Raw genomic sequence first — 58,272 nt, forward strand, 5'->3', positions numbered from 1 at the left:
TCACTGTTTGGAGTATTATTTGTCGTACTCTCAAACTGTGAGCAGTGATTCGGAGGCGGACGAGTCGTGGCGGTTTGGTGTCCTTACTTTGTGTTCATGCAGCCAGTCCAAACTGTGCAGAATGTCTTCTTGGCCAAAACAAATAAAGACGACACAAACTGCTGGCTGTTGCTTATTGTTTATTTAACAACATTTAAGCAAAAGCTTAAAAAATTTAAACCAGACCTAAACCTGATTGAAGCTGTGAGGGATGATGGGAAAAACTTAAGGCAGAAAATGGCTCTCTTACTTTCTGGTAACACATTGAAACAATCTTTCAGTTAATCTGTAGTAGTGTTCATCAATGTGTGTGTTTGTGTGTGTGAGAGAGAGACAAATCAGAAACATCAATTAAATCCAAATACTGTACACGTTCTCTTCCACTTCCTGCTACTCGATAGTGAGCAAAGGAACTCCAGACACACTGGACACGCCCCTGGTGTCACTGTGGATATGAAGGACCGGCTCTGGACCGCGTAGTCTGGCTTTTATCAGTGTTACTAACAGTTAAACGCACATAAGCACCTCGATGATGGCTTCACAGTGCAAGTAAAATAACAACATTAATTGAAGTAAAATATGAGTCTGAAGCTCAGAGCACATATGTTGAAGAGCTGCTTAGTAGCTTATTAACAACATTAAAACAAAGCTAAAAAAAAAAAAAAACAACTATACAAGGAATAAAACAGATCATAAGGCATAATCCAACCTACTTACAAAAAAAGAAAAAAAAGAAAGCTATTTAAGCGCCAACAGGATCGGCAGAATCTTGAGTGGACTTCTGAAATCTGAGCACCGGTGAGTTTGATCATCTACTTGCCGTGGTGGTAAAACCTCTGCCCGCTTTGGCTGTGGGGCAGGAAGCTATGACGGGGAGCGCTCTGGGGAGAGCTCTGAAACGGAGCCTGGGGAAGGAAAGAGGAACCATGATCACAAGACAGACAAGAAGCAGAACATTAATGAACATAAACACACTGTAGCAGCTCAGACTTTACTTATACTGAATATATTTACAAGAATTACAAGCAATATACAAGTTACTTGACCACATAACACAGAATTAAAAACAAATGGTGTGTGTGTTTTGAGGGTTCACCTTTGCAGTAGGGATCTGGACCGCCATCGATGATGTGGGCAGCAGACCTGGGGTGGAAGGATGCATGGCTGGGGGGTGCATGGGCCTCAAACCACTCTGACATGACGGAAGGAAAACTGTGGTCAGCTAATGGATAACGTCTATTATTTAGATGATCACATATCACAGAGTTTATTTTTGTGTTTGTCTAATATTCCAGCAACATCTGCTGTTTCTGCTTCGCAGCATCTAAAGCTGAAACGGTCTTACTGCGTCAGTAAAGCCCGACTGTTGGTTAGCATGTTCCAGCTGCTTCTGCAGGGGTATTCCTGCTCCAGGGATGTATCCTGCAGAAGATGGTCAGGTTACTTTACAACTCCTCTGAATTTTATGTAGATCGTGGAATTAGACATAGGTATAATTTACAGCAGTGAAACCCACCTTGCTGGGAGGTGAAGTGAACAGGGTAACCAGCCTGCTGGTGAGGGAGGTACTGCATTGCTTGAAATGCAGATGCGCCTGTGGGGAAAAAGGCAAAGTCATTACAATCAATACATCTCACTGTGATCTGATTGTTTTAATGATCAATCAGCGGGTTTCTGACATTACTGACGCCACGGCAGCATCTAAATAGCATGCCGCCAACTCCACGGTGCATCCACACTTGAAAAATACAAGCTTAAAGAAAAATGACTTCGCACTCAGTGGGGGATTTTATTTTTCGGCTGAAATCAGGGCGCTTTGATCAAACGAAAGCTGTCGGCTGGACTGTCAGTTTTGCGCTTAGACTGTTTGAGAGGAGAGTTTCAAACTGTGCGAGAAATGATTTCATAGTTGATTTGTATAAACACGATGTACACGTCTATGTCAATGAAAATCAGCAAAGACTGGCGGCACCTGTGGGCTGAGATGGGCTCAGCCTACTAAAACATGCATCTTGCTCATCAAAAGCATTTCTCTTTACGCCAATGAACACATATTAAAATACCAGCACTGTTTGGTTGGACAGTCGCCCCTTTCTTTTCAAATTCAAACATCCACAGGGCTCTGACGCAGGCCCAGAATGAAGCTTGATCACTCAGACCACACACAGACACACACATACATGATCCACTGCTTACCTGAGGTCACACACTCACACACATAATGTTCTCTGAACCATATATGGACTCAAACAATTACATATATTAGTTTAACTTTAGCTATATTTATGTGTATCACGCTTATTACTGTCAAGACTCTGATAAGGATATCGCCTTAAAACTACTAGAATGCCTTCCTTAGCCTTTGAATAGAGGCTATGCCCTCCGTCTCGACTGCCCAACTATATTTCAAGAAGCCCAGCCTGACACAGCAGCCTACAACCAGCTCAGATTGATTTCTATGTCAACTCCTGAAATCCAAGTAAAGACGGAGGAATCGCACACATGATGCTGATAGTTCATTTCTTTGTGTGTTCACTGTGCCACTAGAGAACATTGTTTGAACATTAAAGGACAAAATTACCTCTTACACAATTACAACTAGTGTATAACGCATGTTTGTGTTTGTGTACTGTGATGCACATCACCATCCATCAATCCATCTGTGTTTATTATTATTTTTTTGTAATCATTTTTGACCTGGTGCCCTATGGCACTGCATGTTATTTAACTCCCTCGTTTCCTGTTTCTTCCTGTCTTATACAGTTTTTTTTATCGTGTATATGATAAAATATGTAAGTCATGTCACTGTGACACATTACCCAAATGTTTACTGTACCACTGTACACACTGACAGCAAAGAAATCTTATCTCATCTTACCTCTGATCTGAGAGCTGCTTGCGAAACTGACTGGCACTGAGGGTCCAGGGGCGTAGCTGGAAGGATGCTGAGCCTGAGCCACTCCGTAGGGCTCATGGACCCCCTGACCTCCGCTGAACTGGCCGTGCTCTGCGGAGCCTGAGCTGAAGCCAGGCGTCTGATAATGACGTGCCTAAAAGAGGACGACGTGCACATGTAAACACTGTAAGAAGCATATTATATAGATTGTATTATATTTTATAAATTCTTTAACTGGAACACTCCTTTTACTCACAGGGAGGACAGCAGCTGGGAACAGCTGTTTGCTCCTTTCTCCGAGCAGTGGGCCAGGTCTGCTGTGGCTGACTGGATTGCCTGAAGGAGAGAAAAGGAGAATGTCACTATATGAAAAACAATGACGACTCTGGCAACGCGCAGAACCTGGAACTTTTCTCACCTTGAATGCCGAGGAGGTGCTGTCCTGGGTGCATGGGCAGACTCTGCTGGTAGCTCGCTGATGTCAAAGTTGTAATATCACTAAAGAGGGAGACCAAAAAGCTTAACCGACAATTAACAATCCTTTGACAAAACAACAAACTAAGTGAAGTATATATATATATATATATATATATATACCTCTGCTCTTTTCTTCGTCTTTTCTCCTCTTCGTGGAGAACTTTCTTGAGCTGTAAAAAGAGCTGATGTTTCTCTTCTTGTAGTCCCTGAAGTTTTTCCCCCATCTTCATCACCTGATGTTTATTTGAGGAAATCATGGTGTAAGAACACACAGACTTTGTTTTGTATAAAGCTGGGAGCACAGACTAGCTGAAATGTCACATTTCAAACCTGTTCTTTCGTTTCCTCCAAGGACATCCTCTCCTCTATCTCTTTTGTCCTCTTCCTCTCTTCCTCTTCCTTCATCTTCTGCTCCATCATTTTGTCCACCTCTTCCTCCTCTGAAAAAAGTTTATTTATTAAGGTGAGTATAGTGTAGCTACTTTTTTTTGATTGCCTTTTAGATCTATGACCAAAGAATAGGTTGCAGGCAGACAGCTATAACATATACACTCAGCAGGCAATTTTTTGGGTACATTTTGCTATTATAGGGTTGAACCCCTTTATTCTTTTAAAACTGTCTTAATTCTTCACTGGACATATTCAACGATGTGCTGTAAACGTTCCTCAGAAATGGTCCATGTTAACATGGCACATCACACACCTGCTGCACATTCATGATGTGAATCTCTTGTTCCACCGCATCCCAAGGTGCTCTATTAAATTAAGATCTGGTGACTGTGGATGTAGTTTAACTACAGTGAACTCACTGTCATGTTCAAGAAATCAGTTTCAATTTGATTTGAGGTTTGAGACATGCAAACACACATGTTCATGAACAATACAAGAAAATCGCTTCAGTTTCCTCGCTCAAGATCAAAGTGAAACTAAAGGAGAACTGATAAGCCCTCAGGAAAAGAGAAGAACTATTTGCTGAGAATATGAATGACCTTACACTTCTCCCACCGCAAAGGATTCTGGGAAGTAGCTAGCCGGTCGTCACGGCAAAGCTACGAGAGCATCTCTCAGCATGGGCCCGAAAAAAGTTCTGTCAGCCGAGGAAGGAGACGATATTAAGAAGTCGCTGGAGTTTATGACAGAGGAGATTTCTACTGTCAAACTGCAGCAGAAAGCCATCCTGGACCTGGTCGAGGAAGTTAAGGCTCTCCGCATCCAGAACGCCGAGAAGGATCGGCGGCTGGCGTACCTGGAGAACAGAGTGGCGGATTTGGAGCAGTACACCCGGATGAACGATGTTATCATCACGGGGCTTCGCATCAAACCCCGGTCATACGCCCGGGCGGTTGCCACTGACAATGTAGGAGGGCCAGGAGAGGAAGATGTCAACTCCATGGAGCATCAAGTGGTTACCTTTCTACGGTCCAAAGGTGTGGAAGTGGATTATAACAACATTGAGGCTTGCCACCCTCTACCCCGAAAAAATGACAGTAACAAACCAGCCATCATTGTGAGATTTGCAAACAGAAAACAGAAAACAGCACTGTTAAAACAAGGAAGGAAACTGAAAGGATCCGATGTCTTCATGAACGAACATCTGATAAAAAGAAATGCGGACATTGCCAGGAAAGCACGTTACTTGAAGAAACAGGGAAAAATTCAAAATACATGGACCACCAACTGCAAAGTATTCATTAAACTCAATGGAACACCGGAACAAGCCAAAGTGTTGGTCATCAGAAATATGGAAGAGCTGGACAAATACTGAGGTCAACTTACTCTGGAGGTATGAATACACATGTGACGTGACACACAACACAACACATGGCACAGTCCAAAAGAACTTCATCTGCATCCGGCAACAATATCAACATGACTCATTGGAATTCTCTTTATGATAATCTGGAACTAAGAACATTTCGATACACAGACCATAATGTTCTAGACTTAGAAAAGGATATAGACCCGGAAAATAATTTCTTCTACAACATCAGCTGTAACTGCTGCTACTTCACTGATGAACAGTTTAAGCACACCATCAACACGGAAAATAAATTATCAATAATCCATTTTAATAGCAGAAGTCTGTATGCCAACTTCAACAATATAAAGGAATATCTAAATGAGTTGACAAATCCATTTGGAATTATTGCCATTTCTGAAACATGGATCAATGCGGAGAAAGGAATGGACTTTGGACTGGAGGGATATGAAGTGAATTTTGTAAATAGAAGGAACAAGAGTGGAGGGGGAGTAGCTGTGTATGTGGATAAAAACCTAAACTACAAGGTGGTAGAAAGTATGACAACTGTAATTGATAATTTACTAGAATGTATAACAATTGAAATTTATAAGGAAAAAGAAAAAAATGTAATAATTAGCTGTATATATAGAACACCTGGCTCTAGTATTCAAGTATTTAATGACTTCATAGAGGAAATATTCTCTAAAACAAATCAAAAAGTTATGTTTATCTGTGGTGATTTTAATATTGACCTGTTGAATCCAAAAAAGCATAAAATGACCGACGAATTCCTAAACACTATGTACAGTTTGAGTTTACATCCTAAAATAACCAGGCCTAGCAGAATTACACCACATTGTGCCACCTTACTTGACAATATTTTCACTAACAATATGGAAAACAACATTGTGAGCGGAATATTAATTAATGACATCAGTGATCACCTACCAGTTTTTGCAGTTTATGACACTAATTATAAGAAAAATCAGCATGAAGAACAACTGAGATACAGACGTGTAAGGACAGAAGAAACTATGACTGCATTTAAGAACGATCTATTAAATCAGGACTGGGACAAGGTGTACAAAGAAGCTGATATTGATATTGCATATGGCATATTTTTAAGAATATTCATGGAGTTGTACGATAAAAACTGTCCAACAATAAAATACAACAGAAAGCACAAATATTCAGATAGACCATGGCTCACTAAGGGTTTACAAAATGCATGTAAAAAGAAAAATACACTCTATAGGGAATACCTAAAACAAAGAACAAAAGAAGCTGAAAATAAATATAAAAAATACAAAAATAAGTTGACCAATATTATACGTGTATGTAGAAAGGAGTATTATAGTAAAATATTGAACAACAATAAACATAATATGAAAGGAATATGGGATGTTTTAAACGGTATCATTAAAAATAATTCTGGACAACAAAGTTATCCACAATACTTTATCGATAATGGCAATATTATGGAAAACACTGCTGATAAGGTCAACAGCTCTAATCATTATTTTGTAAATATTGGACCAAAACTGGCAGAACAAATTCCTGAGTCACTGCCATCAGTAGAATGTAGTGAAAACCTGATTGATAGGAACCCTAACTCAATGTTCCTCACATCAGTGGAGGAAAAAGAAATAATTGACATTGTACACATGTGTAAATATAAAACATCTACTGATTGTAATGATATTGACATGAAAATCGTCAAGAAGGTCATTGAAGGAATTGTAGGACCTCTAACATATATTTGCAACTTATCATTTCAGACGGGAAAAGTGCCAAACAAAATGAAAATAGCTAAAGTTGTGCCGCTGTATAAAACCGGGGATAGACGCCACTTCACAAATTACAGGCCTGTTTCTTTACTACCACAATTCTCCAAAATCCTAGAAAACCTGTTTAATAAACGATTAGACAAATTCTTAGATAAATATAAATTACTCTCTGACAGTCAATATGGATTCAGATCAAAAAGATCAACATCTCTGGCATTAATCGAATCAATTGAGGAGATTACGAATGCTATAGATCAGAAACAGTATGCAGCTGGAGTATTTCTGGATCTCAAGAAAGCATTCGACACAATCAATCATGACATATTAATTAATAAACTGGAACGGTATGGGATTAGGGGGGTTGTACTGCAATGGGTGAAAAATTATTTAAGTGACCGGAAACAATTTGTGAAGCTGGGTGTCCATTCCTCATCATGCTTGGACATTGCTTGTGGTGTTCCACAAGGCTCTGTACTGGGTCCAAAATTATTTATTATTTATATAAATGATATTTGTAAGGCATCTGATACATTAAAATTAGTATTATTTGCAGATGACACAAATATTTTTTGTTCTGGGGGGAATCTAAAGGAGCTGCTGGATACAATTACTTCAGAAATGTGCAAAATTAAAAAATGGTTTAACAGGAACAAACTATCGCTAAATCTAAGTAAAACTAAAATTATCTTATTTGGGAATTCCCTTAGAAATGCACAAGTGCAGATTCATGTAGATGGTGTGGAAATTGAAAGAGTACTTGAACATAAGTTTCTTGGTGTGATTATAGATGATAAATTAAACTGGAAGTCTCATATAAATCATATACATAACAAAATTTCAAGAAGTGTCTCAATCTTGAGTAAAGTAAAACACATTCTGGACCACAAATCACTCCACATTCTCTATTGTTCCCTGATTGCACCGTATTTGAATTACTGTGCAGAGGTTTGGGGCAATACTTACAAATGTTCGCTATCATCAATCTTTATATTACAAAAAAGGGCCATAAGGATAATCCATAAAACTGGTTACAGAGATCAGACAAATCCACTATTCTTAAAATCAAAAATTCTAAAATTCACAGATCTGGTTCATTTTCTCACAGCACAAATTATATATAAAGCAATAAATAACCTGCTTCCTGACAATATTCTAAAAATGTTTTCTAAAAGGGAACGGGGATACAATTTGAGGGGGGAATTAAATTTAAAACATCCTCGTATCCGTACAACATTAAAAAGTTTTTGCATCTCTGTGTGTGGAGTGAAGCTGTGGAACAGACTAAGTAAAGATATGAAGCAATGTCCAAGCATGGCGCAGTTTAAAAAGCGGTTTAAGGATATGGTTTTTACAGGGTACAGGGAAAAGGTAGAGATTTGATAGGGTGTTCTTGTCTAATATTTTCATGTGTGTGCACATGCACGGGTTTGTTGGTATGGGTATATGTATATATATATGTATATGTATGTATGTGTACATATATATATATATATATATATATATATATATATTAAATATATATAAAATTGTAGGTTGTGTATCCTTCAGGTGTTAATGGGGTTATTGAAAATGTGTATATGTGCGTATGTGTGTATATAAGTAGGTATGGATAGATAGAAACATATATGTGTATATATTTAAAAAAAAAAAAAAAAAAAAAAAAAAAAAATTACACATAACATATAATGTAATTACAAGGAGGTATTTCTGTAGTCTATTGATACTAGATAGTGGAAAAGGGGTGGGATTAAATAAGCTTATGCTTCTTCCTGCTCCTTTTTGAACATGGACGTTATTTGGAGTTGTGGTTGCTCGTTTTCCTTTTGTTTGCTTTGTTCATTTGTCTCTTTTAATTCTATTTTTTTTATATACTTTTTCAACATGTTCAAAATAAAGATTCAATCAATCAATCAATCAATACTCAGGCTGACGACTCTGATTTTGTACTAAGAGGTCCACCGTGTGCAAAGAGAAAAATCACCATATTATTGCACCATTGATACAAAGCAGGATGGAATCATACTCTTATGCCGTTTACACCTAAAGGTGAGCCTACCATCTGAATATTGCAGTAGAAACTGACACTCGTCAGATCAGCAAATGTCTGGGGGGGTTTTGTCAGTCTTCTGTTGCAAAATGTTGGTGAGCCTGTGCAAACTGTAGCTTCAGTTTCCTGTTCTTAGCTGATAGGAGCAGTGCCCTGTGCTGCTTTAACCCATCTGCTTCATGGTTTGACGTGTTGTCCATTCAGTGGCACCTTGGTTGTAAAATTGTTTTAGCAAAGTCATTTAAATCACATTTTTTCCTCATTCTGATGCTCAATTTGAACTTCAGTGGGTCGTCTTGACCATGTCGATATGGTAAATGCACTGGATGATTATAAATTTGTGCCTAACAAACCAGCAGGTGAGTGTATTATTACACAAAAAAATCACAATCATGGATGGATAGATTATTCGAAGAATATATGCATAAACATAGGACTTGAATCTAAATGAGGCAGGCAGATCTTAGTCAAATTTTACAGAATTACAAAGAATGAACATGAAAAGTTAATTTGTTTTATTGACTAAATGCTAAAAACAATTCATACTCTGGTTGGCTGATATTTAATTGTGACCAGGAGTATTACCTATCCAAACACAGCTCAGCGTCTTAACAGTGCTTGCTTATTTCTACAAGATTCCTTAAAGGTGTCAGATGTGACACACTAGGGCTAAAATACTTTTTAAAGCGCATACACACATACACACACACAAAATGAGAAAGCACCTTGTCTCTTGCGCTCTCTTTCCCTCATTATGTGTTTGTGGAGAGCTCTGGCCATCGCGTTGGACAGCTTGGGTCTCTCAAGCAGGGCGGGCATTGTGACAGGCAGTGGAGGGGCCAGCTGGTGTGGGTCAAAATGTCAGTAATGAATCGACAAGGTCAGAGGAAATATTTAGAGTTCATTAAACTACATCAAAGTGTGCATCTACGCTCACTCAAACAAGTGTAACAACCACAGGCCTCGCTAGCTAGCCGATATCGGCCTAAGTTAGCACAGATAGCTGTACCTCCCAATACATGACGATATTTAGAGTAAAATGCACCAGCAGAAAACATAGTAATTTAATATAACAAGTGATGTAGCTTACATGTGTAAACCCCTAACAAAAATAACATATTTAAACTTAACCGGGGGAAAACGCTAGCTAGCGAGGCTAGCTGCAGAGCACTTTACTGAGTTACGTATTTTATCCTACATGGTCTACTTTGAATTCAGTGCTGATAAAACTGTAAAAAGCTTACTTTTATTTCGTTGTGAGTCTTTTAATAAGAATCTAACCGTCTGGCGGTTTTTTAGCTTGATAGCACTCGAGCGGTTAAAACAGATAAAAATCAAAACGTCTCCCACAAAACATAAACAGACGGAGCGATTTCCAGACCGGTGATGCTGTTGCATTTCCGGTTCAAAGAAGGCGGTCACGCTTCGAAGTGCACTTTGGGAGTTGTAGTTTGGAAGTGCAATGCGGCGACTCTCACGTCGACGTCAGCAAAATGAAACTTCCAAGCAGTTTTGTGTATGTCGTGTTTTTATTTCTTGATGCTTATACAGTTTTATAGTTCAAATATTTGATTTCCTATCAAGGGAAAGATTTAGGAAACACCAAAGCCTCCTTGTGCCGAATGTGGGCTAACCAATTTGATTTCATTGGCAAAACATGAGTAATTTCCTCATTACTTACAACAGTAAATTACATGTTCCGCTTTATTTTTCCCCAGTCTGAAATATGTTTTAATACTTTCATTACATACTACCTATTTTGTTATTTGCTACTTACACAGAACTATTTAACTATTAGATCAGTCAAAGTACTTTCTAACTGCAAGTCTCATTCATCCAAACACTTTTCTTTTCATAAATGCACTGAGGTCAAGTTGGGATTTAGTATCTTGGCTAAACATACTTTGACTTGTAGGCTAGAGAAGCCAGGGATCAAACTACCAACTCTCTGATTAGTAGAAAACCTATCCTACCAACTAAGCCACATCAGAGCTTCCTTCCCAACGTTTATTTTTTGTATGCCAGTCTACTTTTGTAACACTTAAAGAAAGCAGGTGGAGGAAAAAAATAGATGTTGGAGTCAAATGTCTTTCTTGCATATATCAAAAATTATAAACATACACGTGGACATGCATGACTTTGCAAGTCAGATTATCAGTGCAGCAACAGAAGCTGATATGATAAAGCAACCCACGCAACCAGAAGAAAAATGAACTAAATCACAGGTTCATGTTTTTGTATGTTGTGCAAACTGTAACTCCCTTGAAGCGCACAGCATCAAATTAACCAGTGTAATGTTTCATTACATTGAAAGCCACAACTCACATGGCTAAAAAAATAAAAAAAATAAAAGTGTAATTACTTGTTACCCTGTAGCAAAGGGACAAAAAAGACAAACAGCAGGTAGTTTTTCCATCACATTTTATTATGTATGGTCATGAATAGAGAGAAAAAGCCAGTTACGCAGCTGTATACAGAGTTCAATTGTAATTTTTCTTCTTACAAAAAAAAAAAAAAAAAAAAAAAAAAAAACTTAAAAAATAGAAGAAAAAAAAATTGCACTCAGCTTTACACAATCCTTAGAAAGTAAGCCATCTAAAAATTAACAACAATAACAACAATAATCATTAGCAGTCAACATAATAGTCTTACCACTGAAAGCAGAGGATGATTATTTAGTCTGAATTCTATTATACTCCTTGCAAAGGTCCAATGCAGAGTAGCAAGCTAAATTCTCCTTGACATGCTTTTAAATAAATTTTGTCACTTTAGTTTGTTTTTTCCTAGTGAAAGAGTTCTTTCCCTTTCATTTCTCAGCCTAAGCTCAAGCTAACAAAACTGAACAAAAAAAACCCCCCAAAAAACATTTGCGTTCATTCTAAATAACACCCAATTTAAATCCTTTCTCCCTTAAACCCGGAGTAGCTATAGTAAAGGCCTATTTCTAGTATTATTTCATTAATCTCTCTCATTGTTTTTAAGTAAAGTACGATCGGTTTTGACACTAGAAATTGAACTGGCCATGAGACCACTTAGTTACTGTTGAAAAGAAAAGCGGGAGACAAATACAATTCAGACTGCAGAGTAATAAAGACAGAACTGGATGCGAGAGGGGTAATGCATGGGTGGTGAAAGTGCATTTGACATATTCACTCTGGGAACTGTAGGCTGCTGAGCTGGATTTAATATTTAAATGAATGAATGGATGTGGAGGTCTCAGAAAGGTGGGTAGTGGTTGAAGTGGGATCAGATTTCCCTTTGGCTGTCCCCATACACACTCTCATCACTGTAGGCAATGTAGAGGAAAAAGTCCTCTTCATGATGCTCCTGATGGGAGGGGAAAAAAGAAAAAAACATGTTAGCGCAATATCAATAATGTAGGGAGAGGCTAAGGAGGAACAACCAAAGGCAACATGCTGGTTAAGCCATAATGTGAGAGCATGTGAGTGAGCAGGAAGCTTAACAGGACTCTTGCCTGGTACAACAATCCCATGGTAGCTGAGGTGGGTGGAATGACGTTGTTTACAAAGAAGAAGAGCGCATCCTCAGCTCGCAAGTGGATTCTTTTCCGGATGAGGAAGTAAAACTGACCCACTGATGAAAGAGAGAATATGTAATAGTAGAAATTTAACATGTGACATTACAACTCTAAAATAGAAGTCAACAACTTTTTATACTCCAAGGCAATGTTTACCCGTCAGGTCAGAGGGGACAAGGTACTTCTTCTTGTCCAGATCTCCTATTCTGGCTTTGGGTGCTTTCTCCACAATTACCTAAAGGTTAGAAAAAAAAAAGAAAGAAAAAAAACAAAAAAAAAACAAAAACAGGTGTACAACATGTTTTTATTACAAAGGCTGCAATATGGTGTTCACTTCATTGTCTCAGAAAAGGGATCTGAGAGTGTACCAAACTGTCAGTCAAGCGAGGCCAGGCACATCAAACCCAGACGAAGTGTTTAATATAACACAGATTATATTTCACAAAAGTATTTCAGTGTTAGAAAGAACCTGGTATATTTACACCCCGGCTATCAGACGTGCGGTTTAATTTTTGAACGCCTTCCCTACTAAACCTTTTTAAGTCTCTCTCCAGTCTAAAAATAGGACCGGTAAAATATCACTTGCCCACACGGTAAACACTGACTGCACAATTAATCAGCGTCCCCCCCCCCCCCCTTTTTTTTTTTTTTTTTTTAAATGAATTAGCACCTGATGTGCATTTTTTGTCAGTACCATTTTATGATGGTGAATGATAGTTTTAATTCAAATGATCATACAAAACACGACATCTGTGAATGTTCTCTGGGTCTTTGGGAAGTTATAATGGACTGTTTTCACCATTTAGTGACCAAATAAGTATTCAATTAATAGAGAAAATAAGCAGTGGTTAATTGACTACGATAGTTAATTGTTTGTTGTAGCAACAGAACAAGTTTACGGTAAACTACGATTGAAGGACTGTAAAACGAAAGCTTAAAAGTGATCATGATTGAAAGGAAAGTGTATTTCGTCATACTTTACAGGAAAAACCCGAAATCCCCACATTAAATCAGCTGATAGTTGTGACACAGACGGCCTCGATAGGCCAGACTAACTGGGGAAAGCCTTTATGATTTATCTGCAAGGAGCTGGGCGACGTAAACAACCCCGTTTTGTTGACAGCATCTATTTTAAGGCGCTCTACTGCGTTTCAACATCCAGCTACAGACCACTAAAAGAGTCTGTGCACACCTGCATGTCTTCACCGTAACCACCGTCACAGTCATAACCACCATTATTTGGCCACCAATGATGATTCACGGAAGAATAACACGGAGATCACCTGCTGGCCTGCTCACAGCGGCCGAAATTCCTACTTAACCTCTGCCGTTGTTAGCTACCATGTGTGGCGGTTACAACGTGGCAGTAAACAAACTAAGCAATATATTGTGTGGGTAAAATCTCTCTACAATATCACATTTAGATTTTAAGATTAAATTAGTAATAAAAATAAAACAGTGAGCATAACGAAATTAGCCTGACAGCAGTATAACAGCAAGGCAACCTAGCTAGCTGTCAAGGTGCTAACGTTAGCTACTTACTGGCACCCTGTCCGGATACTTCTTTCTTATTTTCTCGCCTTCGGACCGCCTCTTCTCAAAGGGATGCTCTTCTTTGTACTGAAACTTCATCTTTAAAAGAGATGACAGACAACAAGTCGGTCACTCCGCGGTGGTACGGGTTGCTTAAGAACTGACTCGAATCGCGGACACACAAACACAAACGATGCTAGCTAGCCTTAGCCTCGCCACAGCTGTTTTCCTAGTGCGACTGCAGCGGAGGGATACAATAACAACATGACGTAGAGGAAATGGGTAGTTCGCAGGGGCGTACCTCACCTTGTTTTAAACCCCATTAACGTCGACTGTGTGATGATAATCGACGCGTATTCAAGAAGAAAATAATAATAATCTTGAAATAAACAGTATACGAAGAGCTTACGAATCAATGTTGCCTTTCTGTCTTTTTCTTTTCTTTTACGTGGAACTATTTTATTTTTTATCAGCCGCTGCGCATAAAGACGCGGGGCAGGGCACTGAGGAGGGATCTGTCCTTGTCATATGACCGAGGCCCAGCAGTTTGTGGTTAGGGAGGAGAAACCGAAAAACATGCGACATTTCATTGTGCTGGAGCTTTCGCTCCCGGTGATAAACCCTGAACCAAACACGTTTATTCACATTTCTGCAGCATGTTGGATTATTGTATGTAAGCACAAGTTACTGCGTATTTAATGGTGAACACAGTGCCTACTAAGTTTCCTCTAATTACTCGGGGTTTACGACTCATTACACCATAACAGACGAAAGAAGCAAATAACCAGGAGTTTTATCATTTACGCAAATTGTTGCTAAATGCTGGTTTTAGGATAACTTTGTGTACCTCTGGGAATTTACTGGGTTATTTTATTCACAATTTATATTAAAAAAAAGTTTAATATTTTGTCATGAACACATTTGGTAAACAAACTGTGCCTCCAAAGCTGCCACTCATACATCCTGAAACACTCACCTGCCTATTGCGCATATGACCCACAGGTCTGTGAGTCACATCCATGTGACATCACTGTGGTTGAAAACCTCATGATCTCCTCTTGTGCACAGTGATGACACAGATTGCATAGATCTAAAAAGTACTGCACATATTTTTGTTAGAGAAACAACCCTCTCCTGCTTCAGACCAGAAAGTTGCCTGATCATTTTAGATAATATTGTCTCTTGTTTTCTTTGTTATACATTTTTTGGGGTTGTATTTTTACCCCTTAGTGTTCTAGATTTCAGTCTCATGGCTCTTTCACAGCAGGAACTTTAAAAATTAAAGTGTATACTCAGCTGATGTCAAATGCTGACTGATCTACATTATATATTATTATTATTTTACATGATATTCTCTTTTTTTTTTGCTGTACACACACTCACACCCTCCAGGTCCAGGTACTATCACCCCCAGAGGGGCAATCTGCCCCAAGACCCAGGAGATGTTGCCCTTTGCTCTGGGGTGGAGACAAGCACAACACCCCCGGTCTTGCAGCAGCAGGGAGGCCCTGCATCCCAGACCCCAACCAGACAGCCAACTCCTCCTCCCCTCCCCCCACCGAAACGGTGAACAGAGAACAGGGATGTGAGATTGATCAATGATAACATGATAGACTCTTCTTGGAGTGAGCTCGCAAAGAAATCCGCTCGATTTGCAAGGTGGATGAAAGCAAGGCAGGTTTAAAGGGGCATCTATTTCGGTTTTCCTAATTTTCTATCACTCGTCACTTTATTAGGTGTCTCAATTCTCTGTGGCACAGATTCAACAAGTTGTTGGAAAAAATTCCTCAAAGATTTTGGTCCACGTTGACGTGATCACACAGCATTACAGTTGCTGCAGATTTGCTCATCCATGATGTGAGTCTCCTACTTCACCACATCCCAAGCGTGCTTATTGGACTGCGACACGGTGACTGTGGAGGTCATTAAACTAAAGCAAACTTATCTTCGAGAAACCACTTTGATATCATTTGTGACATGGTGTGTTATCCTGCTGGAAGCAGCCATCAGAAGATACGTGCACTACTCAAAAGAGATGGACATGCTCAGCAACAATCATCAGGTAGGCTGTGGTGTTTAAATGATGCTCACATGATACTAAGGGGCCCAAAGTGAACCAAGATAATATTTTCCACAGCATCACACCACCACTAGCAGTCTCAACTGTGAATATAAGGAAGAATGGAACCATGTTTTCATGCGGATGGCAGGGTCAAATTCTGGGTCTACCATCTGAATGCTGCAGCAGAAATTTATCAGACCAGGCAACATTTATTTTTGTGAGCCTGTGCAAACTGTAGTCTGTTTCCTGACCTTAGCTGACAGGAATGGAATCCACTGCTGTAACGCATCTGTTTAAAGGGTCAAAATAACTTCTATTGCCTTTCTCCCACCTGCCTGTTTGCCCCCGTTTAGCAGGGGCAGCTAATCAGAAGACTTTTGGCTTAGAGGGAAGGTGGAAGGAAGCTTAAACTACTTGTTTGAGGGGATAAACTGAGGAGTCTAAGAGCGTAATAGGTTCCCTTTAATAAGGTGGCTGGAAGGAAGCTGTGGTCAAAAAGGCAAAATCATATTTACCTCTTTCTGCGTTTCAACCTTTAAATCATCAGTGAGAGGCAGGTGTTAGCAAACCAAAGCATATACTGTATCAGCCTTATACCGTGATTAGAAATCACATTCTGAAGTCTTCAGCTTGGGACAAAAAAACATTCACACATCATCACACGCACAGCTATGGCTGGCTAGCAGATGCGCAACCAAATCAGGGCTTATAGTAGAGGACTATTGCACTGCATGCTTGATACACTAACAGTAAGAAAAACGTCGATACTTTTCACTGACAGTCATTCATTTGCAAAACAGTCACAAAACAGTACAAAACACTACCTGTTGATTAAGATTATGCAACATGATTGAGATGGTCAGCAGTTCTCCCAAACGGACTTCATGTGAGGATGTTTTATCATCAAGTAGAGATGCGTATAAAAATAGAAACGAGAAAACTAATTTGCATACTTTGTCTAAAAATTACACTTTTCTTCACAATTAAAACAAATAAACGTACACATAAAAACTTAGAAGCGATTATGGCCTGCAGCAGTGCTTAAACGCACAGCTTACATGAACAAGAACAGCTTCTGTTTTTTGTCTCAAGTTCAAGCTGTAGATAAAATAAACAACAAAGATGGGACAGAAAGCCATTGTCTAGAGCTTTGGGGACAAAGGTTATTCCAGTTTGAAAAAGCCTTTATCAAAACAAAGTTAGTCTGAGATCAGTGCAGTTCCCCGTTACACCACATGGTGGCAGCAGATGATTAACCAAAGTGTTCCTCTCACAGAAACTGAACTCCAGTGAAGTTAGAGCTGCAAAATGTTAGGGCTCAAACATGAAGGGTGTTACTCGCAGTAAAAGAAAACAAGCTGAATTGTAACTGGTCGATACTGACAAGTGTTTTATTAGTAACACAGACCTGGAGACAGAGCCAATAAGAAGCCGCTGTGAGCCTTGACAAGACTGACATTGTTCAGAAGGCATTTAAAGATGGAGCGTCTAATAGTTGAACCGATACAATAAAAAGGGGAATGGGTAAAAAAATAAAATAATAATAATAAAATAAAAAAAATGCAAAGGGGTGGGAAGGCTGCAAGTTTGAATCAACTAACAAACAAACTGCAAAAAAAAAAAACAAACAAAAAAAAAAACAAAAACAGGAGATTAAGTGCAATTCTTATTAAATGAAACCAGGATGGCATCAAATAGTTTTTTAAAAATGAGGCGAAGAAATTGTTGTGGTATTCAGAAGTCATATTAGCAGATATCATGGTAACAGAGAAACAATCAGATATGGAAAGGCGGAACGGCAGTCCGTGTATCATTACAAGCCATTCTTTTCTTTTTTTTCCTCACAACTTTAAAGTGTTTATCAGAGTCCCATGAAGAAGTTTGGGAGAAACAGTTGTTGGTTATGGCTGAGGGAAAAAGAAAAAGAGAAAAAAAAAAAAACAAAGAAAAGAAACTTCGACTTCTTGGCTATTTGTCCAGAAAAAAAAATGCCTGTGGGTGGTATGTTGCAAGCAAGGGTCCATCAGTTACATCATTTAAATTGATCCAATCTTGCTGGGGGAGAAAAAAATAGAAAGTACCCTGGGAATTGATGACTCGCCGCTTGGGGTATGATGGTGATCTTAAAAAAAATAAATAAATAAAAAAAAAAAAAAAAAAGGGGGGGGGGGGGGGGGGGGTAGTTTTCTATTTTCCCCTACTCAGTTGCTCCAAGAGGTTAAGACAGTAAACTGATGAGTTTGCTGAAGTGCAGTATGTTGTGATGACGAAGAAGAGAGAGAGGAAAAAAAAAAAAAGTCTTTGTTGCATCGCCGATCCTCCTCGATCTCCCAACTTTATCTTCAAATTTTTTTAAAAAGGACTAATGAAGTCAGCAAGCGTACTCCGACTCCATACACACACAGTCAGTATCAGGAGCGATAAGGCAGAGAGGCTCCTCTTTGTTTTGGAGAAGAAAAAAAAAAGTACAAATAAAGAACCAAGAGAAAAAAAACAACAACGAAAAAAAAAAAGAAAAAAAAAAAAAGCTGGCTCCCCCTCCCTCCCCAGTAGTTCGTGGGTTCTGTTGATCCCATACTGTTCATCCTGTGTGAGGCAGTCACCTCAGGAGGGGCTCGGAGAGGGCTGGTGGGTCGTCTACATGGGAATGGAGGGCAGGGTGGAAGCCAGCAGAGAGAAGAGGCTGGTCAACAAGCCCGATCCCTCTCAATTCAGCCAATCACCAGAGCCGGTGCTGGTGGAGGTTTCGACTGAGGACGGAGCGGACATCAGCAGTGAACCTATGACAAACAGGAGGACATTTCAGTGTACTTGCTGCCATCGTAGCAGGGAAACCAATGCATGTTTAACACTTAGGACAAAAAAGCTCATTTATTTGTTTGAGTAAGATCAAAAGATCAGCCATGTTCACGCTGGCAAGTATTCAGAGTATTCCCATTGCTTCAATGCAACACATTAGCTCTCCTTTTCAAGAATTCAGTTATTTATTTACATTTCAGTTACCGTATTTACTGTGTAAATCTTAAATTCTGCTGTTCCTTTGATGTGACCAGAGAGAAGGATGCCACACAAATTCTCAATTTTTCTGTCTCCTTTTAACTTTTTGGCATGAAGCTGCCAAAAAGTTAAAAGTACATCCAGTCCTATACTTCTGTCAGCGTGTATGCTAAGTCAGGGAACGTGACGGCAAAGGTGATTGCTTTTATTCTGTGGAAGTATTCTTTGTGCAGCGGTAAAACAGGAGCAAAACCTCTGAAACTACAGCCAGTGACTTTTTGGTTCAGTCAATGATGCCAGCCAAAAGGAAACTGATGAGCCTGCTGCTGGTGTGTTTTGAGGAAAAGATGCTACCAATATCACACGCTGTGCAGAGGTAATGCCAGTGCACTAGAGAGGTAAACATGCAGAAGCTTACACACCCCATGGTCATATACCCAACATATACAAGCTAACTGCAAACCTGTGTTTCCTTTTCTCAGTAGATTACTTTTTCATATCAGTAATTATGTAATGTAACAAGTTACTTTTAACAGTAGCTTAATCCAACAATGGATAAATCAACCTGGTGTTAAAAATAACGCCTGACATACACATCCGAAAATCAATGATAAACACTCAGCATCTCCTTTGTTTACCTCATACATTACACACTGTGCAGGTTTGCCGTTAATTCAATTCTATTTTATTTATATAGCGCCAAATCACAACAACAGTCGCCTCAAGGCGCTTTATATGTTAGCCTTAGCTTTTCGTAGGAAACTTCATCCAGATGCTTGTCACTCTTCTGAATGAATTCACATGAGATTTCTTGTCTCACACTGAATAAAAACAGCCTTTTAAAGCAACTGAACTACTTCTAAGAGGAACTGCAGACAAAATGCATGAAACATTTTTTTTGTTGCTGAAACATGACGGGCGACTTATAAAGAGAAAGCAAGTAAAGCCACCAAAATAAAGAGATGATACTTTGAGTCCTTGTGGTCATATGAGGATTTAGTCTGGTGTTAACACACTGACAGCTTGTGAGCTTTTTGCTTTACATGTCTTAAACAACTCATTTAGAATGAGGAAGTATGCAAATAACCTTACAACAAAGTAAGCCATGCAAGCCAGTGTCTGCGTTATCCCTTTGCTTTCATGCAAGCTTTATTATGCATTTTACCTTAGTGCATCCAGCATAGGCAGCAAGTTAAGAAGTGCTGTGTCACTAGGGTCGCTGAACCAGGACTTGATGGGTATTGCATTGTCTGGAGGGCAGAAAACAGCCAGTCAGTTGTGTCAGAAAAATGGACATGGTAGTGATTTTGTGCTGCTTTTCTGAAGAAGCCACAGAGTGTTCAAGGAGCTTCGCACTTAATGTACTGCAACAGCATTTTACAACACAGGCCCTGAAGTGAAAACACCTTCGCTTATGTCCTTGTCACAAAGTTCAATTCTACCAAGACAAAGATTTGATTTAATTGATCTGTTAAACATGACCGAAAACAAGCAGCCCAATATATAACTCAACTCGTTAGCAGGTATCGTACCATTTCTCATTTATGTGTGTGTACTTACAGTGAGGGGAAAATTCAAATAATCCAGTGACCTTATGTATAATTAATACGTGTGAACCAAAAGCTTCAAACTACTCAAATGCTCCACTTCTGACAGTCAGTGAGAGGAACTATAACTAATATGGTCGTGTCATGCCCACAGCTCTAGCTGTGAGCACAACAGCCACAATCTTCTGCTGCTCACATGCAAAGGTGCTCTATGTGACCAAAATAACGTAGCTTCAAAGCATCCAAATAGAAAAACTTGCATCTATACTCTAAACCATTTCTTTCTTTGAGCTTGACAGGTCTAAGACATACAAAACAAAGGCAGAAATTGTATTTATTGCACTGTAAATACATTAAACAACTTCTAATTAAACTTCATATAGACGTAACTAATGTGATGTCACTCGTGGTTTCTGAGATCTTGTTTTTGAAGCCCATTTACACTTTGAAATCTTACCTGGATGGCTTCGATAAGCACCAGGCGAGTTGTCCAGGATAACAATACTAGACAGGTCATCGTGTACTACAGACAAGTCTTTAATATAACTACCTAGATCCAATGTACAGTGCTGGGAAAAGAAAGAAAAAGAATTAAATATAATCATCTACACCAACAAAAGTCAGAGTGAAAGCAGAAACTCGATCAATATTAGGTTTAACACAGGCTGTCAGAAGACAGCGTAGAGCAGTACCTGTCTGTAGTATCTTCGTTTCAGAATGTTCCTGTTGTTATCCAGTTTGTCTGCCACTGCCGAGCCGTAGATCTCCATACTGGCTGTGAAAACCACTAGCTCATACCACTGGCTCACCTATATACACAAGAACATAACAGTCTATGTTCACAAATTACCATCAGTGTTCAGCAAGTCACAAAGGGTCAATACAAAAAATAAATACACTTTTATGAGTGTGAGTGTGCAGTACAATGGAGATTAATGACAAGGATGACAGGCAGGATTTAAAGGAGTGACGATGTTTGTGATTTACTGCTTGTTACCGTAGCCACACACACACATACACACTCACACACGGTTGTTTGAATAACACTCACCACTTCTAAAAAGAAGTCAACATGTGGCCTTTTATGTACGAAGAACCTGACTGGGTGCTTATCAATGACGACCTGTAAGGAAAGGGGAAACGGGTGGAACCAGCTCATTTAGGCAGAAATGGTATTTAAACTGGGAGTAACTCATGCTCATATATGGTTGGCCGCCCGTACTTTGAGGATGAAGTCCGGCGGTGTGCCAGGTCTCACTGTGGGCCTCAGGACGCCGTCATGATGAGAGTGGATCAGGGTCTCATCTAGGTCCAGAACCAGAATCTTCCTCTTTACTGCATCTGCATTCATTTAATAACATCAAGCTTCATTTAGCACATCTACACAAACAAAATTATTAAGAGAAATTAGGCTATGTGAAAAATCATGCACTTCAGTACAACATGTCGGTGTCAACAAGCAGGTTTCTCTTTTACTTCTAACATGTCAAATAGGGCTGCCACGATTAGTCGACTAGTCACGATTACGTCGACTACCAAAATCGTCGAAGACTGATTTAATAGTCGACGCGTTTGAAGCTTTGTAAGATCCCAAAAGACGCAGGAATAAGTAGTAGGATTTAAGAGTGTAATAACGGACTGAAACAGAAGATGGCAGCACTGCATGTACAAGGATGCCAGCTGCCGTTAAACCCCGAAGAAGAAGCTGTGTCCCAGAATTCATAGCTCAGTTTCCAACAATGGCGGCAGCTAGTTAGTTTTAATATTACACTTATTATTCTTTCTGGGTCACAAAATAAACGTTTAACATATTTGCAGGCGAGAATGTAGCTGTGTAAACCTCAAATATCTGCTCAGTTTATCAGGACACCACATATTTTCAAAAGCGCTCCGACGTTTTCGGAGACATCTGTTACCCACTAGCTCGATAGCTAGCCAGGGGCAAGGCTCACTGGAGCCCGTGAGAACACCGGACTCCCAGCTAATTGTTTTCAAACCCACCGCCGTCTTTCACTACTCAGGTTAAACATATATAAGTCACTTAGATAACTTAAAAATGTTATTGTTTGGTTTTTTTCAGTATTTTATTTGTTCCTGAGTACCGTAATTGTCGGGCTATAAGCCGCTACTTTTTGCACAAGCTTTGAACCCTGCGGCTTTTAGTCAGGTGCGGCTTTTCTATGGATTTTCCATGATTTTTGTGATATCGTAAGACGATTTGTTTTGTTTGTTCCGCTGTTGTACGGCACTACGTTGCCTGGCGGAAGGATCGGGGTTCAAGAGTGGTATGTTAGTCACATGTCCGTCCGCCAGGCAACATAGTGCCGTACGAAGTAGCGCGAAAAACAAACTTCAAAGTAGCGCTACGCATTCAGCGGGAGTCGTGGATGACGAGCGGCGATAAACTTGCGAAAAGCAAGTTATGCCCAACTCCACCGGTGGATTCTGACAGCGTGGAAAAGTGCGAAAACATCCACGATCACCAACGGATTTTGAAGGGCTGGACTGCTGCATGATGGAGAGGAGGACACCGCCACGGCCCTTCTGAGGGTGTTCGACTCTGATACTGACAACGAGGATTTCTTTGGTTTTGAAAGTGACAACGAAGGAGAGAAGCGGAGAGTGGATGACGAAGCCATCCTGAGCCTGTTTGTATCAGACATTGGAGAAGAGGACTTTGGTGGTTTTAGAGCGCAGGAAGAAGAGAAAGATGGTGAATGACTGACTTTTCTTCTTGTTAAAGCCGTGTCACTGCACCTGAGCCTAAAAGGTAGTCCGAATCTATTTTTCTGGTGTGCTGTAGGTTACTGTTATGTACTACATGTGCAAATATGTACCCATAACTTGTTTTTCAAAATATTAATAAAAGGGGTGTGTCTCCAAACAGCCATCTCTTTCCTGACAATTCCCTTTGTGCATATTCTCTTACATATGATGAGTCAACATTGAAACACCTGCGGCTTTTAGTCAGGTGCGGCTAATGTATGTACAAAACAGGATTTTCCCCTGATTTTAGCTTGTGCGGCTAATATTCAGGTGCGCTTTGTAGTCCGGGAAATACGGTAAATCAGTTTGGCTGAGATTAAAGTTATAGTTTTTACACAGCTGAATAAACGTCAAGCAGACAGCTGATTATCAGAAGTGTGAGATGCTCGAGAATATACTCCGGTGTCCTGTTATATTTTAGATAGCAAGGAGTTTATTAAACTTCACCGAAACAATCTGCAAATTTCATTTAAATTTAATAAACTATCATCTTGTCTTTATTTTTAGTTAGCACATACCTTAAACACTTAAAGCTGTAAGCTAATGATAGTTATATAAGAGCAGATGCTGCTGGTACAATAAGCTGTGTTTTACGTCCAATGGATGATGATCTGATTAGTCGACTAATCGCAAAAATAATCGGTGACTAGTCGACTATCAAAATAATCATTTGTGGCAACCCTATTGTAAACAAGGAACTGCTTATTTTAAGTCTTGACCCAAAAAAGGCAAGCCATTTTATTTTTTCCAGAGTATTTAGACAGCACAGCGAAAGGACAAACCTTTACAAAGTCATCATCAGTTTTGGTGTTGTTAACTTCCTCAGTCTTTTTTCAGTTTTAATTTTTAGAACAGAGTGTACCACCATGTGTAAAGATCTTTTTATTATTATTTACTGACTCTGATTGATGCACTTAAATGGTATGCAAATAAACAAAAGGAAACCCATTATGTGAGTTTCCTCTATGCCTGGTGAGGATATAATGTACTCCACTTTAATTCAAAGTCAACAAGAAATGATGGGCTGAGTAAGACTTGTTTATGAAAAGTATCTTATAACAATATTATAACACATCCTCTTTTATAATTAATAGTGGAAATTAAAGCCCTGACACCCAGGTGCCTTCATTTTTTCCCCTCATCTCTTTGCAATCCCTGACTTGATGAGTTTCCTAATGTGTTTCCAGCCAATTCCAGTTACTTTTTCAGTAGACTCATTTATTCCCCCAAAGACACTCCAGCTGATTCCAGTTAAGCGCTTCGAGGACTGGGTAACCGTTTTAACCTTTGAAGCTGACCTTATTCGAATGCACAGATTTGGCAACCACACTGCCGCTTTACTTCTAGCAGAAATACCCACCATCTGCAGCTAAGTTAATGTACACTTATTCACTAGAGACTGGACCTGGATGTGCTGGTGACGTCAGCGGAATGAGTGAGAGGCAAGTAAAGTAGACTGAAATACAATCCTTCCTCTAAGTCAAGAGTGTGCTGTTGAATGAGCTCTCAGCTGACAGAAGGGAAGTTCATTCAGAGCACACAAACCAAACCAGTCAGTGCCTGAGCAAGTGGTGTGGCCCAGCCTGTAACATTTACATATCCTATCCTTTAATTCAAAGCAGAAAGTCTGTCTTTTTGTTTTGTTTTAATCAAAGATAACATTGCATTATGTGGATGCTCACACGTTGATACTGTTATAATTGTTAAGTTTGTCGGTTGGTGTTGGTATATACAGCTAGTGTGCATCTACACATTAGGCATTCACAACTTTAGCACTGCTGTCACACATCTTGAGGATATCTATGGTCTATATACTAATCCTTCATCACTAAAGACTCTGCGTGCAATGCCGTTTATAATGTCAAAGACTATTTACATTATGCAGTGTTGACATTGCTGTTAACACCAGTTATCTCACTCATGACTGTATCAGTTCGCTTCACTGGAAAATATTCAGTCGACATTTACAGCTCTGCAAAAAAAACCAACATTTGTTTTATGTTTACAATTGTTCTTTTTTTTACTTTAAAAACCAAATAAAGTCATCTAATTGAAATGCTGCAGTGCCAATATACAGCCAAATACCTTTTGTGCAAAACCACACTCTGTTGTTAAGCTGTTAGTTGGTTAAACAGCGCAAAACAACAGACCTATGCAGCAAAACAGGTTTATGAAAACAATTGACAAAAAGAATACAGCTGTGCATGAACCCATTTAATGCAACTTAATATTTGTATCTATAAAAGAAGGTCATGGGAAAAAAAAAGTATCTAAAAGCTAGTGTGATTTTCCTTATGGGGAGAAGCCAGTCAGTTTGACATAGTGGCCATTTAGTCTTTACTTAAAGGTGAACATGAGGGGGATAGTTTCCAAACTGTGCATCTGTTCCAGAAAAAGTCCCAGTCAGCACAATCACTTCTTACTTGACAAACTTGTTTATCACCTTCTTCTGTCCACATTACAAAGATGCTTTTATGGTTCCTTCATTTTGTGGCCAACACACCGATGTGCCTTAGCGAAAGCATCTTTAAGACTTAGCAAGATAAGCTTTTATACAGAGAAATACCATGAAAACAACAGTGTACTCACTGAGCCTGTTTCTGGAGATGGGGGACAGGGGCAAAGTGTCGTATCGCACCGTCTGATACTGGATTATCTGCAAATGAACACAGGGAATCAAAAAGCGAATTCTCAATAGAAAGAGCACATACTGTAGCATGCACTAAACACTTAAACGATGACTTAAATATACCACGACCAGAGCTTAAACTGTGATATATTTGACAATACCATACATACCAAGTACACAGAAGCCTCAAACCCCTATTTACAATCGCTCTGACCTCAAAGAACTTTTCATGTGATTTTACAGAAGAGGAAATGTTTCATCTTTTAGGAATCTTTCAGGGTATAACAGTAAAAACGGAAAACTAATTGTGCTTTGGGGTGATAAGAGATTTTACCAGGATCTGAAATTTTTATTTTTCAGCTGCTTAAGATAAAGCATTCTTAGGAAACCAGATAAAGTAAGGGGACAGAGGAGGGCACCACACTGAAATAACGAAGTGGCTTGCGTCCAACCCATAGCGCTTCCTCTGCTGTGATCCAAATGACTACAGCGAGGATCCTTCCCAGTGCCGCTCTTGCCCAGGGGCTCTGCACTTTTCTTCACAGGGCTATTTTTATCCCCCCCAGCTGTCGGTGGGTGTCAGCGTTGCATGGGGCACACACAGAAAGGGAGACTCACAGGGTGACTTTGACTGAGCTGCTTGGTACCTGCCTTAGACAGGACCTCCCTCTATGCCCCCCCGCGCTTGCCTGGCAGGGCAAGCCTGGGAGAAGCCTACTGTTGGAAGCAGCTGCTGGGTACCACGGGGGAAATCTCACCCCCGACTCAGCTCTCTGTATCTTTAAAAACATCCATCTGAAAACCTGGCACGCACACGTCCTGTGCCTCCAAACTAAGGCAACAATAAACAATAAAATGTGGACTATTTTTATTTGTTTTTCCTGCCCATCATCTAAAAAAAAAAAAAAAAAAAAGATTAAATTTTACATCAACATGTGCAGGGCTTTTTCCTGGTTTAAAACTGGTCTATGGGGGGGTGTGACTGTACACCCAGACAAAAGTGCCCTGCATAGATATATCTTAAATGACAGATGCCTGCCTATTGTCTCATTATTTCTAACCATTAGACAAACAAAATTATTTTAGTTACTAAATTAAACTCTTATTCAACAAAGATTACTTCACAGTCCTGATGTTTCCCCTTAGGGATGAATCAAAACCTCGTGGTGGGTGCCCAAATCTTTCAAACGCAGGAAAAACCCTCATGTAGCAGCGGGCCTCTGTTCCTTTAACCAGAACACTCAGGACATAATTAATGACTAGAAATGGACGATGGCAGCAACTAACATTTTTTCCCCTTAATTAATTTGTAAAACAATTTAATTAATTGGTTCGTGTTCGTTTCAGAGCTGAAGACAACATATTCAGGCTGCTTGTTTTGGATTAATAAAGACATTAATTTAACCATTAGATCTGCAGAAAGAAGATACAGCGGATGATTTGGAGCAACGCTGCTTTAAAAAAAGTATATTATTCATTAATTAGTTATGAAAACCATTGCAGATTTATTCTTAATCAGCTAATCAGTGAAGTACAAATATCAGCTATGTAAGCTGGTAGTTATTTTTTGCTTAGCCAATTGTTGCATGCAGAATGATAAACACAACGATTATGTAACACTGATGTGGGTAAGATTAATAACCAACCACCTCGTCATTTGTTGACATGGGATAGCGTGCCTGGGATTATGACCGGTTCCTAAAATACATAATCCAATTAATCTTATCTTCATTTAGATCTACGTATTGTGGATAAACAAGAGGTTATTATTAAATGTAGAAAACTGGTTATCCCAGTTGTGAGAACATATATATACACACACACTTCCCTCTAAACAGCCCCAACCCTAACCCCGCCATATCAGCATAATAGATGCCCTGCACTTGGATCATCATGACAAATTTCCAGTGCATCACAGACCATGCACAAGAGAGCTAAACTGCGAGAGAGAACGAGAGAAACAGAGGCAGAGAGAGGGAGAACAGTGCACTCTCTGTGCTGACTTAATCCCTCTCACTTCAGCCACAACATGGACTGAACTATTCACACTCAGGGCCTGAGGTGTTACTGCCACACAATCAACTACAGACAAACCTCTAAACAGCAAGATGATTACAACACACGAGGCAGTCCTCCAAGCTTTGTTGGTTTGATATGGCGCTTGAGCCGAAGTCCACTCATGTTACACCACATATGCACATCTATTAACGACACCACGACACCTGCGCATATGTCTAAGTTACAAACCGGTGGCTTATGTCACCTTAAATGCCATGTTTATTGTGGAGGCATTTCTGAGCGATTGAAGGTGACCTGCACGCTTAATGCACTTTAAATTTAGGGTTTGGCTGTAGCAGCTTTCACTGAGCACTGCAGCCGGATAAAGCAGTCCTGCAATTAAAAAAGACAAACAAAAAAACGACACAGTTTTGAGGTTTGACCAATCATTCATAAATGAATCTGCAACAGTTTTGATAACTTATCATGCAATACATGTGGGGGGGAGGGGGGGGGGGCTAATTATCGAAAGGTTTTAGATTTAGAAACATTTTGACATTTCTTTTTAAAAATTTAACTAGCCTTTTAGGTTTTAGACCATTTAAAGACTTGTGACCATAACCTAAAGAGATTTGACAAGTACCAATTTAAAATGAGATAATTAGTGGAACTTCTAAATAATTAATTAAAGCAGTCATGAGGATATTTTGGCGCACTTGACTCACTGACTCATTATATACTTCATTTGCGGGAATCTGTCTGATGCTTTACAATAAAGGTTCAATTTACTGTTTTAACTAAAAGAAAACTTAATTGTGGAAAAAATAGTTGTTATAAATAATTAAGCAATACTTTTTGATAACTAACTGGGAGGCTGAGGCTTCTGACATGTAAAAAACTGTCATAATATTATGACATCTCAGGTGGAGAGCGCCAGTAATTTGGCTCTCTGAAAACCAACCAAGCTTTTCATCAGGTGGGTTTCATTTAAAACTAAAACATTCAGGCACACTGGGGTCATGGCAGAGTAAAGACTTGCACGGAAAAGTGTCACACATTATTCAAAGCCCCTCTCACCGTTCGTAGGTGCTTCCTGAGGATGTACATGATGAAGCCCCATATTCTGGACGTAACGCCGAGAAAAGTGCGGATGCCAAGTAAACACTGCCGGGTCTTCAGCATGTTAATAACTAGGCAACGCGGTTTTCACCCAAGTTGCTGGGAAGGGGTAATTACTGAAAGGACTTGCTTACCACAGAGTCAAAATTCTGGTGTTTAGCCACAGCCGCCAAACTAGCAACTCTTAATTATTGGAGAGGCCAAGCAAACGTGTGAGTACCTCGCTCTGCACAATTGCGGCACAATTAGCATCAAACAGGGTAACTTCGCATTGTAACGGTGACAAGCAAACGATGAGGTGGTCGAAGAAAAAGCCGGAGAACGACGACTGCTGCTGTGTGGACCTTAGCACGCAGCTCGTTGACAAGCTAGCTCAGGAGCTAGCTGTATGTATACCAACTACCGTTAGCTCGTAGCCACCGAGCTACCGCTAGCTCGACAGGGTGACCACCTTGAACCTTGGAGAAAAATAGACCACAAAAAAGCTGTGGGGTCCTTTCTTGACAGGCACCACTTCAACGCGACTTGAGTCTGTGCGGCTTCCGAATGGAGACAGTGTTGCAAAAGTTCCCCAAAGACTAACCGGGCCGGTTAAAATCAGTTTGTAGTCCAGTGGAAATCCGGAATGAAACTGCGAGCCGCCATCGCCGCCTTGCCGTCACTTCCGCGACCAGCTTGGTTGCGCGCAGCACGTCCACGTGGAAAGAAAACAAACCTACGAGGACGAGCATGTCAGCTAAAACCTTCAAATTAACACCTTTTAGTTTGCTCTTTAGCTCTTCAGCTGTACTCTTACATAAATACTTATGGGGAGTTTTACGTAAACATAACTCTTGCTGAGAAAGCCGTGTGACTTGGTGGTAATGGACGGGCCTGTATATTTTTAAGAGGAAATGTAATGATTTATTGGAGCATTGTGTATCTTGTATAACGACAATATCAAACCAAACTGAAATGAATGTGTGACTGTATTTGACAGCTGTCAGTAAATCACGGACTTGGTAATTGTAATTCAATGCTAAAAAGTTGCTTGAATCAAATTTCTGTAAACTATCAGACTATTAAATCTGACACTGCAATTGGCATCGGTGTTCATGTCGAACTGTCGCTCAAAACTAATTATTTAGTGCCATCAGACCTACCTGCTGACATCATCTATAAATCAGTATACATTTTCAACTTCTTTGGACTGCTCCACCACAGTGGATCAACTCACCCCCTCCCTAGCTTCTCCTCTGTTGCAGCAGCCCTCTGCACATCCTCCTTTGTGACATCCATGAACTTCCTCTGTGGCCTTCCTCTTTCCCTCCTGCCAGGCAGCTCCAACTTCAAAATCCTTTATCCAATGTATCAACTATCCTTCCTCTGTACATGTCCAAACCATATCAGCCTTCGTTTCCAAACTGCTCAGCCTGAGCTGTTCCTCTGATGTACTAATTTCTAGTCCTGTCCATTGTGGCCACTCCTAATAAGAATCTTAATATCTTCAGCTCTGCCACCACCTGTCTTTTTGTCAGTGCCACTGTCTCCAAACCATACACTGTGGCAGGTCTGAGTACCACCTTGTAAACCTTCCCTTTCACAAATCATATTTTAAACATATATTGATTATAACTCAACCTCAAAAGCTCATAAATTTAAAAAAGTATTTAAGTATTGTACCCAAAAGAGCAACTGGTTTGAGATCATTTTTGCCAATGAGACAATATATATCCGGGACATTTTCTGGTTGTGAGCAGCATTTGATTTAATTCCTACTATAGGATGTGGCAGATGAACAGATATCCAGGATTTTTAAGATGCACACAAGTAATAAATACTGTTTTGTGTAAGAGAAACCTGTTTGTTTGTTTTTTTGGTCTTTAAGCACTTGTGAACTGTCATTTATTTTTGTCCCAGTCACTGCAATAAATCATAGTGCAGAAAAAAAAACAGTCATTTCAGTGCAAAAGTCACAAAATCAAAAATCAATTATTTTGTAAATAACCAACCAGAAAAAAATAAATAATTTATCCACAAACAACAACATTAAGTTTATATTTTTAGAAAAAGTGAAATGATAACGTCTCGTACATATCCAACAGATAACACACATGAAATAAGTTTAAAGCATTGAAAGCTTTTCAGTCCTTCAATGGCAAAAAAAGCAGATGAAACGTGGATCTTCAGCAGATTTTCCTGCCTTAAATCTAAACATCAAGATCATCATCAGGGTCCTCCTGGTCGTAGTCATCGTTGGCATCGGGTTCATACAGAATTCGACCGGAACCTGGGCCCGATTGCAGCAGAGCGGTTTTCCTGCAAGATTAAAAGAGAACTGTATCTTTAGGTTGTTTGTTAAAAAAAGTTTTAAAAAGAAAGAAAGAAAATCAACATATATTAGATGTGGTCACTGAAAAAAAGTCTGACTTCTCTTTGCTGAAGACAAAGGGAAGAGCAAGTTTCTCCTTGGCCTCGCGCTCTGTGTCAGACAGGCGAATGTTGAAGGTCAAGTTAGCTGTTGGGTCCATCTACAAGACACAAAAAGGACACTTACGTCATAACAGGTTTGCTTATTTATCCATATAATGTGTGAAGCTGTTGTACACATGTTACGCTGTACCTGCTGTTCCTCTGGTTCAGTCTGTCTGCGTCCAGCATGGCTGGTTTTACTCACTACAGTAACTGAGAAATCCCCTTTGATGCTGAATATCTCCTCCTAATGACAAAAATCAGAACAATAAATATTTCATAAAAGTTGTAGGAATTTAAAATAGTAATTAAAGTTCAAGCTCTTCTTACATCTTGCGTAACTTTCCCCAACTTTGATCGCTTTGTTATTTTTGCCACCGCTTCATCTCCCTTCGTTCCAGGTGCCACTGTGATAACTGAAGTAGCTAAGTGGCAGACGCTTCCCACAGTACCCCTCTGGTGCATATCTGCGTGGAGCAGACCAATAACAGCTCTCACGGCTCCCCCTAATGAAAACAGAACGTAATCGTTAAACAGGGGAAGTGCTGCACAGCCTACTAAAAATAAGCCACCCGTGAAGGACTGTGAACACAGAGAGCCTTTTATCCATAATATGCTTTTTAAAGAAAGATAACCACTTAATAGATTTTTGGGGGTGAAGCCAAGACGAGCATCTTTTCTGCGTTACGTTTTGTTTTGTATCGCTGCAGATCGCACAACAGAAATGCTGATGCGATCCGATTTGTGGTCAATTAGGCTCAGGGAAAGATGGGTAAAAGGTCAAAGCATTAAAAGCATGCTCAGATGCTGGGAGTCAGACCTCCTCCCATTCTGTAAAATTACTGAATACATGGGCCTTAAATCACACACACAGAGACACAGAAGATACATTATCACCTTTCTTAAGCTGCTGAAGAGTCTTGCAGACAGCAGGTGGACTCATGTGTCTCAATATCCATGACAGCGAGTCGATTACTAAAGTCACTGGTTTGGGGTGTGATGTTTGTTTGAGCAGATGAGTGAGTTCCTCCACACAAAACTGGTGAACTGTAAAAGCCGACCGATTAGTCCACCCAAGGGGGTCCGTATAAGCACTGTGAAAGTGCAACCTGAAGTAAAAGAAGCACAAGATGAACGTTTGATTCCATGTTAAAGATCCAGAAATGGTGTCAGCGGAAGGAAGGCTGTCAAGAAGCTATTGTTAAGGAAACAGTGAGAAAGGGCTGAGGTATGCCAGATTACACAAGAACTTGGCTGAAAATCAGTGAAAACAGGTCTGATAGAGTTATGAATCCACATTTGGACTTCCACATTACTGAAGCAGTGTGGGACCATCTCAACAGCAAACACAACAAAATCTAAAGAAAACCTTTGAATGTCCTTCCTAAATACTTAAAGAAATTGCAAGAAAGCTGCATGAGAAAGTTCAGGCTGTGTTGAAAAATTAAAATTGACTGAAATTTTAAAACATCAACTTTAAAGAATTTTGAAAACTCAGTTTTTGCCCTGAGAAGGCAGGGACCGAGGCCTTCTGAGGAAGAAAATAGTCTGCTGTAATAGAATCTGCCATGTGCACCAAATACATCAAGTATTTCCTTGTGTATCATGTTTCCATTTAGCTGTCCAATGTGTGGGTCTTTGGTTAGTCTATATATGGTATATGGCCATTAGAAAAAACACATTACACACTCCTTTAATGGAGTAACAATGGTTCACACTGGAAAAAATTGAAAGCAGGTACTGTTATGCATTTCGCTTGGTAGATGAAGTAAACTTTTAAGCAAAATCACATCATTTGTTGTTGATCAAATAACTGTTTCAGCATTAAAGTTCAATACCTCTGAGTAGATGCTGTTAATCCATCTTTCAGTTCTTCCTCACTGACATCAAAACCAAGCACGTGGACAGGTTCTTCTCTAAAATCATAGCACAGGCCAGTTACTGTTTAAGCCAATACACAACTTAGACATATTTTAGGCAACAATAGGTATACAAGGAAACACGGTTACATACTTGTTCAATGCGGCACTGATGAAGCTCTTAAGTAGGTGCTGCCCAGAATAACTACAAGAATCTATGAAAGTATAAATTACATCAATTAATGTCATCATTATTGATAACAATGTATACTTATGGTCGACAACGTTCACATATTTACCTTGTATTATAAGAACCGCCCCAGTATCAGTGCCTTGCAATAGTTCAGACAACATGGTAGCATCAGCTAGTAAGCTTGCCTCTGCTTCACCGCCATTTAAAACATGAATACTTAAGAAAACATGAGTAATTTGCCTTCACGAGAACGACATAGCTTAAAGCTAACAATTATAAGTACCTAAAGTCGCTACAAGTAATGTTTCGCAGGAAAATAAAGCTTTCCCTGTCCAGTGAAAGTACAGCAGATTTCGCTAGCTACTATGTTTGGGGTGGTTAGAGTAAATAAAAAAAACTTCGTATCCCATAGTTCCCTGTGACTTCAATCGTCTTCATGAAGGAAAATGTAGTTTATTAAACGTTTACGCCCGTAAACGCGTTTGGTGAAAGGCTGAAAACTAAACTACGTTACCCAGCATACACTGCAGCACACCCTTCGCTGGCAGCCTCAAGAGGCTTCTGCCGCGCACGAAGAGGACCGTGCGGAATAAAAAGCCCCAACTTCGGTCGTTTTGTATGTCTACGACGAAGAAACGAAAAACTTCATCGAGGGAAGTTTCCGTCATGGATCTGCAGTGATTCGCAGCGTTAATTAAATGAAAGTTTACACTTCTGTTGTGGTTAGATTAGTGCACTGACGAAGAGTGGGAGATTTGTGAACAAGCGACGGTGGTATTAGTATTTTGTCGGGCTAATAGTGTGGCGACAGGTCGGTGGTGGTTTGCCCCCCGTTTGGGATTCCCCCTAGAGGGAATACAAGGACGACTTCGACAAAGTGTGGAGTTTCTTTGAACGACAGCATCTTCGATCCTCCACACACTTGGCTTTCTGCTGCCAAAGTTTCCCGGTGCTAAGGTGCAGCCACGCCGGGAGAAGGCGCAGAGCGACGGCCGCCACTCTCCGGCTAGCTCGCCTGCTGTTTCTGCTTCTCGGATCGAGGCCGTGTCGGCGAGGCGACAATGCTTGACATAATGTCTGAACACCAAGGTATGCTTATGGACTATCAACAAAACCCAACGAAAAATAGTCCTCACTTGATGTTAATCTGTTCATCGCGTAAAGCTGTCGTTTTGAGGACAGTAAGCTAAAGTGAGTTACGGCTAACATCGTTGTTGCGTGTGTTGTAATAATGTCACAGCTCGATATTGACCGACAGTCGGACGTGTTGTCGTTAAACTACCATGAAAGTTCTTTAAAAGTGAAGACTGTGTGATTCCAACTTTTTGTACAGTGATTGTAGTTCATAGATTTGATGTTAACATTTATTACACAGTTCCCGTTAGCTTGCTAGTTAATTAACGCGCCGAACCACATAGCTTAATAGCTGCATAGCCACGGTTGCAAACCAACTCACCGAAGCCTCTCTAACGTGTCAGTTGAGATAACATGGCTTAAAAATATAATTCAGAAAAATGCCCCCCTTTTTTGGACATTAGCTCAAACTTCAAAGGTAGCCAGCACGACACGCCCGATTAACATTAGCCGATAGCACAAAGCTATCTCTGCTATGGAGCCTCCCACTACTGTATCAAGAAAGCTACCTTGGTTTGCTAGCTGATCAAGAGGCTGTTAGCCACAAGACAACCCTTAAAAATATCAAATTAAGCCTTCGACCACGCAAAACTATCGTTGTAAAAGCTCAGTAAAATGAAGTTACTCTCTCTTGCCCGTTTACCGTTAACGCTACAAACTGCATAACATTCAGTTAGCTTCCCCTCTAAACGTCACCTAGCATTAGCATACACACAAAATGTACCAAAAGCATGGTGTCCAGCAAACAGACGCGTTTTTAGCAATCCAGTCAACTTTTCCTTATAAACTTGGCGTGAAAACAACGAACTCTTCTTCTAGAGTGATTTTTACACACCCACTAATTTTGTGAAGTTCAAGCAGTCACAAAGTGACACCGGTTGCGTTGTTTAAGGACGCAGAAGTTGTCTTGAAGATGTTAGTTGGTCTTTTTTTTTCTTTTTTCTTTTTTTTCGCTCAATTGACCTTCAGTCAAATATGGACGTTAATTTAACGTAGCTTTTACAAACACACTGTTTTCAAATAAGACCAGCATGCGCTTCATCGTTTATAATCCCGATTAAGGTATTGAGCCGTGTTAGCAAGCTAATGCTAGCATTAGTCCACTCTCTCGGCAACGGAATGCTTTGTAATGTAGTGGCTGTTAAGCAGTTGAAAAGTGGTCACTTGTGACTTACAGACTTTTTTTTTTTTCTTCAACAGATTCACTGTTAACGTGTAAAACGGAACCTCTGGTGAGTATTTTTATCATTTGAGCACTTTATTTGACTCAGCTGCCCTCTGTTGTGGAGGGCTGTGTAGGTTAGCTTCACTCTCTTAAACAAAGACATGTTTCCTGTAGCCCCCAGAGAAGAAGAAGAGGACTGTTGAAGACTTCAACAAGTTCTGCAGCTTTGTCCTGGCTTATGCCGGTTACATCCCCAGTCCAAAAGAGGTGAGCTGTTGCTTTTTTTTTCTCTCCCCCCCCCCCATTTTCTTTTTAACATATCATATTAGATGTAGTGACTACTTTGCAGTTTTGACAGAAGATGTTTTTGTCTGCTTTTATAGGAAAGCTCGTGGTCCCCAACATCATCCAGCTCTGCACACAGTTCGGGGTTGTCAGCAGATGGTGGAGGTGGAGGGAGCAGCTCCAATGGCAATGCCTGGGCAGATGGGGGCTCCGACATCCACACCATCCATACATTTGTCCGCAAAGCTCGAGCAAATAAGGGCAAAAGTATTCGGCGCATGCACTCTGACAGCACCCTGCTGGATAAGATGCAGCTTAAAGACTCTCTTTATGAGACCCAGGCCAGCACTAAGGGAGAGCGCAAGAAGGACAAAAAACTGAAAAAGCTATCACTGGATTCTGCCATGGGAGCAGCAGATAGTGGCAGCAGCGAGGGTGAGAAAAGAGCCCGCATCAAACGCAGCAAGAACTCAAAACAGCCCAAAGCTAAGAAGCTCAAGAGTTCAGCTCCTCAAAGCGAGACTGACTCCGAGGCACGGAATACGCACTCCGAGGTACGAGCTGGCAGGGAGGAGCTGCCGGGGCACGGGGGCTCCTCTTCGAGCATGCAGAGCATGGGGAAGGTGCAGCCAGACGAATCCATCAGGGAAGCAGAAATGAGCTCCAGTGAGGGTGAGACATGGATCGCTGATGAAGACATTATGGTGGAATCGGGTAAGACACTGTAATTTTGACCTTTTGTCTGTTATTTACTTGGTGGTTGCTTACTTTGAACCAACTCACAACCATAATCCCCCTGTAACTCTGGTCTGTTTATCCACACAGGGGATGATTCATGGGACTTGATCACCTGTTACTGCGGGAAGCCATTCGCGGGACGGCCGATGATCGAGTGCAACCAGTGCGGCATATGGGTGCACTTGTCATGCGCAAAGATCAAGAAGTCAAACGTTCCCGACATCTTTTACTGCCACAAGTGCAGGGACTTGAGGCGGTCGGGACACAAAAAAGACACTTAAAGCTGAGCAGGACTGGAGAGGAAAAGGAGCGTTTGATCTGTTTTTGCTGTCGTCTGACACTTAACTTTCTTTGATGCCTACAGCCAAAACAGCCTAAACTATCACCTGGAGGGCAACTGTAAAGTCGGTTTGTTGGATTTCTTTCGACAATCACAACCATTCTTATTTATCCCTCACGTCTAGTTTTCGTTCCCCCTTTTGCTACTGTGAAGAACTGGGAAAAAAAAGGCAATATTGACAGTTCTTAATTGACGTCAGCATTGATTGGCTTTAGTATTACAGTTCTGGTGATGTGCATATACTTTTTTTTTTTTTCTCTCAATAGTTCTCATATTGACTGAAGGTCCACTTTTGACTTGTAAATTATTTCTTGCGCATATTGACAAATTAGTGAAAACCTTCTCCTTTGGTCTCCGGAGTACCACCCTGAGCTTGGTCCAATCATTCCCAACCTTAAATCAATACAACACATGCAGAGTTGGGGAGAGGGAAGCCCAGCTTACATTGTCAGTTAAGAGGTGGATAATGTCACTCCTGTTATTACTTTATACGCACGTCATAATGCTAGACGGGCAGTTCGTTTTGGTTTTGATCGTACTCTGGTAGTTTGTGTTCAGCTTTTTCTTGGGTTGTCTTTAAGCCTCCTGAAATAAGAAGTTTCAATTCATTGACTCGGATAAGATTTATCACTTTGCATCTTCATATGCATCTAGTTGTACTCAAACTATCCTTTCAGCAGTGCACTTTTAAAACCTAAATACACCCCCGCTTTTTTTTTTTTTTTTTTTTTTTTTTTTGAAAACCGGACTTGGTCATGTGCATTCATGACAGCGTGCTTAGTATTTCTCACAGTCCGGCTTATTAATCAGTTAGCCATTAACCGTGAGTCAGTTTTTACTTATGTGTTTGTTTGTTTTTTGTATTTAAATCATCTGATATCGGGGCGGGGGGAACGTTGCTGTAAGACGACTGGTTTGTTGCCGTGCTTTACGATGTCAAAGTAGCTCTGAGGCGCGTTTATGAATGGTTGTTTAAAAAAATATATATATATATATATATGTATTTTTTATTTCTAGGCTTTCTGAGGAAGGGGGTGATTAGAGATGCACCCCGCATCAGAAAAAGGACATATGATTGTCTCACATCGAGAACAAAGTTGTAGTGTACAGAAAACAAGTTGAGGCTGTCTAGGTTGTCATTTTGTTTATGTTGTTTGGTTTTACCATGTGCGTTTTTTCTTTTGTTCGTGGGAGAGTCATCGTAAGTCTCCAGTAGCAGTTGCATTCTCCGTACAACTTAAAATTCTGTGTACATATCCTGTTCTTTGACAACTGTACATATGTGAAAGTGAAGAGAGAATACTCAAGCAAATTCTATATTTTCTGCAGTCTGATATTGTTTTGGTTTTTTTTCCTTTAATTGTAGCTTGAAAAATAAAAGTCTTTGGGAACATGCTGGTTGAGTTTTTTTTAATTTTCTTTAATAAAATGACACACAAAAAACAAACAGTTACATATCACATTTTGTTAGGTGTTGGCACACAACAGTGTTTGTCAGGTTTTGTCTTCTACCAGCAGAGGGCGACAGCTGGCAGGAATCTCACTCGTTAGTATGGCACAGATACTGAATAAATGCCAAGTTATACAAAAATTCATGCGTGATATTTAGTAGGCTTTCTAGTTCTGATAATCTTCCCTGGGGAGGTCTGGTTCATCCTGCAAAACAAATATATAAATGCTCAGTTCTTCATATTAGACAAGTGCAAGGTTTTTAAATTATTAATGCTGAAGCATTGTTGTAGGGGCTAGAAATGGCTACCAGTGTCACAGAAAACTTACACAAGCCATGAAAGATGATAACTGCATATGCAAATAGGCCATTCAAGCAATAATGACTTCAATGACTCAAGCATATGTATTTATGTATATTTTAAACTATTAGATATTTGTTCATAGAATACAAGTTTAGGAATAGATTGCTTTCTTTGCACTGAATGGGACAGCATATAGTTCTGTTTGCATATTTTTTACTTTGCAGTCTGCTAAAAATAATCTGAATAATAACTTCTGTTTAAAGCTAAAGCCATCGATGTTTCAGGCCCACATGTATACTTTATGTATCAACAGTGCGAGTGTGTTGAGCTTGTGGCATTTAAATGTCGCTGCGATGCAGGTTATTTGGTGGGAAAATGGGGATAAGTGTCATTTGCCGCTCACCATTCGGGTTCTGAAGCTGGATATTTGAAAGCCGCCGATGGGGTCCAGAGGAGCGACCTTCCTCCTGTAGAGAGGAAGGCAGTCAGAATTCAACACAACATCAGGGAATCAAATACGTGCAAGCATCAAATCAAAAGACATCATTTGGTTCTGGACTGATCATTTGATCTTCTCATTTTTACATCAGAATTACATGTATTTTGGCCAAGAGCTAAAAATCTTCAAAAGCGTTAAGATATTCATCTTCATCTACTTGACTCCAAATTTACAAGTGTCCTTTGTTGTAAATTACATCATAGGATTAATACATCTAATATAAGTAACAATCATCCCCATAAATCATAACTTGTCAGTTTATATAAGCTGCATAAGCACATAGTTGCTGTATTTACAGCTAATTTGCACTATTTACACCTTTTCTCTATCACGTGTGGCTGTATAACCAACTGTTCGACAATATCTAGAGCCATTTGTCCTAACCTCTTCTCATTGGCTTTCCGGTTATGCTGGTGCTGGTTCGGGTGCTGCCGCTGGGCGGGAAGGTGTTCTGTCGGGGCGATGAAAGTCTCTGACTGAAAGGAGCCATTGTCTACATCTCCCACCATCCCCCCTGCGTCACCCACAGAGAGGTCGCTCATGTCCAAGTGATCGAACAGGTGGGAAAAGACTTCTTGGTCCATTAAGGTGTCCTCCTGAGGACGTAATCAGATCATTCAATAAGATGGAAAAGGATTAAATGCCAGTAGCTGTTTAAATTGCTTGTCCGAAAGTGGTAATAAATTTAATGTCTGTTAATAAAAAAAACAAAAAGGGCTTACCCTCTTGTTTCTGGATCTGCTTGGTATGACAGCAGCAGATATCTCCTCCAGCAGCAGGTAAAGAGCCAGGAAGGGCAGCATCCATCTAGAGCCAAGCATCTGCACAGCGCAAAAGAGAGATTGTGAGTCTTGATTCCCTGTAAGGGTGCAGTCACACAACAAAATGAATCTGAAAACAAACCCTTTGCTCACCTTAAAATCTCTGGTTTTCTCTTTGGATTTCGACTCTAAGCTGTCTCGGGTCCCTCTCTGCTGACCAGTGTGGAGAGGAGGGTATTTGTAGCCATGCTTCCAGGGTGGGTTTATATTTTGGGACTATTATGGGGCTGTTTAGGCTAAGTGTGTGTATGTGTGTGTGTGAGAGAGACTATGTGACTTCAGACATGCCAATTAAACCTGCCGCCTCGCTTCCTTAACATCATTATTGTCAATCATTATTGTCAAAACCTTAAGAGATTTTAGGTTCAGACAACATGCCCTGACACACTTACATACAGCTACACACACACATGGCTTCGGCCCCACCACGCCCTCCTCCGCTTTCATTATTGCTGCTGCGGACAGATGAGAGTATGATAAGACCACTTAGTTTACAAGCTCGCCCGGAGTAATGCATACCCTCAGGCTTTACATCCTCCCATGTCATTTATGCAGGCATGAAGCTGAGAAGCATGAGTGAAAACAACATCTTTATACTCTTTACACTGTATCACATCGAATGCTCGTCAGCCCGGTTTTTACAAAAGCAGAGATTTAGGTGGAGTTATGAACCGTGAAGTGATCTGCAAATGCAAGCATGTCGATTTCTTTAGGATAAGATAGCTTAACATAAGATAACACATACTTTATTTACTACTATGTCACAGCTGTCACAGAAGAAAATAGCTCAAAAAACAAAATTACACTAAACAAGGAGCTCAGTTAAGACAAAAAAGCGAAAAGCTCAGAATCTCAGTGTGATACAATGAAGAGCTTAAATGTCAAATCAATGCAGGTATCGTGGTATGAGGTAGTAATCTGTCCTTGTGGCAGTGGAGCTCAAACAGGTGTTAGACAAAGTCTTCAGCTGCATGTGCGTTAAGTGGAGCAGAGGCTGGTCATGATCCAAAACCACTGACCACAGCTGGAGTCATTTGAATGTCCTCCATGTCATCTCTCACTGAATTAAGCAAGGGCTTCCTTGAAAAGGAAAAAGTCATTTGGGTGGCATCATATGTTCCTCCTAAACCTGCACATATTGTTCAGCATTAGTGGTGCCTTCACAGATGTGCCATGTGCACTGATGTACCGCCATACCATTGCAGATGCTGTATTTTGAGCATACAGCATCTGTGAATGTTTGAAAAACAACAACACAATTTTTTACTCACCATTTTAAAAGACAACTTTTCCACCTCGCCTTAAAGGAACTCAGGCGCAGAGAAGACACTGCTGTTTGTGGAGACTGTTTTAACATTTGTGTGTAAAGCAACTATATTCTTTGAACATGGTATTCAGAGGTGCTCCTAAGCTCGTGCAGTGAATTCAGCTACAGACATCGAAAACTCAGCTTATGTTATTTCAGCTGCATTATTCTGTCAGGTTTCTATAGACTTCATTTTCTTCAAACAAGTTCCTTTATGCAGCCTATAGTAATCAGACTTCAGCATACAGGGAACTTATTTTGAAAGAGTTGAAAGATTAAAAGACTTTTGCTGCACCGTGCAAACATCAGATGACAAATAGCATCTCAAATGAAGGTTCATTCTCTCTCTGATAAGAACAAAATATGCTGTGCTCCTTTTGCTCTCTGCTGGAAACCGCTATCTGTTTAGCATCCACCCAGTGAACACATAACTTGCTCAGTTATTACAGAAACCCATTTAAATGCATTTTGCAGTAAATAAGTGTATCTAGATTACCTAATTGATCATTAATAATTACTGACAAATGAAAACTGTAGTAAGTTTACTAATTAATTAAAGTATTTGTGTAAGTCAGCTTGTTTTTGTGTCGTAAATCCCCAAAGAAAAGGACCCATCCACAGCAATCAGAGATAGCATCAGTGTGTGTGGTTATCTAAAGCACTCTGCTTCGCCCGACTTCAAATCACCACCCCACTGAGACCACACAGACAGCCCTCTCCACCCGTCTTCCTCCCGCCGGCCTGCTGCAGAAAACAAAACACAGGAGAGACAGTGTAGCTGGGATGGATAGAGATTGGCAGAGGATCGGGTGGGGCCGGTGGGGGTCTACTCGAAGGGTATGCGCTTTGAGACACGTTTTCACTTTTCCTCTTTTTCCGCCCTGTCCTAATTATTTCTATTTTGGGACACTGAGGCTCACCAAACATAGAGCCAGTGTTGATAGATCAGTCATGTATAAATAAGCCACGACAAGGCTGGCAGCATGTCAGCACGGGCAGAGGCCAGATAGGCTGCACTGATTACCCCCATTATCGGGGACAGGCCTCATTAGGAGCCTCGAGCTGGGTGTGCGACTGTACGTGTCCTTTTGTTACAAAACAGGACCAAATGTCCTCCCGAAGATGTAAGCGTGAGGATCATCTTTCAGATGTTAGGACATTTTGTTGGCTCTCGTGTTTAAGAGGTTACAGGTTTCAGTAGAGAGGATTGGTTAGAGGCTAAAGGCTAGGATTAAGCCAAACAAATGCTCCTGCGTCTTCGGTTTTTAAAGATGTGCTACGATACGACTACTTGCACTTGATCTGAGCCTGTTTTTTCATTTTGAGACTGAGAGGAGAGTAGTGATGCCTAGGCAAATTTAATCATGTTTAATAGCTTAATGTTTATTGAGTGTTACTGATTTTCTATTCTCAAAAAATAAAAAAAATCAATCAATCAATAAAGCAAATAAACCAGATCACATAAACCACAATGCACACAGTAAAATTTGCACACACAAAATTGTCATTGTGTGTTTTTCTATCCAGTGCATTGGCAGTGTGTTTGGGATCATTATCATGCTGAATAATGAACTTGTCGCCAATCAAACTCCTTGGAAATGGTACTGCATGGTCAACCAAAATCTGATGGCACTCTTCTACCTCCATAATTCTATTAATTTATACAAGATCTCCAACACCACTGGCTGAAACGCAGCCCTAAAGCATGACAGGTACAAGAACTGGGTTGGAAATGAGTGAAAAAGCAACCAATGAGCAAAGAAAAATCTCCAGAAAGCCTGGAAACTATTGCTCATGACCACTTTTAAAAAGAAAAATTAGTGGTCTTCTATGTCTGGCTCATTGGTAGCAAAATACTAGAAATAAGTGGAGGCTTCACAATTTTGCACAGTACAGTGATTGGTAGTATGTGTCCTGTGTATGGCCCTCTCTCTCTCTCTCTAACTGTGTGTATGAGCTGACACACTCCGCCCCGTCTTTTTGCCCTATAAGTATCAGGCATTGCAGCAGGTCCCAAATATAGACTCGCAGAGACGATCCTCACTCACAAAAAATATTAATGAGAAAAAAAAAAAAAAAAAAAAATATATATATATATATATATATATATATATTTTTTTTTCCCGATTGAATCTGCATTGAAATGCAATGTAAGTTCAGCTATTTGTGTTTGTGAGAGATGAGCAGAAATATCAAAATGAGCAACGTATGTCAAAGACATATGAGTTTACCGTGAGCTAGCACAAAGTGAGGCAGCCAAAACAAACCACACTGAGCTGCTGATGGGAGCCATTTCTCTTTCTACTTTTATACAAACTACTCATATGTTTATTTTTGGCCTGTTCATTTTTTTTAGGACACTTTAGTTGCCCCATAAAGTCCAACGTTTTGCATCAGCTTATATATAGCAGCAGCAGTACAAGATCTTACCAATGTAAAATTGGTGTTTACCCATTACTGAATCTTAGAATTAATCTTAATTTAATAATTTAACTGAAAGTTTCCATTCTGCTTATATAAGTATGACTATTTTGATTTTTGGTTCAAGTAGCCTACATTTTACTACTAATCCTTCCTTGCTTCTATGAATACTCGAATTTCCCCTTACGTAATGTTTTAAATTAAGTTATTGCTATTTTTTAACTTCTTGCTATGTTTGAAAAGCAAAAATATAGCATTGGAAAATGCTCAATAAGAAGAACAAGTTAGTTTTAAACATTATATTTTGAGTTTAAGTTTATTTTTACATTGTTCTTAAAGCTGGATTAATTGTACAGGGTGGGCCATTTATATGGATACACCGTAATAAAATAGGAATGGTTGGTGATATTTAAGTCCTGTTTGTGGCACATTAGTATACGTGAGGAGGTAAACTCTTGAAGATGGGTGGTGACCATGGTGGCCATTCAGAAGTCGGCCATCTTGGATACAACTTTTGTTTTTTCAATAGGAAGAGGGCCATGTGACACATCAAACTTATTGGTAATGTCACAGCATGGGAGATGGGTGGTCTCGTAGGGTGTTTTGCATTGAAATCTGCTGCAATGACCTGGTTATCTGCAATGACCCGGTTACTGCGTTCACCAGATATCACCACAATTTCAATCCGCTCCTCACGTGTTAACCTCTTCGACATGTCAATGGCTGTGAACAAAGAGAAACTTGTAAATAACTCATGAAAGAATAAAGTTACGTTGAAACCAAGCACACCATTGTTTTTCTTGTGACATTATGTACATATATGTACTGTGTATTTACTGTAGTGTCTGGGTTTCCTGAGGAGGAGGAGCCGGAGAAGGTGGCTGTGATTTCTGGCATTTTGGCGCCCCCTGGTGGTCGGAGCTGCCCCAGTGTTTCACAGATCGCTCCGCTCCTTCTCGTCTTCCTCCCGCATCTGCAGCGAGCGATAACAAGTTTAGACGTCCCTGGTGACGCCGGTCTCCTCTTCCCGCCCAGTGCACAAAAGCCCTCATCTCAGTGACCCACCAAAGCCTTAGCCCATGTAAAATCCCGGAAAGGGGGAGGAGACTAGGAAGAAGTGGAGGGAGGCGTACAGCACAGCTGCAGCTAACAGGTTAAAGGAAGAGCACAGCAAGCTTCTGCTTTCCCACCACTTTCTTTCCATTTCTTGTCGCTGGATCTTCAGGGAAAACAGCCACTGAGGTGAGATATTTTTGTGTGAGTGTGTGCTGTTCCTCACCATATTTTAGCTCGAGTGTTTTTTTCTTCTTCTTTCTTTTACTACGACATAAAGACTGCTCACGAGGAAGGAGATGCTCGCGACCTTTACTTTAAGAAGCTGTAGGTGTTTTTCTCTTTAATAAGCTCTCATGGGAACATGAGAGGGAACTTTAATGACGTCTAAAGGGGCAAAAAAAAAAGAAGCTTAATGCTGACATTTAGTGGCAGTTAGCTGCCAGTCTTGGGCTGACACGGGGCACACCCACTCCTTTTATTTTTATGATTTAGGTCTGAAATACTGTGCATCAGGGACAAAAGGGCCACGACTTTGAACCCAACATTGTCAGGATTGTTTTGGACCTCTGGTCTGTGTCTGGATATTATCCGTGAAGCTTTGTGTCGGGATGCCACATAGGGCACATTTACACACAACCTCGAGTCGCTCGCCTTGAACGCATGGCCGATTGAAGTTAAAAATTCACGTTTGTGTTATTGTCGCTCTCTGCGCACCCTCCTCCAGTCCTGCTGGTTTCTATTACACCCACCCCTCTCCTTTTTTTCTCTTCTTCCCTTTATCCTTTCAGTTTCCCATAGAAACCGTGCGGGAAGTGTGACCTTATTTTTCTTCCTCCGCCCAGAAAAGCTCTGCACCATGTCTGCTCCTGGTAAGTGCCTAGATTTCACATTTATGCTGACTTTTGTTTTCAGTTTTTTCTTTGGACGAAAATATGAAGACGTAAGAGTGTTTTAAAAACGTGAGCAGTGTGGCGTACTTTAATAGTTTTAACACTTTGCTTCCATTACGTCACGCTAGAAGTTTTCTCACACTTGCCCCGTTAGCTTTCCACTAAACCCAACAGCCTGAATAATGAGCACACTGTCCAGCCCACACAGTAGACTTCTGAAGGTGGGGGATGTTTTTTATTTTTTCTTCCCCAAGAAATTCCAGGAATACTTTCTTGAAAACACGTCAGAGTCTTTGGCCCAGCAGACTTCTCTCACTGAGTGGAAAAGGTGAAAGGTGCTATTGTTTGTGTATGCCAGCGCAGTGGATGCACCCACACTTTTTTCTGTTTTTTTTCTTTTTTTTTTCTTTTCTATTAAATGTGAAGTAAAGAGAGGGATGTTGAGCAAAGGCAGACCACTAGCTTCACACTGTCTAACTTCCTTTTTAAACTTTCATTACACACAAATGGCACAAGAGGTTGTTTTTTAATTGTAGTCCACAAGGCTTTATTACATTCATCAGCCTTTGCCAGCAGACTCGTGACTAAATGGGCTTTTCCAGTCACCCGGTCTTGTTCGTTGTGGTTGTAACGACTCAAAAGAAAGTAGTGCTCCACTCATGAAAGTAAATCTTTTTGGAATTTTTTGGCATTCAGACAACAATTCTAATGCCGAGACAGGAGGGGGGGAAAAAAACAACACAAAACGTTGTCAGCTTTGTATTTATCCTTACTGCTGAGTGGGAATATCAAGTGCAAACTGATTGAAAACATCATTTTATAGTTTACATGTATTCCTCACTGGTGACTGAGCCTGACCTGCACATAGGTGGTAAAGCAGTGAGGGGAGCATAAATAGAGCAGGGACAGAATCTGCATCGGTGATGGCGTCACTTCACTAGAAGGATCCTCCCGGATCCAACCAGAGATCTTTTGCTTGTTAGGTGAATATGTAAACCAATACTAGTCATAATATTAAGTAAACATGGGGGGGAGAATCCTTCCTCTTTCCCAGGCAAAGTACTAGCTGTCATGTCCACCTCGTTTTTGAGTGTCTTTCTCTGGACAGGGTTTAATTAATAATTTGATGGAGGAATAATTTCAGGAATGCTTTTCTGAGTAGTTTCTCGCTTCTGGTTGTCCATCCCTGCCCCCGCCCAGTGCTTGTAGTGCTGTGGAGACACTCCGAGGGAGGATCTGCTTAGCTGAGCTCATGGTGCATTTTCACCCTTCCATAGGAGTCCATGCTCACTCACAAGAGGAAGTAAAATTTTTCTAGATGAGACTGTGGAAAGATCATCAGGCACTCCTGCAGCTGCCTTCCTCTCACAATCTTTTACTTGGTCGTGTGTGTGTGTGTGTGTGGGGGGGGGGAACCACAGGCCAGTGACCTTTAGAAAAGTTAGACTCATGTGCTTCAGGTAATTGCACGATGTGAATAAAAACCAGTTTGGCCAGTCTTGAGACCAAAATCCCTTATTGACATCCCATTCCATTTAAATGTGTATAGACCTTTTTGTTTAGTTTTTTTTTTCCATTACCAGTATACTCGCTGCGATTCACATCAAAAAGCACATCTGTAAAGAACATACAGTGCAGAAAAGCAGCTCAGATATAACATTCAGAGAGAAACCCAACGGGCATGTGGACGCTCTCGTCAGCAAAAACAAGCTGATCTAAATTTGATCTTTCTAAATTCTTTCTTAATTATGTCCTGACTGCTGTTAGAAAACGGCACAGCACACATACTTTCACATGACGGTCTGTCAGCAGGTGTGACTCAGGAGGCTCGTCACGTCATTTGTGTTAAGGCAGTGACTTTATGGTTGATGCTTCCTGTGTAGTAAAGTGAGCCATTAAGTAACCAATCATTTCTCTACGAGCAAAAATGTCTTCAGCTTCCTTTGTCTTTTCTTCCTTGGGCAGTTCACAACTTTCCCCAAATGAATATCTGGTAAAGGTAAATTTTGTTTTTTGGGGGTCCCGTCATAAACTAGAGCTGTTAACCAAAGTCAGTTTGTCATTTATATTTCTATATAGATTTATATATTTAAAATAAGCAGAAAACCCTCATATTGGAAAAGACTACAAACACGGGAAAGCGAGATTACAAAGCTGTGTTGACCTTAAAATGAGTTTTCTGTGTGTCTCATTAATGCATGAGGAGCCCCACTTTGATCCCAGGTGGAGACACACATCTCCTGGTGTAGTAAAAAAAATAAATCTGTCACACTGAAATATGTGGAGCTACCCTTTGTCAATAAGGGATGTTAATGTTTATTATTAGTTAAACGTGTAGCTGTCGTGTTAGGGGGGAAAAAACTAGAGCACCATGCAGTGTTTCAATAATTTTCTCAAATTAAAATGTTGATTTTTACTGCTCTGTTTACTAAATCGCAAAATCAACAAGTTTCTGCAGCTTTAATCTCTTTTGTTTGTAACAGTGGGGAGTTTCACCATTAGGTTTTTATTATCATCGCCATTTATCATCATCATTTGATAATGTCTCTGATTGGTGTAGGAGACACTCACAGGGAGGCAGAAAGCCCGGCTTAATAGAGGAAGTTGATAACCATCATCGTGATATTGGGGTTTCAGGTCAGGCCGGCTTACACACAGTTCTCAGGGCTAAAGGAAACCGTCCTCAGTACAAGTACAAACGACCACCACGATGCATTAGACTTGCACTATTAAAATTTTCTACATTTTCTGCCTCTCCACCACACCAGATTTCTTTTTTTTTTTTTTTTATCTTGTCTGTTAAAATCATAGCAGCAGTCCTATGATAGTGAAACTATTAACATTTTTTTTAACCTTTATTCTTGGAAGCAGGATAAGGGAAGGTGGTTAATAAAATTCGGCATTGATTTTCCATTATCTCAGACATCTCACATTTTACATTTTACAGTGGGGCTTAAATGCTGTGTTCTAAACGAGGTCTGTACTATGGAACGAGATATGCGTGCGTGTGTGCACGACTGTAGTAGTGAGGGGAAATGTGTCTTTTTACACACCAAAGACTGATCGGTCAATGCTGTATAATTTTGACCAACGTTGTTGTCGTTATGAAGTGAGAATGATCACATTTTTGCATTTTAAACAAGGACATTACAAAACCATTCGACTCAGTTTAGACGTTATTGGCATAACATATGATCATAAGGACAGCTGTGTTCCAGTGGACCTTGCAGTTTATCTGATAACAGCGTTTTACACATTCATAAAAGTAAGCAATCCCCAGTTAGTCATTGTTATGAATCTTGTGAAAGTGAGTCCCATAGCACACAACAGAGGTGCAACTGGCCCTGTGTAGGGTCTTATGGCCCCTCGTGGCATTCTCCAGGGCAGCCACAGAGTAGGCTGGCTGCTAGCCTCTTGAGACTAGTGTGCACTTATGGTTCTGTTGATTTAACGCAACAGCTGCTTTAAATAAGATGCAAACACTGTGAGAGACAAAGTTACATATCCCTGTGCTGACGGCGTCCGCTCTTCCTATCTGAAATCCTCACTTAATGTAAGAATCTTCAGTTCCTGTCCAAAAGATCCCCAAATCTTAGTTTTCACATCACATATTCAGTTTTTCCACCATGGAAACACTGACAATTGGTTTCCAACATATCATGGATCCAGTTTTTCCAGTATAGGTAGGTCATTACTGTTGTGTTGCAATCACCGGCCAATTAGCTCTGCCCTGTCTACTAAAAAAAAAAAAAAAAAAGGGGGGGGGGGGAAAGGGCGGATGATTCACAGCGTGCACACACACGCACTCACACTCAGCAGAGTAGCTGCTTCTAGCGAGACACTCGGCGATCACTGCTCTCAGCTTCTCTCTCTGCTCTGACTGGAAGGTAAGAACCTGGAGACGACCAGCCGTGGTCAACGCAGCTGGTCTATAATCCTAAACAGCAGCTTCAGGCTTTTGACTCTTATATCATTTTTATGTGTGTATATTTATATTATCATTCATACTCAGGGTTGATGGTGTCTTTTAGTTTTTTGTGCCCTATCTTGCATATTACAGCTTTATTTATTTTCCTTGTATTCTCTGGTTGTTTTATGGTAAAATTGAGCTCTACTTTCTAAAGTTTGACTGTCATAGTTTGTACAGCAACAACTGAGCTCATGAATTCAAATTCAATCAAATCAGACTGTCGGTATATCTGAACAGGTTTTGATTGTGTCTATTTTTTTCCCCCTTCCAGTTTACCCAGGCGCTCCAAACCAGCCACCCTATCCCATGTCTCAACCCGGCGGAGCACCGTATCCAGTTCCTCCTGGATATGGAGATCCCAGTCAAGCCCCTGCACCGGGCTTCAACATGGGCTATTCAGGACAACCTGCGGTCATGTACCAGCCAGCACCCATAGGGCCAGCTCCAGGCCCTGAATACGGTGGCCCACCAGGGGGGATTTCACCAGCTCCTGGAGGTCCAGCAGTCCCCGTTGGTGTCCCACCTGGACTTGAGTACCTCACACAGGTAGGGCAGAGAAAGGTTAAACCAGTGCAGTTTTTTGTTGTTTTGTTTTATATGCTGTCCTGTTCAGCAGCTTTTGGAGTCACAATTATGATCTGAATGCACTTTTGTGCCAGACATATTTTGCTTTTCCAAGATGAGCTCTGAAAATTCACTGTAGGCTCCACTTGTTCACGTCTTTCTTTTATCTATCTAGTCATTCGTTCCTATTAGTGTTATATCAGGCATTACATTGTATGTTTAGTATTACAATATCCAAGCTGACAGGCAGATTAAAAAAAAAAAAAAGAAAAGTCAGTGCAGTCAGGTGATTTTGAGAGCTACGATTGGTTCCACTGTCTTCTTAAATGTCACAAATTTTTTTTTTGTCACGAAGTAAACTTTCTAACAATGACCGATGACTCAGTTAATCCTTCCATTTTACTTGGAATTTGTATGAACTTGAGAAATTGCTGGCCATGTGCGTAACCCGACACAGTTCCTGGATCTGTTGCATGCCAAGCAGTAAGAGAAAAGGTCACATGTTTAAGACTGTAGTGGGTAAAAGTAGTGTTTTATAGTTCTGTTGGCTCACCATTGAAATACTTGCAGTTTGCTGCACTTTTTGGTGATCATTAATCTCAACTAGGATTTGTGACACTAAAGTCAGTTTCCTTTTTAAAACGATATGTGAGGTCATACGTGCTTTTAATTGTTTTTAGAAGGAAGAGACTTTCAGATTGCAGGATGTGCCACAGAGTTGCTTTATTTTCAGTTTGCTTTCTCTCCTTCGGTTTTAGATTGACCAGATCCTGATCCATCAGAAAGTCGAACTCCTGGAAGGTGAGGCGTGCATCTTGTTGAACACAGAATATTTAATCCTTCAGCAGCTCATAAGCAGCAGTGTGTGAGGCTTAAAGCCTCTCAAGATGAAAACGAATGGAAGAAAAATTATATCTGCCCTTGAAATTCCTTACTTATCTTTACTTCATTGCTCACCGTTTTCCCTTCTCTTTTCCCAACCACGCCCAGCATTCATCGGTTTTGAGACAAACAACCAGTATGAAATCAAAAACAGTCTGGGTCAAAAGATCTACAAGGCCAAAGAGAAGAATGACTGCTGCACCAGGAACTGTTGCGGCTCTCTGCGCAGCTTCGACATGAAAATAAAGGACAACATGGACAGGGAGGTTATCCGTCTCATCAGGCCTTTCCGCTGCGTCTCCTGCTGGTGTCCCTGCTGCTTGCAAGAGGTCAGTCCACTCTAATGTTTCTGTGTTTGAGTAGAAGTGACTTGGCTAGTGTTGAAAGAGGTTAATGGAGTCATATTGCATTCATTTACCACACCTAGACCAATATTGTTCCCGGTCAAAAGCATTTTTGGTGTGAAATCTGAGTACTCATCCATCATATCTGGATTATTGTATTTGATCTAGATGTGCTGGTTAATCTTTAGCTATATTAAATATCTGAAGAGACTCAAATAGGGAAGAATAAACTCTTTACTTTCTGTAGCACTCTGTTCACTTTCTGTAGCACTCTGTTCGTAGTTTATGTTAAGACATACCTAATCACTTTTTTTGATTAAATAAAGATAGATACAAAAGTTAGATCAGATAAAGGCAAATAAATCAAGACATTACAGTTTTATAAGGGGCAATGATTATTTTTTTTTTAATGTAATGTAGAAATTAAAGGAAAAATCTGAAGATTTTAAGAGAAACGCGAGCTCTGTAGTTTATTTTGTGACACTTACACTTACAACAGCTCATCTCCTGTTCAGGATTTACTTCTATTCTTCAGGAATGTTTTTAGTGGAGCTGCTATACAAGTCTGATTTATTCGCCTGCCTCTGTTAACCCTGCTGGATTTAAAGTAGTTTTTAGGGTGGGAAGTGGGCTAATTTACTGCTGATTGGTCCAGGTGACCAAAGAAACTGCTCTGAGTTATCAGTGTGCTCTGTCCTGGAACCAGCTGCATGCAGATTAATGTTCTCTGCATTGACAGTCGATTGGAGCTGCAGACCCTGCCTGTATCATTAGTGATAATTGATGTGAAATTGGAGTCAGTTTGACAAGGACACTGGTATTTGCTTTTTATGCACGTTTGAGTTTTATGGTGAAATGTACAGAGTGCACAGTGTAAGCAGTTAAAAGGAGGCTTCCAGTGAGCAGTCAATGCACTGTGGAACAGATGCAGACAGTTTAATTTCTTGAATTTCCCTCAGAACATCTGGTATCAGATGGTTATTTACCGGTTATTTAACACAACCTCTACAGATGTTATGAATGGGGATGCAATACATAAAGGCTGATACTGTTTGGTACCATGCTGTAAATATGCTTATTAAAGGTCTTGAATTCAACACAGGGAGACTGTGTGGACAGACTCGCTATGGCTTCTCTTGGAGATGATGTTAAAATAACTTTGTTTTTAAGCACGAGCTCCCTGCTCTTGTGGCTCAGATCCAAATAACATGTAAAAAAGCTACTTATCAACACGTCTCTAACACATTTACAGCTTAAATTTAAATCACAAGGTTCTGGCATGGCCGGGCCAGAGTCAGTATCAGCAGGAAAAGCCACGTCCATTATGTCGTCCTTCACATTTCAAAAGCTGTCCAGAGGGTCAGATCTGAGTCTTTGCCAGGACAATTCTGGCCCCCAAGACATTTGAATTCACCATAGTCTAGTGCATGTTATAGTGCATGTAACAGACATTTGATACTGCTACTTACAGCCAGACTGGAAGAAAACCTTAGTCCTGTGTTTAAAGTAATAAATAATTGTTAGTCTTTTCTCATGTAAAATACAGAGGCCTATCAGTTCTTCATTCTTCATAACAACCTGCAGCCTCACAGTGCCAGTGGTTCATACCTTTGCCTTTCCTCTCTTTGTCTTGAGTTACTGTTGCCGAGTGGTTGCTGCTGACCGGTGTTTCAGTGCCTTTGTGTGCCACTCTGCTCAGGCAGGGTTTTGTTAAGACCATGAATGGCCCTTTTGTCTGTCCAAACTATTTCCTAGACTCCCTGATCCTTTGCCATACGTCCACTGAGACCTTTTTCTCTTTGCCCTTGTGTAATCACATCGTTAGTGGTCTGTCTACAGAAAGTTCCCAATGGTACAAATCTAAGAAGATATCCAATCATACTGCAGCTCTCGGTTTAGTGCCCAGACAGGAACCATGTGAGATGCATTCCCTTTGTTTACATGGTTTAACAATCAAGCAGTCAGCCTCACTTATCATTCCTGCTGTCCAGCATGACACCGCGTGACGTTTTATTTATAGCTGTCAGTGTCCAGGAAAGAGAGCAAACGAAGCTCTGTGAAATAGCTTTCTAATTTTGTGCAGAGCTACTATGTGTCTAACTAACTATGTGACCAACAGATGGAGGTCCAGGCTCCACCTGGGACCACCATAGGGTACGTCAAACAGGACTGGCACCCTTTCCTGCCAAAGTTTTCCATCCAGGGAGCAAACAAGGAGACACTCATGAGACTGGAGGGGCCCTGCTTTGCCTGCAACTGCTGTGGAGATGTCAACTTTGAGGTGAGCTCAGAGGGTCGTTGTTTGTGGGGGGAAACCGAACTCTGAGTAAATTTCATCCATCAGCCAACAGTGATTTGTTACAGATCCACTCAGATAATCTAAACAGGACTGGTAACAGTCACAGAAATGTTGATGATGATTTTAATTAAGTCAAAGGAATAGTTGATAGTTTTGGAAAACACTTTCTATTCACTTTATTGTAGAGTTTAGTGAAAAGGTTGATACGACTCTTATCTGTCCATAAAATATGAGGGTACACCTCGAAGTCAGGCTACTATCCAGCCTGTGCAATGAAAAAATTAAATCTTCCTATTAGTCTCACTTCCTGGTTTCCCACATGACATCCTGCACACATTACTTGAGAATTGACATGATACAACTACTGGCTGCAAGTAGTTGTGATTAGACGCAGGGGAAATGCAATTGTAGGGAGGCTAAAGCAGCTTAAATAGCAGATCAGGTCAGCTGATCTGCCAGGATTGCAGCAGAGCCTGCTTTTTGTCATCTGTTTGCACAAAGGTTGTGCTTGAGATTTTCTTTATTACGTAATCTTCTTGTGTCTTGGTGAGCTTGCTTGTCAGTATTTTCTCCCACTCGTCCAGTTACTTTTCCAACACTAAAGAGCATTCACGGAAACACATTTTTCCCATTAGTTTGACACCAAGTGAATGATCCTTAGTGCTGCTGGTGGTCAGATTGTGTTACCTTTCATAAGGACCAAAAAAGCTGTTTTATCTCCTGATAAGTGCATGTTAAGCTTTTATTTCTCAGCAAGAAGGCAAGAAAATTTTAAACAGCAGCAAGGCTGATGTTGTTTCCATTGTTTAAAGAAAGTGTGTGCGACAGGATTAACAACTTGTGATGAACGCTGGTATTATTTTTTTTTTTGCAGCTGAAGGGGAAAGATGGTGGCACACCCATTGGTCGCATCAGCAAGCAGTGGAGCGGCCTTTTGAAGGAAGTCTTCACTGACACAGATAATTTTGGCATCCAGTTCCCGCTGGACTTGGACGTGAAGATGAAAGCTGTGCTAATGGGCGCCTGCTTCCTCATCGTAAGTCCCCAATCTAGAAGAACATAGTTGATTTTGAAATATGTGGTGTGTTGTTGAATAAAATAATTCATTACTTTTAACGTTGCTTTGCAGGATTTCATGTTCTTTGAGAAAGTCGGAGAGGCCAACCAGCGCAGCAGTGTGTTTTCATAACAGAGGAAAGAGGAACCGTGGGGGGGCGGCCTATGATGAAGGTGTTTTCCTGTTATGTAACATTTGTAATTGTTTTGTTCATTTGTTACCAGTCCCATAATCCATTTATATACACATACAACTCATTGTGAGTGAATAAACTCTTGATTAGATTTAAAACTTTGAATCTCTCCAAAGTCAAAGACTGAAATTTTCAGTGTTTCTGTACATTCTGTAGATGTTTCACCTCTTTTTAAGCACATCACTGTATTCATAGCAAGCAATTTACGCTACCAAATTTAAACTTGGAAACAGGTGTGGACACGCATCCTTTTGAATGTGTTTTGCTGCACTTGTGTTCACATTTCATTTCTTTCTTCTTTTTTGTCACAATCAGTTTGTCTTTTATTGTTAGTAATTTTATGTGCTTGCTCGAGCTTTATAAAGATATAACAGTATATCTAGTAGAAGTACAATACTGTTTTGTAGAAGATGTATTCATTGCTTTGCCTTCATTTATCCAGTTAAATGGTGGCAGAGTCGATCTGTCAGTCCATTGCTTTGGTATGATGATCATCATAATCTGTGTACAGATATTTTTTTTAATTTAAAAGTTGGCTTTTGTTTATTACTTTGGTGTATGCTCTACCAAACCTATTACATTCCTTTGAGCCTCCACTGTAGGCTGTATTTAGTGTTAATCAGCAAGTGTTGGCATGCAAAACACGCTAAGATATGATGCTTGACATGGTAAGCCTTAAACCTGCCTTGGCTTCATTATATCAATGTCACTGTGAATATCTTAGCACAGGGGTGTCAAACTCAAATACACAGTGGGCCAAAATTCAAAACTGGAACAAAGTCGCGGGCTAACATTAATATTTATTGAAAGAAAAAAAAAAAAAAAAAAAAAAAAACTTCCTCCAGATATAAGAATGAATCTTTTCTTAATTTGGCCCGTGGGCCAGAGTTTGACACCTATGTCTTAGCATAAGCATTTGGCGCTAACCACTTGTGGACCACAGTTCCACTACACAGAGCCACTAGCACAGCTTTTAATCTTTTTGTCACTTATCAGAAGCCATATAGAAAACCTCGACGTTAGCCACGGGAATCCCGCTCTGGTTGTTTAGCTCAGGGTGGCATCATGTGCAAATGTTAGCGTGTAAATACACTGAAGTATAATTGCAGATATGCTCATCATTAAACCTGCCTGACATTATTTTATCATCCATGTAAATAGTTTATCTTTAAGCTCAGTTTGGGCTAAATGCTAACTACAGCCAGGAGGTGCATCACCCTAAGTCTTTTTGTCATTAACTAAAGCTTATGGGAAACATTTAGCCACAGTAAACTGGCTGTTTAGCATTTAGCCCACATAAGGAAGTGACATCGTACTAGCATGTAGACATGCTAACTTAGATGGTTGAAATGGCAAGCATCTTAACTACTAAACAACCTGTTGTTAACATGTGCCACTGTTGAGGTTTTAGCATTTAGCCCAAAGCTCTACTGTGCCTACGTACAGACAGTACCTGCCTTGTCCTAATTGTGCAGTTAGTTGACTGCCTTACAAAAAAGTCTGAACTAGTTAGCCGCTGTCACTTGTTTAGGGATGTGTTGCCTTTATTGGTGTGAAGTTGTGAATCACACATTTTTACCAAAGTGCACTCTTTTTATTCAGCAACATGTCTTCAGCCATGGTGCATGATGCAAAGCTGTTGCACAGGCTTTACTCTAAATGATCCTGTGCTCCCTTTATGGAGTTTGGTGGTTGCCGGTGACACCTCACCATCCAGTTTCCTTCACATACCACTGTGTTTGAACATGTGCCTGCGTAATGACATAGGGGAGAGAGAAAATGCAGGCTGAGGGAAAAATTTAAAAGCAGATGTTGAGGTTAGTGAGCATTGATCTGGCCTCAGAATGGTTGGAAAACCCCACAGGCAAAGCTTGCACGAAACACTGTAGTTCCTAAGTCCCTGGAAAGAGTTGGTGCAGTTATGACTGCTGGTACAGAGAACTAGAGAGGAGACCAGAATCTTAACTGAATCAATTGACTTGTTTTTTTGTTTTTTGTTTTTTTTTTAAATTTGGTTGCTTTGCTCTACAGTGTTTGATAGATGAGAGGTTAATGTTGCACTTCTGTGTTTAATAATCACTCTTGTTCTGGGCACGCCTCCAGCGTGAGACCTGGTTGCCACAAGTGCTTTCAAATCCAGCTAGCTGTTTGCCATCACCAACCAAATGTATTGTATGTGCATGCATAGATATATGTATATGCTGAGTGGCCAGTACTAACCAAAGCATGTACAGTTGATTTAAGTTGCGCACTCACAGTTTACTGTTCCTCTGGAAGCTTTTTTTTTCTTTCTATCATATATGTACAGCTGGGAGGGGCTGCAACATGTTTCCTGTGTTTTTTATCAAAAATGTTTTGTAACACTTTTCTTGTGATTGGACATTTTTACATATACAAGCAACGATGTATTTCTCAAATAAACAAATGCAACGATAAGCCTTTATTAAAAGCACAATCGTCTCTTGTTTTTCTGCCCACGTGATGCTGCAGGAAAATCTGGGGAAGGTGCTCTGTCGGCCTAAATGTGGACCATCTGGTTGCACTTGGAGAAAATGAGCTTTGGTTTAGTAGGGGAAATCTAGTCCCTCCTGCTCCGCCTCAAAACGAGCTCCATTCAAATCGTGCTTTTAGCCAATTTTATTTTTTTTAACTGTTGAATGGCATCCTCACTTCAGTCTGAACTTTCTGTACTATTTGCCTATTAACAGAAAGTTATTTATATCCATGCTGTTGTTCAGAAGCATGAGTGAAAGACAACAGCAGTGCTACTGGGTTAGATACAAAATCTTAGTGCTCCATCTCCTGGGAGCATGTGAAATGTTCATGTATAGTATTTCAGAACATGTCTGCACATGTCCACCCATCCCTCAAGAAC

General features: G+C 40.3%; 9 protein-coding genes across 13 annotated transcripts in view; 4 read left to right on the plus strand and 5 right to left on the minus strand.

Annotated features, from left to right (window-relative positions):
* The window catches only part of LOC147335787 (eukaryotic translation initiation factor 5A-1), a 10,881-nt gene extending 10,105 nt beyond the window's left edge, over positions 1-776 (plus strand). For all 3 annotated transcript variants that reach the window (XM_086282171.1, XM_086282180.1, XM_086282161.1), the window contains one exon: positions 1-776. This exon is cut by the window's left edge and continues 595 nt beyond it. The gene's annotated coding sequence lies outside the window, so the exon portion shown is untranslated.
* On the minus strand, positions 163-10,390 carry gps2 (G protein pathway suppressor 2). Of its 2 annotated transcripts, none has more exons than XM_086282138.1 (11): positions 10,232-10,390; positions 9,713-9,830; positions 3,743-3,852; positions 3,533-3,645; positions 3,354-3,433; positions 3,192-3,271; positions 2,918-3,089; positions 1,556-1,633; positions 1,385-1,461; positions 1,136-1,231; positions 163-944 (listed from the first exon to the last, which is right to left on the minus strand). In XM_086282138.1, the coding sequence occupies exons 2-11, from the start codon at positions 9,804-9,806 to the stop codon at positions 852-854; spliced, it is 993 nt and encodes a 330-aa protein (XP_086138264.1). In that variant the 5' UTR covers positions 9,807-9,830; positions 10,232-10,390; the 3' UTR covers positions 163-851. The 2 variants fall into 2 exon arrangements, with proteins under 2 accessions (XP_086138264.1, XP_086138257.1); XM_086282131.1 differs by having other exon boundaries at positions 3,354-3,454.
* Positions 3,200-5,309, plus strand: LOC147335789 (uncharacterized). Its single transcript, XM_086282149.1, has one exon. It carries the CDS (start codon positions 4,482-4,484, stop codon positions 5,175-5,177), a length of 696 nt encoding a protein of 231 aa, XP_086138275.1. The 5' UTR covers positions 3,200-4,481; the 3' UTR covers positions 5,178-5,309.
* Positions 10,391-11,391: 1,001 nt separating the features above from the next.
* LOC147335790 (gamma-aminobutyric acid receptor-associated protein) lies at positions 11,392-14,308 on the minus strand. The gene is made up of 4 exons (XM_086282241.1): positions 14,068-14,308; positions 12,682-12,760; positions 12,463-12,581; positions 11,392-12,314 (listed from the first exon to the last, which is right to left on the minus strand). Exons 1-4 carry the CDS (start codon positions 14,155-14,157, stop codon positions 12,234-12,236), a joined length of 369 nt encoding a protein of 122 aa, XP_086138367.1. The 5' UTR covers positions 14,158-14,308; the 3' UTR covers positions 11,392-12,233.
* Positions 14,309-17,493: 3,185 nt separating this feature from the next.
* On the minus strand, positions 17,494-29,848 carry ctdnep1a (CTD nuclear envelope phosphatase 1a). Its single transcript, XM_086282217.1, has 8 exons — positions 29,135-29,848; positions 26,020-26,086; positions 21,887-22,005; positions 21,716-21,787; positions 21,357-21,473; positions 21,122-21,233; positions 20,283-20,367; positions 17,494-18,900 (listed from the first exon to the last, which is right to left on the minus strand). Exons 1-8 carry the CDS (start codon positions 29,237-29,239, stop codon positions 18,840-18,842), a joined length of 738 nt encoding a protein of 245 aa, XP_086138343.1. The 5' UTR covers positions 29,240-29,848; the 3' UTR covers positions 17,494-18,839.
* Positions 29,849-31,197: 1,349 nt separating this feature from the next.
* On the minus strand, positions 31,198-35,628 carry elp5 (elongator acetyltransferase complex subunit 5). The gene is made up of 8 exons (XM_086282206.1): positions 33,786-35,628; positions 33,641-33,701; positions 33,466-33,543; positions 32,525-32,736; positions 31,958-32,133; positions 31,779-31,874; positions 31,586-31,686; positions 31,198-31,474 (listed from the first exon to the last, which is right to left on the minus strand). The coding sequence occupies exons 1-8, from the start codon at positions 33,838-33,840 to the stop codon at positions 31,366-31,368; spliced, it is 888 nt and encodes a 295-aa protein (XP_086138332.1). The 5' UTR covers positions 33,841-35,628; the 3' UTR covers positions 31,198-31,365.
* phf23b (PHD finger protein 23b) lies at positions 34,202-38,736 on the plus strand. The gene is made up of 5 exons (XM_086282194.1): positions 34,202-34,768; positions 36,014-36,045; positions 36,153-36,245; positions 36,362-36,977; positions 37,089-38,736. Exons 1-5 carry the CDS (start codon positions 34,741-34,743, stop codon positions 37,280-37,282), a joined length of 963 nt encoding a protein of 320 aa, XP_086138320.1. The 5' UTR covers positions 34,202-34,740; the 3' UTR covers positions 37,283-38,736.
* A 52-nt stretch (positions 38,737-38,788) lies between these two features.
* On the minus strand, positions 38,789-43,123 carry LOC147335794 (uncharacterized). Its single transcript, XM_086282230.1, has 5 exons — positions 40,509-43,123; positions 40,317-40,415; positions 39,979-40,190; positions 39,499-39,562; positions 38,789-38,997 (listed from the first exon to the last, which is right to left on the minus strand). The coding sequence occupies exons 2-5, from the start codon at positions 40,413-40,415 to the stop codon at positions 38,959-38,961; spliced, it is 414 nt and encodes a 137-aa protein (XP_086138356.1). The 5' UTR covers positions 40,509-43,123; the 3' UTR covers positions 38,789-38,958.
* A 2,078-nt stretch (positions 43,124-45,201) lies between these two features.
* Positions 45,202-57,852, plus strand: LOC147335795 (phospholipid scramblase 1-like). 2 transcript variants are annotated; one of them, XM_086282252.1, is made up of 8 exons: positions 45,202-45,384; positions 45,987-46,067; positions 50,330-50,604; positions 51,381-51,423; positions 51,613-51,833; positions 53,968-54,129; positions 55,022-55,183; positions 55,277-57,852. In XM_086282252.1, the coding sequence occupies exons 2-8, from the start codon at positions 46,055-46,057 to the stop codon at positions 55,334-55,336; spliced, it is 936 nt and encodes a 311-aa protein (XP_086138378.1). In that variant the 5' UTR covers positions 45,202-45,384; positions 45,987-46,054; the 3' UTR covers positions 55,337-57,852. The 2 variants fall into 2 exon arrangements, with proteins under 2 accessions (XP_086138378.1, XP_086138385.1); XM_086282259.1 differs by lacking the exons at positions 45,202-45,384; positions 45,987-46,067 and adding an exon at positions 48,442-49,975.
* Positions 57,853-58,272: the final 420 nt, after the last annotated feature.

Source organism: Aulonocara sp. 'chitande type north' Nkhata Bay, linkage group LG3 (genome assembly GCF_057382095.1).
Source record: "Aulonocara sp. 'chitande type north' Nkhata Bay isolate Kocher_YH1m ecotype deep benthic linkage group LG3, A_spYH_male_GT1.1, whole genome shotgun sequence".
In the NCBI taxonomy this organism is placed as follows: domain Eukaryota; kingdom Metazoa; phylum Chordata; class Actinopteri; order Cichliformes; family Cichlidae; genus Aulonocara; species Aulonocara sp. 'chitande type north' Nkhata Bay.

Coding starts and splice junctions, on each gene's coding strand:
- phf23b (XM_086282194.1), top strand. CDS start 34,741: ATGCTTGACATAATGTCTGAACACCAAG. Junction 36,046..36,152: donor CGTGTAAAACGGAACCTCTG/GTGAGTATTTTT, acceptor TGTTTCCTGTAG/CCCCCAGAGAAGAAGAAGAG. Junction 36,978..37,088: donor AGACATTATGGTGGAATCGG/GTAAGACACTGT, acceptor TTATCCACACAG/GGGATGATTCATGGGACTTG.
- LOC147335790 (XM_086282241.1), bottom strand. CDS start 14,157: ATGAAGTTTCAGTACAAAGAAGAGCATCCCTTTGAGAAGAGGCGGTCC. Junction 12,582..12,681: donor TGTCCCCTCTGACCTGACGG/GTAAACATTGCC, acceptor CTCTTTCATCAG/TGGGTCAGTTTTACTTCCTC. Junction 12,315..12,462: donor CCATGGGATTGTTGTACCAG/GCAAGAGTCCTG, acceptor CCCTCCCATCAG/GAGCATCATGAAGAGGACTT.
- LOC147335789 (XM_086282149.1), top strand. CDS start 4,482: ATGGGCCCGAAAAAAGTTCTGTCAGCCGAGGAAGGAGACGATATTAAG.
- gps2 (XM_086282131.1), bottom strand. CDS start 9,806: ATGCCCGCCCTGCTTGAGAGACCCAAGCTGTCCAACGCGATGGCCAGA. Junction 3,646..3,742: donor TGGAGGAAACGAAAGAACAG/GTTTGAAATGTG, acceptor AATAAACATCAG/GTGATGAAGATGGGGGAAAA. Junction 1,634..2,917: donor AAGCAGCTCTCAGATCAGAG/GTAAGATGAGAT, acceptor TTTTCCCCACAG/GCGCATCTGCATTTCAAGCA.
- LOC147335794 (XM_086282230.1), bottom strand. CDS start 40,415: ATGCTTGGCTCTAGATGGATGCTGCCCTTCCTGGCTCTTTACCTGCTG. Junction 40,191..40,316: donor GCAGATCCAGAAACAAGAGG/GTAAGCCCTTTT, acceptor TTACGTCCTCAG/GAGGACACCTTAATGGACCA. Junction 39,563..39,978: donor CGGAAAGCCAATGAGAAGAG/GTTAGGACAAAT, acceptor TCCTCTCTACAG/GAGGAAGGTCGCTCCTCTGG.
- elp5 (XM_086282206.1), bottom strand. CDS start 33,840: ATGTTGTCTGAACTATTGCAAGGCACTGATACTGGGGCGGTTCTTATA. Junction 33,702..33,785: donor GGCGGTTCTTATAATACAAG/GTAAATATGTGA, acceptor ATACTTTCATAG/ATTCTTGTAGTTATTCTGGG. Junction 32,134..32,524: donor TCTTCAGCAGCTTAAGAAAG/GTGATAATGTAT, acceptor TGTTTTCATTAG/GGGGAGCCGTGAGAGCTGTT.
- ctdnep1a (XM_086282217.1), bottom strand. CDS start 29,239: ATGCTGAAGACCCGGCAGTGTTTACTTGGCATCCGCACTTTTCTCGGC. Junction 22,006..26,019: donor CATCTCCAGAAACAGGCTCA/GTGAGTACACTG, acceptor AAATGAATGCAG/ATGCAGTAAAGAGGAAGATT. Junction 18,901..20,282: donor CCTATGCTGGATGCACTAAG/GTAAAATGCATA, acceptor TGTTTGTCATAG/GTTCACTGCTGATGTCCGCT.
- LOC147335795 (XM_086282252.1), top strand. Junction 54,130..55,021: donor GTGGAGATGTCAACTTTGAG/GTGAGCTCAGAG, acceptor TTTTTTTTGCAG/CTGAAGGGGAAAGATGGTGG. Junction 55,184..55,276: donor TGGGCGCCTGCTTCCTCATC/GTAAGTCCCCAA, acceptor GTTGCTTTGCAG/GATTTCATGTTCTTTGAGAA.